At 35.6% G+C, this 59980-nt stretch overlaps 7 protein-coding genes and 1 non-coding gene across 8 annotated transcripts in view; 4 read left to right on the top strand and 4 right to left on the bottom strand.

The window, feature by feature from the left end:
* The first annotated feature begins 5892 nt into the window (after positions 1-5892).
* On the top strand, positions 5893-10352 carry LOC145567592 (uncharacterized). The gene is made up of 9 exons (XM_081626903.1): positions 5893-6062; positions 6537-6817; positions 6937-7302; positions 7404-7462; positions 7572-7652; positions 7747-7831; positions 7943-8014; positions 8147-8254; positions 9715-10352. The coding sequence occupies exons 2-9, from the start codon at positions 6566-6568 to the stop codon at positions 10159-10161; spliced, it is 1470 nt and encodes a 489-aa protein (XP_081483029.1). The 5' UTR covers positions 5893-6062; positions 6537-6565; the 3' UTR covers positions 10162-10352.
* A 13428-nt stretch (positions 10353-23780) lies between these two features.
* Positions 23781-24326, top strand: LOC145566663 (uncharacterized). Its single transcript, XM_081626011.1, has one exon. The coding sequence runs from the start codon at positions 23781-23783 to the stop codon at positions 24324-24326; it is 546 nt and encodes a 181-aa protein (XP_081482137.1).
* A 2843-nt stretch (positions 24327-27169) lies between these two features.
* Positions 27170-29472, top strand: LOC145566662 (uncharacterized). Its single transcript, XM_081626010.1, has 3 exons — positions 27170-27311; positions 27408-27757; positions 29383-29472. The coding sequence occupies exons 1-3, from the start codon at positions 27170-27172 to the stop codon at positions 29470-29472; spliced, it is 582 nt and encodes a 193-aa protein (XP_081482136.1).
* Positions 29473-32708: 3236 nt separating this feature from the next.
* Positions 32709-39654, bottom strand: LOC145566661 (uncharacterized). The gene is made up of 7 exons (XM_081626009.1): positions 39571-39654; positions 38998-39114; positions 38441-38584; positions 34743-34789; positions 33496-33558; positions 33296-33401; positions 32709-33185 (listed from the first exon to the last, which is right to left on the bottom strand). Exons 1-7 carry the CDS (start codon positions 39652-39654, stop codon positions 32709-32711), a joined length of 1038 nt encoding a protein of 345 aa, XP_081482135.1.
* A 3169-nt stretch (positions 39655-42823) lies between these two features.
* LOC145568922 (histone H4) lies at positions 42824-43442 on the bottom strand. The gene has a single exon (XM_081628305.1). The coding sequence runs from the start codon at positions 43385-43387 to the stop codon at positions 43076-43078; it is 312 nt and encodes a 103-aa protein (XP_081484431.1). The 5' UTR covers positions 43388-43442; the 3' UTR covers positions 42824-43075.
* Positions 43443-47235: 3793 nt separating this feature from the next.
* On the bottom strand, positions 47236-48089 carry LOC145566660 (uncharacterized). Its single transcript, XM_081626008.1, has 2 exons — positions 47882-48089; positions 47236-47732 (listed from the first exon to the last, which is right to left on the bottom strand). Exons 1-2 carry the CDS (start codon positions 48087-48089, stop codon positions 47236-47238), a joined length of 705 nt encoding a protein of 234 aa, XP_081482134.1.
* Positions 48090-56354: 8265 nt separating this feature from the next.
* On the bottom strand, positions 56355-56458 carry LOC145569624 (small nucleolar RNA R71). Its single transcript, XR_014096202.1, has one exon. It is a non-coding gene; the product is annotated as a small nucleolar RNA R71 (small nucleolar RNA).
* A 3451-nt stretch (positions 56459-59909) lies between these two features.
* The window catches only part of LOC145566658 (uncharacterized), a 2891-nt gene continuing 2820 nt past the window's right edge, over positions 59910-59980 (top strand). Inside the window, exon 1 of the mRNA XM_081626007.1 lies at positions 59910-59980. This exon is cut by the window's right edge and continues 892 nt beyond it. Coding sequence (XP_081482133.1) covers positions 59910-59980 — 71 coding nt within the window.

Raw genomic sequence — 59980 nt, 5'->3', positions numbered from 1 at the left:
TTGTTCAAATCGTACATTTTCCATACCCTCTTTCATATCACTGTGATTTACAGCCTTCTTCGACGAGGGGGTCTATCGATCTGTTATAGCCGTGAAGAGAATTTTTGTCTGATTCATCTGATTGTACTCAAAGGATTAACCTCTTTTTCAATCTCGCACAAATATTTTACCCATGAAACAAATTCTACCATACTAAATTTATAAAATAAATAAATTAATTAATTAAAACAAAGCCCATCATAAAGCGTTACTTACTATACTCAAACCCACTATAGGGATACTTACAAGAGTTACAACCTTAAAAAGAGTGTAATTTTATTGAATTCAATAACGAAAACTTCTCTTTTTCTAAATTCCCATGATTTTTCAAGTTCTATGATTATTTTGTGCAACCAAACAAGGCCTAAAAGAAGTATCAATAAGAATTACTCCACAATAATTTTTAAAAAAATCTTTTTTTTGAAGAATACAATTAAAACTATTTAATATCACGTTTTACTGTTTAATTAAGTTCTAAAAATTCCCATTCAAAAAAATAAAATAAAATAAAATCTAAACATTCATATTACATCAAACGTGTTCAGGCTTGTAAAATTAGGTGTAGGGGAATTAAACTATAAAATTATAACTCACATTTTAGAAGTTAATTACACTTTCATGTTATAAAAATTATTATCTTTATCATCGATTTTAGAAGTAAATTACACTTGTTTTTGGTAATAGTCACTACTTTAATAATCATTATTAAACTATCATTATAATTAGCTTTTATTTTATTAAAAAAAATCTAAAAATATTGTTGACAAATTTTGATCAAACTAAAGTAATTACAAAAGATATGTTAGATAGTACTTAGATATAAAATGAAGAAGAAAATGATCAGAGTTATGTTAAGAATTTTTTTTAATAGCTATATAAATTTTTGACTTAAAAGATATGTCAAGTCTTTTTTATTTTAAGTAATACGGAGTAATATCATATAAGATTAGGATATTATTTTTGTATAAGATTTGTTTCTTTAATAAAATTTGTTTAGCAAAAAAAAAAAAAAAAAAAAAAAAAAAAAAAAAAAAACTTAATGACACACCGGGAGATGATGACACGTATTATTGTTGGTGTGTCTTTTAGTATATAGTTATATGACTCATCTTATCCAGCAATAATGTACCTTTTCACCCATTATCTCTATATATTTTTTTCCTTACACCAATCCATTTCTCAGCACACTTTTTCTTTCATTGCATTATCTGAATTTGTGCACGATTATTAATTCTTAATGAACTTTTGAAAGCAAAATAAACTTATTATGTCATATAAGATTTTAAGTTAATTTTTTTTTTTAGTTAGTTTGTGCTCCAATGGTTAGCTATTAGCTTGAAATTTAGTTGAGCCTTAATATGTTGATTAGTTTTTTAAGTTTAATTTTATTAATGTACCGGCCTATCTTTTTGGCAAGTTTTTTTTCTCAATTAGCTCCAATAGTCAAGCTAATAGTTAGGGTATTCTCTAAATTACAAGCAAGTTCCTAACTACAACAATTAGAGTTGCTCTTAGAGAAATGAATGAAGGGATGTAATAGAGATTTTATTCAACGATTTCAGATTTTTTTTAGAATATGTAATGAGTATATTGTAAAAATAACATACGGAGTATTAACTTTGTTTCATAGTTTTTGACATGCGTTATTTACAATTAAATATGAATGCAAAGGGAGTAAAAAAGTGTGTGAAAACTGAAAAGATAGCTATCCCAAGTGGTGTAAGAAGAAAAATACTTCCCTTATTATATTTTACATGCAACATATCTTCTTGGCACACACTTTGAGAATATACTAAGTAATGTTAATGGAAAAATAATCAAAATTAATTTATACACATAATAACCCATTCTCTGATTTTGTAGTTAAATTTATTTTGATTAAGTACGTAATTTATTTACCTACTTTAATCTACACCTAAAAAAGGTGTATTGTATTTAAAAGAAATCGAAAGAGTATATCAAAATAATAGGAATTATAACCTATTTTCTATTTAATGAATAAAAAATATCTATAATTTCATAAATTGTTGTTAAGGAAATCCAAGCCATTAGTTCAGATAAGACAAGTTCAAAGAAAATAAGAATTTGCAAAGGATTGATATGAGCTACCCAATTTCATTTTACAACTAAAAAGAACAGAGATAGTTTTATGTTAACATATATGTAAAACATTCGTTATAAATTAGGGGTTGTTCTCTTCATCTTAATTTCAGTTCAATTCAATTCATTTCAGAGTTCAATTCCGCTCCAATCAGTTCAGTTCAACTCTTAATTTCCTTCTTTCATAAACAATTCATTTCAACTCTATTCAGTTCAGATCAGCTCAGTTCAGTAAATCAGAACAGGCCCTTAGTTGACTATATATGAACGATACGGAGTAATTATGCAAGTTTATAATAACAATTCAAAATATGATGAATTCAACAAATGTCTTAATATGCATGTGTGAAATCTTGTAGAACTACTTCGATTATGGATTATGTTTATAAGTATAAATATAAATCATATTCTTAAGTAAATTATATACACGGCAAAATGGTAGTTATTGAAATAGATAAAATCTTAGCTTAGCCATCATTTATATTTGACGAAGATAATTCAACACCTTTTATATACACCCAGGTGCACATAGAGATATGTGTACAAAATGGTACTTTATTCAAGGCCAATAAGGACTACTTGATTTAAATTCTCTACTACAGAGTACAAAAAGTACTAATGTGATGATATAATTTTAGTTAAATCTATATATATATTAAAACTCAATGGGAAGCCATGAGCCCGCCACGTGTCATCGTGACTAGGCAGATGATGTGGCACCATGTCATAGTTGAACTCCAACGATTTGGTCTTTGGATTCCCTCAAGTCTTATAACCCTCAATTTAAGAGGATGTTTAAGGTGATTAATCACTACCATTATTCTCTTGATAAGTAACTCTCATAACCCTCCATTTAAGAGGATGTTTAAGGTGATTATTCACCTCTCCTTTGTTCTTTCACGTTTCTCTATAAATAGAAGAAGCTTTTATTCTGATTTTTATACTTGAGAAATACATCAAGCACAATAGTCTAAACACATTCTCTATTGGGCATAGGTTACTTGACTCAAATCATCCACCCAAAAGTGTCTTTGTGGGGAAGTGATGTGTTAACCTTAAGGAATGTGCCGATGAATACAATTAAGCACATTGGTTGCGCCGAAAATTCATTTTCAAGTTAGTGATTTTCATCAGGACACACCGATATTATTCCATTGTTTGTGAGATTATTATCTATTTGATCTCACTTAAATATTTTTATATTATTTGTACTAGACTACTCCTTTATTTCAACAAATGTAACTAATTTAATTTTTTTTATTTTATCACATAATTTTTATTATAAAATCTCATTTATAATATACATATAATGACCCGGAGCATAGCCCGGGTCAAAAACTAGTTAAATTTTATATTTTCAATATGTTTTAATAAAAGAAAGCCTTGCAACGGTACACCAAAAAAAAAAAAAAAAAAAAAAAAAAAAAAAAAAAAAAAAAAAAGAGAAAAAAGGTTATGACATGGCTATTGCTATAAGGCCAATAACACAAAATAAGATTATAAAATTGCGCATATTTTTGGCTGCAACCTACTGCAGCTATTTCTAGGTAAATCACGGTAAAACGACAACATATAATGTTATCAAGATATTCTCAATCCTTCCAAGCTCCCCTTTTCCTTCTGCTTCTCTTTCTTCTCTCTCTTCCTTTCTCTATAAACACAATCTAAAGCAATCTCTAATTTCAATTGCAAGATCTACAACCAACATATCAAAACGAAATTCAGAAAAAATTATTTAGATCTAAACAAATTGATTTTTTTTTTTTTTTTAAAGAACAAATTGATGATATTAATATTCGAAACTGATTTTTTTTTTCTTTTTTTCAAAAGAATTTCTTTTAATAGTTGATGATATAATTGTTCTTGATCTAATTAATAAAACAGAGCTCTCGAATTCCAAATTTGCAAAATTTGATTAAAGATTTGATACTACAAGAATTGTTGAGAATTGAAGTAGAATGATGCTCGATCTGACTTTTACTTATCAAAGAACAAATGGAGGGGGAGATGAGTTTTAAATTTTATTTTATTCTAATTTTTTCTTAAGTAGGTGAGTTTTGCTTACTTCATGTTCATTTAGCACTCCTATATAAGCTTAAATTTTTAAAGGCAAGAGAATAAGTGGAGAGGGAGGGAGGGAGTTATTGGTAGAAACGATAGTGGTTTGACATGGTGACTTGGTGAGGATGAGGAGAGAGAAAATGAAAAAGTATTTCACAAAGTGAACATAATCATGCAAAATATGAACATATGTATAGGCTCTCTTAAATGTGAACATTAGCTTTTCACAAAGTGAGCATAGACATAAAAAATATGAACATATGCATTTCAGAAAGTGAACATAACAATTTAATATATGAACGTAAGCATTGATTTCCTTAAAGTGAATACAAACATTTAAAAGGTGAACATATGCGTAAAAAACATGAACATATGCATTTAAGAAAGAAAACATATGCATAAAAAGACTTAATGAGAATATTTCATGAACAACACATATTTACATCATGAATATTTGAAATTAGCTATGAACATATAAAATATTATTATGAATATAAGGCAATTAATTATGAACATAAAAAGTGAAGAAATAAAAAATAACATGATTATGAAACATATGCATTATAAGTATTAAAAATATGTACAGATTAAAAAAAATGTGAATATATAAATTCCAAAAAAAGAGCATAATCATGCAAAATATGAACATATTCATAGGTTCCCTTAAATGTGAACATTAGCTTTTCAGAGAGTGAAAATAGGCATAAAAAATATGAACATATGCATTTTAGAAAGTGAACATAATCATTCAAAATATGAACATAAGTGTTGGTTTTCTAATATGATTATGAAACAAAAAATTTCAAACAGAGTACCGAAAAATTTGGATGAAAATTAACGACGAAAGTCAGTAATATTCATAAAAATTTACATAAATTCGGACAAAAATCAGAGAATATGGACAATCCTTTTGATTTTACATCACTTCTCGTATATCCATTGTTGATTTTTCAGTTTTTAGTGAAGTAAAATCATGTAGAGGAGAGAGAATGGAGTTTGGAGAGAGAAAATCAGAGAAATTAATTGCAGAATTTTATTTTTGAAAAATTAATAAGTAAAATGTTTTTTTTTTAAAAAAAAATAAATTGAAAACCAAAATATGGATTTGAAGTGGGTCGCGTTTGGGAAGTGAAAGTTTGGATTGTGTCGCGTTTTCGTTTTGGGGCATTTGGGCGAGTTTAGCAATTGAGCTGCTTCTTTATTAGGTTGGTGTTGCATGTATCCTAACTGCATTAGGATGCATGTAAGACCAATTGATAAAATTGGTTACCTTAAATGGGATTCAATAACCTACTCTAATTACCCAAATTAAGCCTTAGAAGCATTAGTATGTGCAATTATGTGTTAACGGAGAATTAATTTAAAGGTGCATTACTTTTACTCACCCAATATTTACCATAAATTTCATAACTTATACGGAGTATGGATTTGGGTTATAAAGACTTAACTTACCATAAATTGAGCTAAAATAAGATGAGACGATAAGCAAGTCTAATGTGTATGGGGATTGTAAACTAAGACTAGTATACCAAAAAAAGGGGGGTCAAATAGCAAAAACCAGTGTGATAGTAAGAATAACGCATAAAAGTAGTTGAAGCAGTAGCAAAATTGAGTAATTTACGTGCTAAGCAACTGTTAAAAATGAATCAATCTCTGTCCTGTTGTACTACGACTACTGTCCACTACTACTACTACTGTTAACTTACCATTGCAAATCCCGTCCTACCTCTTTCTCTCTCCTCTATTTTTTTTAGAGAGAGTCAGACTTAAAGATCACCTGATTTTCCAGTTTTTAATTCTTTAAACCCCATTTTCATCAATTCTTTCAACCGTTTTCCACCCCCATTATCCTGTTTTCTAAGGTAGTAGAATACCCTTTAATTATTGTTTCATTAATTTCAATCTATTATGGTTTTTGGGTTTGTGTTTTTAGCAGAAATCTTGCAGATCTGTATGTAAATTTTGACCAAATTCTGGAAAAAAAATTGAAAATTTTCTCTAAGACATTTTAACAAACACTTGGTGTTCATAACATGTATGATTGATATAAAACATTGTTGGAGTGAAATTTTTCTTATGTGGGGTATTTTTCATTGTGGTCCAATTGTCCCTACTTGCTTTGTTTGTTTTATTTTGTATAATTTTTGGCAATTCTCTCTTTCTTTTTTGATGGGTATAGCTAATGTGGTACCATTTCACACTTTTGACAATATTGTTTATCTCATGTTTTGTTGTTATCAATTATGATGGTGTAATTGAATTCTGGGTGTGAAACTAGCTAGTACCCAATATTGTGATTTATGGGTTGATTTTTGTTTGTGGTTGATATTGTATAGGTATTTTGAAAGCTTTTGGAGTTGTTTTAATGGAGTCTCAAAATGAGGTAATTGTTGAGGAATGTAAGAATGATGGGGTCAATGAAATTGGAATTGATGAGAAACCCATTGTTGAAGAATTGGGGTTGAATCAGAATGTTGTTAATGATGGGAAGATTTCGGAATCGAACGTGGTTTCGAAGAATGTGGTAAAGTCTGATGCTTTAAAGGGTTCTAAGATCAAATCTGGTGGTCCAAAAGGATCCAAAACTGGTGGGATTGAGATCTCAAAAGTATCTAAGGTATAGTTTAATCATACCACTTTTGATTATTTTTGGAGGGAAGAGGGTTTGAATCTTGCTTTTTTAGGATTTTCAATTGTGTGAGTTGAGTGAACTAAAGTTTGCTGATGTGGATGCAGGAATCTGCTGCTACCAAGAAGGTGACTGAGAAAGCTAATGGGAAGAGTGGAGTGTCCTCCATTCGTAAACAGAAACCGAGTTTAAGTCAGAGTCTTTCGTTCCCATCAAAAGGCGGTCTTGGCAACTCGCTGAAGAAAAGCCTTGATGTTACTCCTGTGAAATCCAACTCAAAGCAATCACTAGCAAATGTTAAAAAGGCCAATACCTCTTCTTCTGAGGCATCATTGACTTCGGGTTCTGTAATGGATCATACAAATGGGCAAACGCCGAGTGAAGTTACTTCAAAAGAAACAAATGCTAAAAAGAGTGGGATATCTGTTAAGCAAACATCAAGTGCATCTACCCCAAGCATTAAGCGCTCTGTGGTAAAATTCGATCTTTTAGTGTTGAGTTTTGTGATTGTATATATTGATCTTTAACACCATTCATAATGGCGCTTCTTCTTTATCTTTTGTATTTGCATCAGTCAGCAAAATCTGGTTCAAAGGCTGCAAATGCTAATGGTCACACCTCCGAATCATCCATGTATGTTTGGGTACCATGTAATTTTAAATGTCGTTTCTTGTTTCTTTGAATGCTACTTTTTTGCACACAAGCAATTTAAGATGCTAATTATGTTCTAAATGACTTTCAGAGTAGTTGATCAAAGTCCCATGCCTGTCAAAGAAGTTTTTCCTGAGGTCGAGGATAGTGATGATTCGAAGGATTCAAATCAGTAATGTTCTTAACCTGCTACTTTATGTTATTCTGATGTTCATCATACCAGTATTTTGATCTGATCTTGTTGATGGGTTATCCTATGTTAACAGAAACCTAGATGATACTTCATCAAAGAAGAGTTGTGCCTCTGGATTTGCATTCAGGTTGGATGAACGTGCTGAAAAACGAAGAGAGGTATTATTCAGGAATGTTGTGTGTTATCTGATATTTAGCTGGTAAAATAGCAACTTTGTTGAGCTTTTATTATCAACTATAATAACAATTGGTGTTTGTTAACTCCATCAGTTCAATATGAAAATTGAAGAGAAGATAAATGCCAAAGAGGAAGAGAAAATTAACTTGCAGGCCAAGTCTAAGGTACTGAATCTCAGCTTTCTGTACAAACACGTCTATTTATGGTTATGGCTCTCTTGATTTTGACCTATCCTATATGTATAGTGAATCTGATCCATATTTCATCTATAAATATATGTTCTCTGATGTGTACAGGAGAGCCAGGAGGCAGAGATCAGGCGGCTGAGAAAGAGTTTGAATTTCAAAGCTACACCAATGCCAAATTTCTATAAAGAACCTCCTCCAAAAGTTGAAATAAAAAAGGTAGCTTAGCCATGTGATTCTTGACTGATTTTTTTTTTTTTTTTTTTACGTAATTAAATGCTCCAATGTTCTAATCTGAATGTTATAAAAGAATGTATCCTTGAACTTTCTGTATTGATGCTAGTTTAGCATCAATGAAATTTCACCTTAACGTCACCCCTTTTATTTTCTGAGCTTGTATTGGTTGGCTTGCCCAATTAGGAACCTGGATTTCATTTTAAGACTCTAGAAATTTTCTGAGCTTGTATTGGTTGGCTTGCCCAATTAGGAACTTGGATTTCATTTTAAGACTTTAGAACCCTAATACTTTGAGCTGTCCATTTCAGCCTCTCTTATTTGTTAAGGCCTAGTTTAGTTAAGTCTTTCTGTGATTCACCAATATTGTGTAAAAATGTAGTTCTTGAAAACTTTACGTGAGAATTTAACTGCAACTCAACCCTCAAGTATAATGCCTGATATACTTTAGGAAATTCTTGTTTTGTATTGATGTTTAACAGATGTGTTTAGGCATCTCTTTGGTGGAGGAACAGCTGTCATTCCCTGCTCCATAGGATATTCTTTTCTGTTACCAGGCTGCCTTTTATGTATACTGTTCTTGCTTTGTATGTTACGGGCTCTAAACTTAAGGATTGCCACACCCGTGGCTATGTGGCCATTATGTGTTGGACATAATGTTGACTAAGTCTCATACCTCAGTCCACATGTTCTCTGCTAGGTCTTTAGGGATGGCTCTTATCCATCCATATAATTTAGGCTGTTAGTTTGTTGCTTAATGTTCTCCTTGAATCAGCTAAATTTCCTATATATATGTGTGTACCTTTTTATCATATGGAGTACGTAGTTCTGAAATACTGCCTAAATCTTCACATGGTATTAGAGCACTCAATCATGATCCATCCCCTCAATAATTCATTTTGTTTTCTATCACTTCTTGTTACTTTCTTATCACAGTCTAACCCCAATGAGAACTAACAAGAACCATCCAACCCCTTGTGATCTCAATTCCTAATCCTGCCAAGCGTTATGGCAAACATTATGTTGTCTTACAGCTATCCCTGAAGTCTAAACTTGTAAAAATTTCACATTCACGAATTACAATATCCTTTGTATAGAGGCAGAATGAAGGCAACACTATTGCTCAAGTTAGATTCCAAGTTGGAACCCTATTAAGCAGTATACAACACCAATATGTGATAACTTATGTGGAGTAGCATAGTAGGTTTAACAAAACTATCTCAAGGTAAAGTGAAGATTGTATAAACAACTTATTATTGTAGTTTGTATGTGTAAGCAAAGTCAATACAGCTGAAATTAGATCACTATGTGTATGGGCTGTACAGACATCCAAACCCCGGCTCATACCCCTACTCAACTGAAGTGCCTGCTCTTACATTGTTGCATATGTTTAACTTCCATTTAGCTTGTGTTTTTTCTTGTTTTGATAATGTTATAATTCACAGATACCGACAACACGTGCAAAATCTCCAAAGCTTGGCAGAAATAAGAGCCCAGTTGCAGCAAATACTGCTTCTGAACTCAGTGCTCCTTGTGTAAGTCCTCGTGTGAGCAATGTGGTGAAGAGAGTTTATGCAAATGGTGAGAGAAGTGCTGATGCTGCTAAAAAGTCTGCCAAGAAATCCCAGTCAAAGCTTCAACCTCAAGAATCTGTTAATGCCAGGAGCGAAGAGAATGTGAAATCTAAACCAAAGAAAAAGGAAGCAATAGCTGAAAAAGATAAATCAAGTGGCAACACAAAGGAAGAAACCCAAAATTCGCCTCAATCTCCTTTTGAGGTTGCTGAGGAAGCAAAACAAGTCTCTGCAGTGGAAATTTCCCAGGACGATGGGCTGATAACAAATGCTACCAAAACTGAGGCCATGTCTAGTGAAATTATGGTTGGGGGTTGAGGAAAGAGTTTCTGTTTTCGTGGATGCTGAAACTTCCTGCGGCTTGCTGAGGTTGATGCTGTTTGTAAAAAGGGCATATGTATATTGGGAGTTGTATATCATTTATAATTTGTTATGTTAAGGGGGAAAAGATGAGAAACCTATGTATTGGCACCTTAAACGTCAATATATTGTTGTCTTTTTTTTTTTTTTTTTGTTCATTAATATTATAGTTTTTGGGTAAAATATTCAATTCTTTGGTCTGGTTTCCCATCATGTACTCAGCCTCAAACACTAGAAAGAGTATGAATTCAGAAAACATTGATAATTTCTCTGTACATAAACTCTGGGATCTTTTTTTTTTGTTTTTTTTTTAATAGTAATCAGTAGAGTAATGATATTTCCCTCAGTTGGCAAACCAATGAGCATGAATCAGGATTAAACTCCTTTGTTTTGTGCCAATAATTTTTGTCCAACTAATATGGAGTACATAATTAGTTGGGCAAGCTGATGATCAATTCTATTTTTCAATAATATTGATCCTAGATATGTAACAGCAGTTTGTCTTCTAAGAACTACAATCATCAAGAATGGTGGATTTGATTGGGAATATTTGCAAATTGCAACCATTTAAAGTTAGTATTTTTCAAATTGCAGCCATTTTAAAAAAAAAAAAAAAAAAGTTGCAAATTGCAGCCTAAAAGTGCTTATAAATTGTAAATTGCAGTCCAATTTAATTTTTTCATCGGTTTACATGTCGAAAAATATTCGATTAAGGTTTTAGGGGTCATTTTAGCTTTAAGGGATCCGAATTGAGCTCGAAATTAGCAAAAAACGTAAGTGCCTCGTTTTAACAGCAAAAAATAAATAGTTGCCCACAAATCGATATATTTTTGTTACGCAAAACAAGGCACTAACGTTATTTTTTGCTAATTCCGAGCTCAATTCGGACTCTTAAGAGCTAAAATGGCCCCTAAAATACTAAATGAATATTTTTCGACACGTAAAACCGATGAAAAAGTTGAATCAGGCTGCAATTTGCAATTTTTTTTTAAATGGCTGCAATTTGCAAAATACAAACTTTATATGGCTGCAATTAGCAAATTTTCCATTTGATTGATTATAGAAGAAAAAAAAATCCAAGCAATTAAGACTATTAAGTTACCAAGTTCAATGGCTTCAAAAAAAAAAAAAAGTTACCAAGTTCAATTGTGGAACAAATTTCAATTTCTTTATCTTATTATATTTTTAATTCAACTAGTCGTTGGAGCACACGCGATGCACGTGCCCCCCCCCCCCCCCGATGGCAAGATAAATAAACTTCGTGGTTGTGTTCGGTTTTTGTGATATTCGTGGTTGTATTCGGGTTTTGCAGTAGCAATAATACATTAATTTACAAGGAGTAGTGATAAAGTTTCTACGGGGAAATATTTATAGAACAACAACTTTAAAAATAAAAAAGCTATCTAGAATTTGTTAGAATTTAAAGATTTTTAAAAAATGATATTATTATTTTAAATATTATTTTAGAACGCAATATAGTTTTTTTTATTGAGTAGCTAAATAATTTTCAAATATCTCCGTCTTAAAATGATTATGATAATAAGGAGCAGTAATAAGGAAATGCAATTTTAAAGGTTAAAGTTATGTAAAATAGATTAAATGCAATACATATGAAAGAATTGCATATTTCTTTGTTATTAGTCTACATAATTGGTGTGATCTAAACTTATTCAAAGCCTGTTTATGTATTTGTATATTTTTTCTTTGAGTTGAATATTGAATTTTAGCGCTATTTTTATCATATACGATCTAATTTAGGCAAAAGTAATTGTCTTGGCCAAAAAACGTTTCGTTTCTCAATAATGAGGTGTAAAAAGAATTTTCTTTCACTCTCTCCCAGACCCTCCTCTCTATCTCTCTCCTCCCTTTTGATCTCTTTTTTACCTGCCTTCTCTCTCTCTATTCCCTTGGTCTTGTCTCCTTGTTTTTTTAAAAAAATATTTTACTTTTTTAATGGCTTTGAAAATTATAGGCCGCAGTTGCTCGTCTCTCAATCATTCCTTCTTTTTTATTGGGTGAAACTCTTTCTCTCACTCTTTTTTTTTTCTTTCCTAATCTCTCTTGTCCTTGTTCTATCCTTAAAAAGGCTTTGAAAATTATAAGCTGCATACTTGTTCTCCCAATCCATATCCCCCGGCTATTTTATCTTTCCCGGCTTTTCCCTATATATTTCTCTCTTTCTTCCGGCCTCCTTCTCTCTTTTCTTTTCCAGCCCCTCTCTGTGTCTCTAGGCCCCTTTATCTCTTATCACTCTATCACTTCTTCTTTTAACCCTTCTCACCCTCTTCTGGTCCTCTCTCTCTTTCTTTCTCCCTCTTAGGCCCTCTTTCTTTCTCTTTTCTCTTAACTCCTCTCTCATGTCCTTTGTTTCTTTCAATCTCTCCTAGACTTCTTTTCTCTCGTCCTCCCTTTCTCTCTTTCTCGGCCCCTTTGTCTCTTTTTCGGCCCGCGTTCTCTCTTGACCCTTCTATTTCCCAACTCCTTCCCTTTCTCTCTCTCTTTTCTCCTTCCTTCCTTCCCTAACTCATCCTCTCCCCTCCCCCTAGCCCCTTTCTCTTCCACTTACTCTCTCTTCCCTTATCCTCTCTTCACATGTCCTTTCCTCTCTTAACCTGCTCTCTCTCTTTTCCAGCCCCCCTCTCTCACGGCCCCATTCTTTCTCGTTGCCCTTCTCTTTTCCAACTCCCCCCCTCTCTTTCTCTCTCTCCCTCCCTCTCTCGTATGTGATGAGTGTTATTTTGACATTTATTTTCAAGTCATGTTCCCAAATTTTAGGTTAATTCCTTTAAAATTTAATGTCTTTATTTATGTTATATATATATATATATATATATATATATATATATATATATATATATATATATATATATATATATATATATATATATATATATATATTATGGCGTATTTCTCCTTTGTGTGTTTTTATACATTAATTAAGGTCATTTTGGAAGATAAAAAGATGAACAAAATAGAGGGTTTCAATGTATATGGAAAGAAACGTGATATATGTAAACTAAAGGAAATATTACGCAAGAATCCAACACGTTCTACCTTAAGGTTGAATTCATTTTCTAAATATGTTATCAATCAGATTGACTTTCTAGACAAATTATCACATTAGTATTGATTTTTTATCACATGAAATTGACAATTAATTGACCATCTCTTTCTCTTCCTCCCTCCTTCCTTTCCTTTCTTATCTTATGATTTTCAAAATTTATAAAGTTAATATTTATTTGCATTCCCCCCCTTCTCAATCATTCTCCTCTCTGTTTCCATCTCCTGTTACATTGTACCACTTAGGTTTTCCAAATTTTTAAAGTCTTTTTTAAAAATATTGTTTTTCTTTTCAAATTCTAAATTCTTTTCAAAAGTATTGTATATCTTCGATTTATTCGGTTAAATAGAATATTGTGTTCGCACATAACATTTTTAAAAGTGTATACATAACTTGATATGTAAGTATGTAACGTTCATGCAAATGGAGGAGCATAGGAAAAAAGGATGAGCTAGTATTCTAAAGTTCTCAGATACATTAGAGTCATTACTGTCACGCTATTTCAACACATGGTTGCAGTTTACATGGTGTGTCATAACCATTAGAATCAATGATCACGTGTGGTCCCTTGAATTATCAAAAAGCTTTAAAGCGCTTGATATTTATTAGGAGCTAATAAAAAAGGTCATTATAAATATTTTACATCCTACATTTTACTTTAGACAAGGCCTCTTAATTGTTTTCTCTCACTAAGAGTTTTAAGAGACCATACTACACTATTCCAAGTACAAACATCTTCTTCAAAAAAAAAAAAAAAAGTACGGACATTTTCAAAGAATCCACGCTGATATAAATAAGTGTTTTGGGCTGATTCCAAGCCAAAAAATTATCATTAATCCTGTAAAGAGATTTCAGTTAAAGTAGAAGTTAGATAAATTCTACCAAAGCACAATCATGTTTAATAAAAATATAAAAATAAAAATAAAAGCTTAGCAAGTACCCAAAATCCCACACTTTTCTTGCTTTTTTTTGAGTTGGAAAATATATTAAGAAGTTGAGAACATGTAACCGAGAACAAGATTTAGCCCATTAAGGTATGACAGGGTTTAGTCCATCTTCCACTACACTTAGTTTCACTCTATCTCTAGTCTCCACCACTCTCTTCTCTATTAGAGTCAAGCATTGTTGAACATTGACTCTATATTTTATCATTAAATATAAATGAGGAGTACTTCCATGTTCAAACAATCAGACAGATATTACTTCATCTTTATACACGCTAATTATTATTCCTCCAAGAATCGTATGTGAAATATATTAAACAAACATTGAATTAAGGAAAATTTGGATTTTGGTACCTCAAATATGTGGCTAATTGAAATTTCGTACCCATTTAAAATTTATTTTTAAATTGGTATCTCCAAAAACTCATAACTGTAGCTTTTAGTACCTCCGTCAACATTCTGTCAAATTTTCCGTTAGTGGGTCCCACATTAACGGCTAGTTTGTTAATTCCCCCCTTTTAAATAATGACTCTGTTCCTCTTTTTTTCCCATTTGATTGTGTTTAAAATTTGGAATCAAAACAGTGAGTTTCTTGGAAAGGATTTGAATTAAAGTTAGGGTTCTAGTTCATTGTTGAATTGCGAAGGTTGTGCGAAGATTGTAGACGCGTTTCTGAAGCACTGTTGGAGGCGAAAAAAAGAGGTCAGCTTTCACTAATTTTGTATACAAATGCTAAATTTGAAGTTGAATTGAGTTGAATTGTGTTATAGTTGTGGTTCATATGTTATTAAATTGTGATTTGTATTGCCAATTGTGGGTTTAATTGAATTATGTTGTTATAATTTTATGATTTGGAAAATTAGGGTTCTTGAATTGAATAATTTAGGGAAATGTTGTTTTTTGAAATTAATGTTGCGTGTTAGTAATTTATCTGAAATTGGGCTTTTTTGTTGCATGTTTGTTTCAATTTTATTTACAGAATGGCTGAGAATAGGGTGGTTTTCAGATTTAAGTACTTGAGGGTAGTTATTGACATTGAAGTAGAAATAGGTAAAGACAACTTAATGGATAAATGCCTAGAGTTTGAAGACCGTCTGCATGAAATGGATGATCCAGTAGAAGGATCTGTAGATATCTTGTTTCCCAAATTTCAGTATATTTATAAAGGGAAATATAGGGATTTAGAAGATGATGGTGATGTGTTCAAAATGATTAGGAGGCTACCTAATAAGGACATCTACACCATTCATGTTGGCACCACTGATGATCCTGGGTTCTTAGCAGATTGTATGTGGGAGTATAGGCAGAAACAAAATGGGAATTGGCCACCCCCTGGCTATCCTCATTTTGGTGCTCAACCACCAGTTTGACAAGGTTTGTGTGAGATTGGTGTGTGTAACAGGTGTTTCTGTTGTAGTTGTTGTGCCTAATGCCCCCTTTTTTTTGTTTGCTATCTGCAAGAATTAAAATGTCCTGGAATACTGAATCTCCCTCTAAACTAAAGAAGTGTAACTGTGGATTGCCACTTGCAAGGCTGACATCTTGGACAAGGGACAAACCAGGGTGCAAGTTCAAGGCTTGCAAATTTTGGGATCCAAACACTGAGACAAGGGGATGCAAATGTTTTGAATGGGTTGACTCAGAACAAACTGATTGGCAAAGGAATGTTATCAACCAGCTGCTGGTTGACAAGAAGTTGATGAAAGCTGAGATGAATTCTTTGCAAAGGGAGGTTGATGATCTGCTTGGGCAAAGGAGGTGTTTGCTTAATGAAGTTGACACATTGAAGACTAAATGCAAGGCCTTGTCTGGTGACAGGAAGAAGATGACAGGCAGCAATGGCACTTCTGACAGAGTTCACTTGGTTGTATTAGTTGCATTTAGTGTATTTGTTATGATTTTAGGAATTAGTGTAGTAATTAAACTGGTTTAGGGGAGTTTGACGGAATCCAGGACATTCTGTTCAAGTATGGTGATGTAATGTTTTTAATTTTAGTTGATGTTGCTTTCAAGTGAACTTGCTCACAATCAATGAAATTATGAATTTCAAACATTCTTGCATTTGAAATATATGGTTGATTTGTCTACTGAATTACATTGATATGTTATATATACACATACATATATGTTCAACAAAAGGTGACTGAGCACAAAAAGTAACTACTGAATATATATGTTCAACATACTGAATACATATTGTTTGCTATTAAATGAACACACCCATCAAAGTTCAAAGTAAACACTAATTTTTTTCTTGCTTGTCCTGGTTCCTGTGGTGTTCTTTGCTGTAGTAGTTGTTGATGTCTGGCTGCACAGGTATGGTTCTGCTCCTGCAGACTTCCTTGACCTTGTATTTGGTCCTTGTGATGATGCTGCTGCTCCCTGGGATGGCCTTGCTGCTCCTTGAGATGGTCCTGCTGGCCCATGAGATGCAGCTGCTGCTCCTTGTGATATCGCTACTTTTGATGCTGCTGCTTTTGATGCTGCTTTTGCTGCTGCTGCTTTTGATGCTGCTTTTGCTGCAGCAGCTGCAGCTTTCTTCTTAGCCTCCTCTTGTGGAAATTTTTTATTTGCAATGCTATTAAGACCTGCTGATGCCCCAGGAGTATTCTGCACACATAAAAAAAATACACAACAATTAAAAACAGAACCAAATCATCTGTTTGCTGCATATGAACATGGAATATGTTCAGAATTGACCTTGTTTAAATCCCTTGCTGCTTTTATTCTCCTTTGTTCTACTACCCATGGTTTGTTTACAACATCCTTGCCCTTTGTGTTAGGATGGGAAGAAGACTGTGTCATTTCTGCAAGCACATTAGAGCATGTTTTGGCATAGTGACCAAACTGAACACACTTTTGGCACCTCTTTTGCCTTTTTTGTGTACTACCCTTTACTGCCTCAGGTACACCTTCACCCCTGTCCTTCTTCCTCTTTTTGGAATTTGGTTTGCCAGGCATCACTCTCACCGGTGGAGATAGTGGCTCCTTTACCTGAACCTTATCCCAGTGATTGGGACCTAGCATAGGTTGTACAGGCAAATCATATGCCTCAATATATCTATCCTTTGTGTAATAGTGGTCCACATACTATTCTGGGTCACTTCTCTTATCTAGTATGCAAGCAAACCCATGCACACAAGGGAGGCCAGTTAATTGCCAGTGGTAGCATGTGCAAGTTCTGTTTTGAAGGTCAACTGCCACTTGGTCTACATTTAGGTTAACCTCATAGGTATCATCCCTTGATACCTGCACTATGTAGTGCTTAGCCACCCTCTCCATCCTCTCAAACAGCTTACTCACATAAGGCATCACCCTTCCTTGTACCTTTTTCACACCCTCCCACTTGTCACTATGCATTTTCATTGCATATCTCCTTAACCACTCCATTTGGGTTAGGATTGGTTTATCCCTAGCTTCTCTAATACAGGCATTGAAGGTTTCACACATATTGTTAAGAAGCATATTGGATTTGCAGTTAGTGGAAAAGGCATGCCTAGACCAATGTTGGGCAGGGGTGTTGTCTAGATACTCATATGCATCCTCACTAAGGAATCTAATGGATTCCATTGCAATTTCAAAATCAGCCTACAATATTCCAACACAATAACATGCTTAAGCAAAATGGACAACAAGCACACTTAGGAACAGTATACAAACCAAAACGCTTAACAAACCAAAACACAAGGACATAACTAATCAAACCAAATCACCACCAATGCAATTTTCAACAAAATCAACAACAAATTTAAGACTTTATAATAAGGGTAAGAGCCTTTCATACCCAAGTAGTGGCTCTAGCATCATTCCAAAACAGTTCTTTGAATGTGGACCTTGTGAACTGTAGTTTGAAATTGGCCCATATATGCCTCACACAAAACCTCTTCTCAGCAAAGGGCACCACCTCCTCAAATGCTTCAAGCAGTCCCTAAACACACAAGATCAAAACATATTGGTCAGTCAGACATACATCTCAACAAACTTGCAAAAATGGAAAATGAGATGTTTCTTAACTAACCTTCTGCCTATCTGACATATAAGTGAATCCACCTCACATTGCTAAATCATCAAGGCTCTGCTTCAAGCATTCCAAGAGCCAGCATCAGGTTTCTTTATTCTCAACCTCCACAGTAGCCCAGGCAAAGGGATAGATACTGTTGTTCCCATCCTTTCCCACAGCCACCAAAATCTGACCAGGGTAAGAGCCTTTTAAATGGAATCCATCCACACCTATTAGTGGCCTACATCCTTTCAAGAAACCCCTTACCAATGCAGATAGGCACACATACATCCTTAAGAACAAAGGTGGCTCTGGCCTATCTAACTGATCAACCACCACATTCACTACAGTCCCTGGGTTATACTTCTATACTGCCTTCCCATAATCCCATACTCTAGCATATTGTTCAATGGCAGACCCATAGATCATGAATTTTGCCCGTGCTCTAGCTAGCCATGCCTTGTAATGCCCAATTTTAATGCCCAAATCACTTAAAACTCTATCCTTGAAGCTGTTTATCTTCCAACTGGGATTACTTCTCTACTCTTCAACATATTTCTCAGCTAATTACTCTACAGTCACATTTGCATTCATGTTGCTCCTCATACAATTATGTTCTAACCTAAGGTCCTGAATTTGCCAAGCACAACTCTTGAACAGAGGCCTAGCAATCACCTTGAATCTGCACCTCCTAACTTCCTCACTACAATTACACATAGGCAGCTTGCTCCTCTTTGAATCCCATACACAACCACATCTCCTCCTACAGAAAGTGGTTAATTTCACCTTGTTGTTGTGCAAGAAATAAAACTCATATCTATTTTCAATGGCATGAGTTCTTAGGGCTTTCCTAAGCACCAAAATGTTGCTGAACTTCTTATTCTTCACCAACACAATTGGTTTCTTGAAATCTGTCTCCTCTCTGAACCATGGACTGTTATCTTGCTCTTCATCAGACCCATGTTCACTTCTCAGCTCCTCATCATCACTGTCTTCTTCCTTAAGTCCAACCTCAGGCTGCCTAATATCTTTAACAAGTTGATCCAACTTCTGCTTACTGCCCTGACCTGAAACACCACCAGGCTGCACAATTGCCAAACTCCTTTCCACTTCTCCTAGAATCTTAGAAGTACCCTGATCCAACCCCTCATCTTCAAAATCACCCTCTTCCTCCTCTCCTGGATTCCAATTTATATCTATATCACTAAAATCCTCACTTGAAGATCCAGAATCAGTCTCCTCATCATCAGTGAACAACTTCTTTTGACACTTACCCTTTCTTTTCCCCTCTAATTTGGCTCTCTTTTTCCCAACCCAACCTCTTCAATGAGCTTCCCTTTCCCTTTATCAATTCCAGGTTTGAGCTTCTCCTTTGACACTCCCACCCTCTTATCACTCCCTTCAGAAAACCTAAGACTCCTCCTAACTATTGGCTCACTCACAATAGTACCAGTTTCTGTTGGGTTGGATAGTTGCCACCTGGGGCTCCTCCTCACTACTAAATAAGTACAAGGCTTTTTTGGAGTGTGTTTAGCAGGGCTTTTTGCTTTAATTGGGGGTTTGGATACTTTTTTAGTAACTGTAGATTGGGGTGGGCTGACCTTAGAAAGACTGTCACTGGTGTTGGGTGGGCTCAGCTTTGGGTTTTGACTTGGGCTTTCAGTCTGAATTGGATCTGTTTGGTCAGGATTTTCTTCAGAAACAGTACAGAACAACTCCAGGTGCCCATCTTTGTGTTTAGCCTCAAGAAACCCCTTTACAGCCTCATCATCCTCTAATCTCCTTTCCCAGTCAACCATGATTGCTGGCAACAAGTAAGGAGTCCAGGTGGGGCATTGGGACAGCTTTGCTAACATGAAGGAAATCCATTCCCAATACCATCTTGAAATCATCCATTGGTGCCACAGTGAAGTCGAGAGTACCACTCTAGTCTCCAATCTTGGCTTTCACGTTCTTTGTGGTACCGTGGATCGGGCGAGCTTCTGCGTTGACAGACTTTATGCGGCCCCCGCCTCATACCACTTCCAACCCCAACTAGCTGGCAATCTCCCAAATGACAAAGTTGTGGGTGGCTCCAGTGTCAACCATAGCTTTGACCTTCTTCCCATAATCAATACTTCCACGTACATCAGTTCCGACGCATCTGCTCCCATGGAGTACATGAAACGTATTGAACTTAGTCTCGAGGGCTTCTCTTCGTCGTTCTCCGCTTCCTCCCTGCTTTCTACTTTCTCCTGTTTGAATGACATCAAGGAGAGTTTCTTCTGAAGGTTGTCAATTTCCCCTTTGTGGCAACACTCGAACCATTTGTGAGGCTCACGACAAAGAATACAAGTGAGGGGCTTATTCCACGAGGCGGAGCTGGAGGCCGCACATTTGTTGGTCGACGTGAATGCTCCATTTCTTCGGAGGTCGTCTCCCCCACTCTTGTACCTAATCCCCATGTTGTTCGAACTGACTTGGGAGTTCCCAGTGCTGCGCTTTGGGGTACTAGATGATGACCCACTAGTTCCTTTCTTCTAGTTAAATCCCTTATCCGACGAGTAATCCATCAACCTTTCAGCTGCGGCTATGGCCCCCGACAAGGTGTCTATCTTCCGGCGCCAAATCTCTATTTGGGCCTAATCCTTCAAGCCCCGTACAAAATTAAACAGGCGGTCCTTCTTGAACATGTCATGGATCTCTAGAATGAACGCGGAATATTCTTTTACATACTCCCGAATAGAGGTCTTATGTTGTAAGGTTGCCAACTTTGTACGAGCCACAAACTTCGTGTTCTCTGGGTAAAATTGAGCTATTAGTTCCTTCTTTAAATCCTCCCAAGTATCTACCGACGTCCTCTTTGCTTGTATGTCGGCGTACTTGGTTCGCCACCAGAGTTTCGCATCGTCCACCAAATACATTGTGGCCGTGTCGACCTTAAGATCATCTTCCAATTGGCATATGCGAAAGTATTGTTCCATATCGAAGATGAAGTTATCGACTTCCTTTGAGTCTCTCGTGCCATTAAAGGTCCGAGGTTTAGGAGCTTTTATCTTACTCCCACTTCCCCTAAGTCCTCTTCGGGCACGCATCAAGGTAGCACATTTGTCTTGTGCTTCGTCTGCTATTCCTTGAACGAAATTGAGCTACTCTGTCAACCCGTCCACCGTTGACGCAAGCCTTTCCCCAGCTTGCTTTATCACTATGTCTTCGATCTTAGGTACTCTATCTTTGAGTACATCCCAATATTCCGACTTGCCTTCGAGCCAAGCAATTCTTTCTTCCCACGTATCAGCATGTTCAAGCATCACCATGCTTGGAGTGCTTAGAATGAGCCTCAGCTCTGATACCAACTATCACGGTCCGAAGTTCTGACGCCGGATCGAGCGGCGCGCTCTTGTTTATTGGCGACAAGGACGCAAGCCTAGAGCGGAAGAGGTTCGTGAGAATACAACAACACGGACCAAGGTTATCTCAAAGAAGCACTCGCCAACAACGGGTGTGGAGTCGGGGCTTGTGACGACCGATACTTCAAAGCCGGTACAAGCAGAACCGACGAGATAAAAGCGTCTTTTGAGGTTTCTTGGTTTGGCGGGGGATGCTATAAAACAAGGTAAGCACAATATCTATAAAGGATTAAACAACACACAAGTCTTAAAGAAATAGCAATGGGGTAAGGAGCTTTGATTCAATAACCATTTACTACTTAAAGAGCTTTATATTGATTGCATAGAGAAATACAAGTGAACACTGAAACTACAGTAACACAATAATACTCCCTAGAGTCTAGAAGGTAAAAAGAAAAGGCTTAGAAGGTAAAACATAAGGAAAATACAAAGAAAAGGAAAGGGGATACATAGAGAAAGAGGCGGATTCTAACACAAAGGAAGGGCTCTGTACTCTCCATTACAGATGACAAGCAAATGCAATTGGCTAAGCAAGGGCAATTTCGACAATTCATTAAAATGAAGGGTATCTATGTAATAGCACCCAAAAGAATTGTTCACAAGCTACAGTTAATTCGTTTTGCATTTTTTATAATGGTTATAGATTAAGTTAGTTACTGTTAATTGGATATTACTTGAGTCCTTCGAGTAGGGTGAAAAGTGAGAGTACGAGTGTCCCTGCTAGGGTTCCATAATCTTAGTATTCTTAAGCAAATCCGATCGTTTTTCTACTGTGATTTCTTCTGTGAGTTTACTTTTTGTTTTTATTTTGTCATGGAGGATCAATTGGTGAAGGAGTGGGATATTTTGAAACTGACGAATGAGGAAAATTTGGTGCTTGAGGGTTCGAACGACGCTGTGGAAGATAATGGGTCGAATCCGAAGGTTGCATTGTCGTTGGTGGGAAAGCTTTTGACGAAGAAACCTTTCAACTTGGAATCCATGAAAAGGGTACTGAAAAATTTATGGTGAATTGATGACAATGTGGCTGTGCGGATGATTGATACCAATTTATTTGTGTTTCAATTCTTTAGCATTGATGACAAGAACAAGGTGATGGAAGGAAGACCTTGGGCTTTTGATAACCAAATTCTGTTGTTGAAGGAGCCTAGGGCTGATGAACAACTGTCGGAGGTCGAATTCAATTCGTGCCCTTTCTGGATACGGCTTATTGATGTACCTTTTGGCAAGCGTCATATGCAATTTGCGCGTGAAGTAGGTGACTGTGTTGAACAATGCTTGGAGGTGGATGACTTTGATCCTTTGGGGTGGGAGGAATTTCTTAGGGTCAGTATTAATTGACATTACCAAACCTCTCCGAAGGGGGTTAAAAGTTGATGTTGATGCCCATACTACTAAGTGGGTTGGCTTTAAATACGAGAGGTTGGGTGATTTATGCTATTATTGTGGTAGGATTGGTCATAATGATAAGGATTGTGATGTTAAAGAAAGCAGAGAAGGAGGTTCACCTGTTGTGTTTCAATACGGCCCTTTTTTGGCCGCCTCTCCTCTTCAAAGGTCCTGTGTTCCTGTCATGGAGAGGGAGAAAGAGAAGACATGGCTAACTAATATGGTTGTGAGGGGGAGAATCTAGAAAACCGATTATAATGACCCTAGAGCAATAAGATTGGTCCACCAGGGGCAGCAAGAGAGCTCCTATTTTCTTCTCTAAAAGCGCAGGCTTCGACTTCTCCGAAGAAAAGGGCGATAAAACTGGAGGCAATGGCTGTTGAGGGGAGTACTGAATTAGTGTTGTGACCTGTGTCAGTGCATGAGGATAAGGGTGCTGCATATGATGTTGTGCATAGCCATGTGGCTGTTGCTCTTGCTACTGATGGCGACATTACAAAGGGTTCGGATGGTGGTGTGACGGGGAAGACTACTTGTGTGGAGAAAGGAAGGCAGGGAACATCATATGACCGTAAGAAATAAGTGTCCAATGAAGTTGTTGATATGGATACCTCAGAAAGCTTTGGTGGTGGGGTCCAATCACGTAAGAGAATGGCAGATACTCTTGGTGATATGAAGCAGACTACTAGCACTACTATAGAGAAAAAAATGAAGGTTGGTGATTTTGTTAGTAGCTCAAAATTATCTGTACTTAAAGTAGAGGGTCTTAGGGATGTCCAAACCCTCGAAAAGCAATGAAAATATTAAGCTGGAACTGCCACAGGGTTGACAACTCGTGGACGGGTAGGGCTCTCCAAGACATGTGTTGGAGAGATAAGCCAAATATTGTCTTTATTATGGAGTCTATGATTGATGACAAAAGATTTAATAAAATAAAAAATAAATGTGGCTATGTGAATGGTGTTTGTATTAGTAGTGTGGGTAATTCTGGGGGATTGGGGATGTGGTGGAAGGATGTGAATGTGAATGTTGTCTCTTACTCTATGCATCACTTTGTTGTTGATATTCTTGACGAAAATAACATTGCAAAATGGAGGGCGATTGGTGTTTATGGATGGCCGGAACAAGCTAATAAACAATTGACTTGGTCCTTGATGTCTGATCTTAAAGCGGAATGCAATTTACCATGTATTATGTTCGGTGACTTCAATGAAATTGTTAGCTTGACGGAAAAAGAAGGAGGCGCTCTTAGGAGTGAGAGACTTATGGATGCTTTTCGAAGTGCGATTGATACATGTTCTCTTCGAGAACTTGGTTATAAGGGAAGTATTTTCACTTAGGAAAGGGGTAATTCTATGGAGACGTTTGTTAGGGAGAGGTTGGATAGGTTCTTGGCTGATGAGGAGTGGTGCCTTTTGTTCCTGGATTATGAGGTGCATAATATGCCGATTTTCAAGTCTGACTCAGACCATGCTCCTATTTTGTTGTCTACTGTGAAAAAAGGTGCGAACTCTTATGAGGGAAGTGCAAAAAAGTTCAAATCATTTTGGCTCTCAAATAAAAATTGTGGATCGATGGTGGAGTGATGGGGAGGGCTTGAATATTATGAGTAGGCTGGCAGTTTGTAGTGAGGCTCTTGGGTCATGGGAGGCTCTTACCTTCGGTTCTGTGAAAAAAAGAATAAAAAATGTGAAGAAAAAAATCCGAGAATTGAAGAAGGGCTCTATGGATGGCGGCAAACTAGAGAGATATAATGAGTTGTCGGTGGAACTCAAGTCGTTGCAAAAGTTAGAGGAATCATATTGGTACGCCAGAGCTCGGGCTAATGAGCTTAAAGACGGGGATAAACTAACCAAATATTTTCATCATAAGGCAAGCCAAAGGAAAGCTCATAATAGAATTATTGGGTTGAAGAATGATGATGGTGAGTGGTTTGACCAACGGGTTAATCTTGAACGATTGATTTCAACCTACTTTGAGAATCTGTTTTCTAGGATGCTCTGGAAGGGATAGAAAATGTGATCACAGAAGAGATGAATGAGGTGCTTGACTGTAAGCCAACAGGAGAAGAGATTAAAGCTGCTCTTTTCCAAATGCATCCAAATAAGGCTCCGGGCCCTGACGATATGCATGCTTTATTTTTTCAAAAATTTTGGCACATTGTTAGCCCTGATATTATTGCTTTTGTGAAGAGTTGGTGGAAAGGGGATGTGAATTTAAGGGATGTGAATAAAACCTGTATTGTTCTTATTCCGAAATGTACGTCTCCAACGCAGATTTTAGAATTCAGGCCTATTAGCTGTTATAATGTGATATACAAGATTGTTTCGAAAACAATGGCTAATAAATTGAAGGGGTTTCTAGATAAGGTGATCTTTCCTAATCAGAGTGCGTTCATTCCTGGGCGCCTCATTTCTGATAATGCGCTTGTGGCTTTTGAAATTTTTCACTCTATGAAGCGTGGTGGGGAAGGTAAGGAGGGTAGCATTGCCATGAAGTTTGATATGGGTAAGGTCTACGATCGGGTGGAATGGGTGTTTTTAGAGAAGGTGATGGATAGGATAGGGTTTTCGAGTACCTGGATTGGTAGAATTATGAGTTGTCTGCAGAGTGTGAATTTTGCGTTCAAAATTAATGGGCAAATATCGGGTTCGGTGGATCCTACTAAGGGGCTCCGACAAGGTGATCCTATCTCTCCATATCTTTTTCTTCTTTGTGCTGATGCCTTCTCAACTCTACTAGGGAAGGCGGCTAGGGAAAATCGTATCCATGGTGCTAAGATATGCAAGGGTGCACCTCGAGTGTCACATTTGTTTTTTGCTAATGATAGTATACTTTTTGGTAGGGCAAACATTCAAGAATGCTTGGTGATAGCTAATATAATTAGCTAATATGAAAGAGATTCGGGCCAAAAAGTCAATCTTGATAAAACTGAAGTTGCTTTTAGTAAAAAAGTGTGCACTAATCGGCGGAGTGAAATTATTGATACTCTTGGGGTTCGTGAGGTTGCTAGACATGAGAAGTACCTTGGGCTACCGACAATTATTGGGAGATCAAAGAGGGTTATTTTTGCTGGAACCAAGGAGAGAATTTGGAACAAACTGCACGGATGGAAGGAAAAATTGTTATCACAACCGAGAAAGGAAGTTTTGATTAAGGTTGTGGCTCAAGCGATTCCGACTTACATGATGAGCATTTTCAAGATTCCAGATGGAATTATTGACGACATTCATAGACTTCTTGCTCGTTTTTGGTGAGGGTCTACGGAGGAGGATAGGAAGTTACATTAGCAAAAATGGGAGGATTTGTGCAAGCCGAAGAGTCATGGTGGGATGGGGTTTCGAGATTTACGTGTTTTCAACCAAGCATTGTTGGCGAAACAATGTTGGAGACTCCATCACAACCACGGCACTCTTCTACATTCTATATTAAAAGCTAAATATTTCAAGAATTGTGATGTGCTACAAGCGAACCGTGGGTATGACCCGAGCTACACTTGGAGGAGTATGTGGGGTGCCAATCACTTCTTTTTGAGGGGTTGAAATGGAGGGTGGGGAATGGGTGTGATATTTCGGTGTGGGATAGTGCTTGGTTGCCGGGTAACTCTGCCGTTTGTATGCCTACCCCGTTGCCTCATTGTGATATGGGGTTGAAAGTGTCAAACTTAATTGATCATGTTAGTCGGTCGTGGCGAATTGATGTCATACAAGGGAATTTTTGTGCAGCTAATCAGGTATCTATTAATCAAATTCCTTTATCTTTTCGCTCCCTAAGAGATGTTATGTTCTAGTGGCCCTCTAAAAATGGAGAATTTAATGTTCGATCGGCATATTGGTTGGGGAAGCAAGGCCTATCTTTGGTGCAACCAACTAATGGTATATGGAAGATCATATGGAACATCAAAGGACCTCCAAAACTCACCCATTTCCTTTGGAGAGCGAGTAAGGGGTTCCTTGCGGTTCGGGAAAGACTACGCTATCGTCATATGATTGAAGATAAAACTTGTTCGATATATGGGAATGGGGAGGAGTCTATAATCCATGCTATCTTTGAATGTAAGGCAACTTAGGAGATATGGGCAGCAAGTAGTTATACTTCTCTGTTAGAGCAAGCTCCATCTTTGTGTTTTGGGAGTCGATTAGTGTGGCTAGCATCGAAAGTCTCGGGTGAGGAGCTGAGATCAATGGCTACCTTAATGTGGGCAGCATGGTGGTGTCGAAACAAGGCCATTTTTGACAATGATAGTGTATGTGTTGTTAGTGTGGCTTCCAATCTGTCTCATAATGTTCGTGAGTATGGTGAATATACTACTCGTGTTTTTATGGGTCAGAATATGCATAATATCGCTGTAAGCTCGTGGTAATATCTGAGTATGGGTGTGGTCAAAATTAATTGTGATGCATATATTGGAGGTGTGACAGGGCTTGGGGTGGTGGTGCGTGACGATAGAGGGAAGATTTTGGCTGCTGCTGTATGTCAGGAGCAGGCTAAATGGCTGCCAGAAATTGCTGAAGGGGCAACATGTAGATTCGGCCTTCAGGTGGCGCTCAGACTCGGTTTTTCAAAGGTACAGCTGGAGAGTGATGCCTTGAGCATTGTCCAAAGGATCCAGAGGAAAGCAGGGGGTTTTACTTTGTTGTGTATGATCATAGATGATATTTGCTCTCTTTCTCATGCTTTTGTTGGTTTTTCTGTTTCTCATGTTAAGCGAGCGGGTAATAATCTAGCTCACCATGTTGCTCGGTGGGACTCTAGAGGTTGTAATGAATTTGTTTGTTTTGGTCCTTTTCCGCAAAGTCTTTTAACTTTGGCGGAAATTGACATCTTTTAATGAAATCCCGCAGATGTTTCCTCAAAAAAAAGTTAGTTACTGTTGGATGTGGCCCAAATTTAATAAGCCCATTGATTTGGTGGATTATTCATGGAGTTAAGTATAAAATTAGGGTCCATTTTTTTTCATTTTTTCATCTTTTGAGACCTCGTAGTTTTTATTTTTTCACCTTTTGGGATCTGTAGTTAGGAACCCGGTAACTTAACCTAACTTTGATCCATCAGAAAAAAAAAACTGAGTCCCTTATTTAATAATTTGACAAAAAAAAAGACAGTCCCTTCATTAACTTTTGAAAAAAAACTGAGTCCCTAATTAATTGCCATGCATATCAAAAAAATCACAGCAACTTTAATCATGTGATCTCCATCTCCAACCTCTGCAAGAAAATCAAAATGACCATTGTAACTAATTTTTTCAGATGTAATAGAAGGGTTGCTAAAAGAGTATCAAGAACAAGCAAGAATCCTTTTAAGAGATCCATTACATGCCAAAATTACAAGAAACATAATGGTTGTGATTTTGGGAATGGGTAGATGAAGATTATGAATGGGAGGTGAAATATGAAATGATCTAAATTGTTGTAGTAGGTGAACTAGTGTTGGATTGTGGGTTAAGTATTGGCGCATAGTGCCTATACATTTTAGAAACATATAGGATGGTAAAATGTGCCACTACAGCCTAATAGGTGACAGGTAGTAGGTATTTTATGAGAAAATAATCAACGACTTAGGATGACAAAAAGTACCACTTCATGCATAATAGTACACAAAAAGTACTATTAATACAACTTATGCTTTAATGGTACATTATAGTACATATAAATGTACCACTGTAGAAAAACATCAAATCAAAAAATTAAATAAAAACCCCATAATGCCCTCCTATATGTATAATTAACAAATAGGTACTATACGCCTATATGCACTGGATTGTGACTGAGATGCTTGTGATGTATAACTTGCTGCAAAAATTATCAATAAAGCTTATTTTTTAAAAAAATTGACAATGTTTGAATATATACAAGTTCTAATTAGATAGGAATGCTTACCATAGCTGGTCTCATAAGCCATTTGGGTAAGTATACACTCCTACACCCTTCTAACGCATAGGCAGATTCACCTGACTTTGTTGGGTGCTAGGCCCTGCATTAGATGATTGTCTTGTCTGTGATGGTTGCCTAACTGACTTTGGTGGGGCAAGCTCTTTCAAAGGCATAGGGCATTTCTTTTTGTTATGTCCTGGTTATCCACAGTTGTTGCACTTGTGAGGTTGTCTCTTTTTGGACAACTTAATCCCCTCAATCTCACCAATTGAGGGCTTCCTTCTGGTAGTTGGCCTGTTCTGAATTTTTTTTCACTGCTGGTGCTTAAATTGGTTCATATGGTGACTCTGGCCACTGCTGAGGACCATTTAAAGGCTCAAATGGATACTCATATGCCTTTAGATAAGTTGCTTTGCTGAACCAGTCATAAATAATGGAGCCGATTTTCACCAAAAGGCTAACTCAAACTGATGTTCGTGCTAGACTGTTGTGGCTACCCTGAACATTTGCATCTCTTACACAGTTCATTATTGATCTCAACCGATCCCCCAGTAGGGATGATGAGAGCAAATTGATTTTTAAGGTGTATGACATGGAAGGGCACAATGCTTAGTCACTTACTTGCACCACTAGGAAGTCAGGCAAACATCCTAATAAGTCTGTCATATCTGGTGGATGGACTAGGTATGTACTCTTCCATTCTCGTCCCCTTATATACCGTAGTTTTATAGTCAATTAAAGATTGAATTGCAAACGCATATTTTATATCAATGAAACAGGTTTGTTAGTGATAATGGATTACACAAAAATGATAAAATCACCTTTTACAAGAATCTTGATCCTAATTCGTATATTAACAAGCCTTTTTTCGTTCATGTGAGCAAAGGGGAGGATCTTCGTTGGGGTTCATAGGGGTCCGGCCCTTATAATTTTTGTAAGGTTTATTAGATGTGCTTGAGAAAAATATTATCCAACAACTTTTTCAAGTGGGTTCAAATAAATGAAAATTAAAGTTTAATCTTACATAAATAATTTTACTACTTAATTAAAAAAAATAATTTGAATTTATTTTTATTGAAACCTTTAATTTTTACACTTGAATCATAACATTACAAATAAATTTCATAACTCAAAATTTATTAACTACAAATCCAAAATGGTACGTATTTTTAATTTATATTATTTTTGTACATATATTGTACATGTGTCGTAATATGTTGTTTGTATCTATCGTCTCATATAAATTTGTGTAAATTATATTTTAGATTAAACTCACATATTGTTTCTTTATAGTTTATAGTGATTAATTATTTAATTATTATATTTTAATTGTATGTAACAAAACTTTTATAAGAGTTAAGTGGGGCCGATTGACTTCATTGCTTTAAATTTGATTTTGGTCAGATTATTTTTTTTTGTTAATAGTTAGGTATCTCTAATTTTAATTAGAAGTTATTAAAGTTGACAAGTTGGCCCCATGCCTTTTAGTCTAAGATCCGCCACTGCACACTATCACACGAATTTAAATCTAGTTTAACCTGAAACAAATTTGACTAGACATTTTAACGGGTTCACTTCTGAAAGTGCATACACAATTATTCTTTATTCGGTTTGTTGAATTTTGCCTAACAATTATAGCTTGAATATAATTATAGTTAAATAAGTAATTAAAATAAACATGTATACATATTAGTGCAACGATTTGCATGAATATGAATCCTTTGAGATATGCACGTACCCTAATTCCCATGCACTTTCGAACGACGTTAGGTGAAGATTGTACCAAAACCCGGACTTTTATAGCACCAACGATATTTCTAGATTAAATTTCGTATATAATCGGATCTTTGCTTGATTATCGTTCTTTTAATGTAATAAGGTTGTTGGCACCAAAATTTTTATAATTGTAAATTTATAATAGAGTATTAATAATTGTTAGTAATTAGTTTGGGCAATCATAAATACAACCTTGCAATTACACAATTGATACATTCTTGAACTAAGGGTATGTTCTCTTCATCTTATTTTCACTTTAGTTCAATTCAATTCTTAATTTTCTTCTCTCATAAAATATTCAGTTCAGTTCAGTTCAGCTCCAATAAGTTCAGTTCAGTTAATCAGAACAGGCCCTAATGTTAATTTTGGAATACATAATAATATTATGCAACGTATGAATCACTATAATTAATTTTTTGGTTAATGATATACAATCAAGAGTTTTTTTCAAGCCACTGGGACCGAGCCATTGTAGATCACCTTTAGCAGGTTCCTTTAAAGAACAACCCAACCTACATGTCTTGTAATGAAAAATGATAATGATATACTCTAAAAGGCAAAGAAATTTCTCATATTTTTCATTGCATAGATAGAATTACAGCCATAAAAACACAGATTATGGAAATTATTTCTCAATAATTTTTTGGTTACATCATTATATACATACAATCATACATACATATATACATTGGCAAACAATTGATCATGTGAACTCTTACGTTTCATATGGTGAAAAGTTCATTCCATCAGAGTGCCACAGGAGTTTACGACCGCCTGAAAACCAAAAAAAAGTAGGTTAATCTAGTTATCTCATCTAAGGCAATAAAACTGCAAGTCTGCAACTTTACTGGCTACTTAATCAAGTTATTCATAATGTTTCAAAGCTCAATAATGTTCAAAGACACTCTATAAGTAAGGCTGAAAAATAGCCACAGCGAATAATGTACTGATGAATGATGATCTACATAAACTTCTCTCAATATGTTCACTTACAGTTGGCAATGATGCAAACCATAATGAAGCACTTAAACATTCAGATATATAACTCGACGTTAGCTGCCTACAGTGATCATCATAAAATCACTGAGAGGAATTGGAGTGACATATATACGAGTACAGGCTATATTCTTAATAATAGTAAATGCAATTAATAGTATTTAAATCAACTGGCAATTTACTGTTCAAGACAGAGGGGGAAGTTGAGGTAGAATGATAGCAAATTCAACTTAATAACTAGATATAAGGTGAAGGCTCACCATTTGGAATTAAAAATCCCAAGCAAGTATGGAAAAATGCTGAGCTTGTAGTATGACATTTTGCCATCACTCATATGAGCTATCATTTCTGGTGCCCCTGCCTGCATGACTGGATTGGGAGGCATGATCGGATCCTTTATTCACTCTGTTATCAAGTCTTTCCATTAAGCGAGAAAGACCAGCAATCCCAGAATTCACCTCCCTCCGAACCTCAGAGCCTAGTTCAGCCACGGAATTTCTCCGAGCAATTAGCCTCTCCTTCAAGCCTCTAGTATTCCTTGAAATAGATTCCTTGGATCTTTATAATAACAAAGAGTTAGCTTAAAGATGCTGAAACAAAATTTCAGTAGCCCTATTCAGTTGTGAAGGAACTGCAAAACATGTGGCTTAGTGTGAGATTATACCTCATTGACCAGGAATTAAAGCGAGTTCTTAAAGATTCTGACAATGACTGCAGATCTGATGGTTCTGTGTACTGACTTCCCAAAGAAGGTTGAGTAGCAAAGCTTCTAGACAAGAACCAAAGATGAAAGAAATCACACACAGTAGCTCAGCCAATACAAGTAAAATATGTCTGTCTATATAATCAGATAGTCCTTATAAGAAAATCTACTTTAGAAAGAAAAAAAAGAACAAGAATGTTATGTAAGATTCTGACAAAACAAACTCATGTTGATTCTGAAGAAGAAAAAAAACCCTAAAGTATAAGAAAGGCACACATTTCCAACCTCATGTTCACATCTTTCATTGCATTTATATATGATTCTCACCAATGATTTATACAAGTTAGTTTGGAAATTTCTTGCATCTAGCTAGTCTAATGTTCTAGTTTATTTTCCATTGTTGTTTCAAGAATGACATCCAAGGAACAAAGATCAATTAAAGGGTCATGGTACTTGGATACATACTGGGTTTCTGATAATACTCTTTGTCGATTTGCTGGTGCAACATTAGAGTGAAGCCTATAAGAAACATCCTCATCAGTCAGTGATGTAGAAAGTGGGACTGGCACTGAAGCATCTGGATTACTTCGCCTCAGTATGGACGCACTTCCAAGAGACACTGAAGTTACATGACCTCCACCACCAACAGGATTCATAGCAGTCAGAACAGAAGCATCATGAGGACCATTGGGCGTTGAGAAAACAAAGAATGGTTGGTGCCGCTGTGATGATGACCTGTTCCCCTGGCCTTCTCTCCGGAAAACAAATTGTCCGCTTCTCATGGAAGCTGCAGCAGCCAAGTGCTGAAATATATGCTCTTCAAGATCAACTTCACCAGCGTCAGTAGGTAACTGCAGTGTTCAGGAATATTGCCGTGATGTAAGACATATTGACATAAAGTGCATTTATGAGAAAAGATGGCATGAAGAAAGAAGCATGGGAAGGCTGATAGAAAACAAACATGCAGTTCAAGATTCTCAAGGATGGGATGATAGACTTCTGTCCGAGTTTGCGACCTATTAGCTCTGAGACTCCTCTCATGCTCTATGGATTCCAGCAACTGTTGACTGTGACAAGATGCAGAAAAGGTGTCAATTTATAAATCAAACAAATGAATGCACAAATGAAAATGGAATATGCAAAAAATCCAGAGCTGGAAACCTTGATCTATCTTTCAGGCTGATAGGTTGCCAGCACATTGGGCAATTTGAGCTTCTATGGCACCTTTAGGACACAAAAATAAGAAGGGATGTCAGCAACAAAAAGGCACATTCTTGATAAATATAAGGCGTAGTATTATAAGTTATACATTTCAGGTTTTAAACTTGTTATACTAGTATTATTTTTTTAATACTATAACTGCAATAGTACATGCATAACATAAACAAAATAAGCACCAAACTTTTTATCAAAAAAAAACAAAACAAAACAAATTAGATTGGACATCATCATAAGAATCTACAATTGAAATTATTAATGTGTTTATTCTTAAGAAGACAACATCTCAAAAGAAAATGGCTGCATAAGTTAACCTCTGATTCAATAGTTCTTCTTCTAAAGGTGCTTCCCACAAATATGTTAAACATTATGATAATCCTCAGACTTTTTATCATATATACGTAGTATATTTTTAAATAGATACAAATAAGAAATGTGTGGTGACCAATCTGACCATGATAAAGGGAAGAATGGTTATAAATTGTTGCCACATCCACTGAATTGGAAAAAGATAGGAAATCATTCGTTTAGATATGACCCACATGTGACTATGTGAGTTCCAAAATAAAGAGTAAGAGAGAGGATAGTTAACTTATAAGCCTAGTAAGTCACTCCATCTATTACCAATTGGCTTTAGAATGGAACCCTTTGTATGCGGTAAGTTCCCTTTCGGCAACAAATCCTCAAGGAAAACTAGTGTCTTTAATTGCGCCTTAAAATCAATGAAGAGTGACAAAGCCCCGACTTCAAATGCACATATCTCTCTATCTAGAAATGATTTGTGTAGTGATTAAAGTTGTAGATGAAATCTACAATAACTTTCTAACAGCTGGTCATAAGCCCATTTTAGTAAGAATGAGAGAGTTGTGGTTCTTTTATGATAAGTTGTCTACAGTTGAAAGTTCCTGCCCAACTGTTCACAAAGACGTAAGGAAGTTTGCCCAATCTTTTTCCCGTTTCCAAGTTTTGCATTTAATCCCGATTTTGTTTCACGGTTTGCTCATGACAGCTAAAAGGGTTATTCCTTGGGGAATAATTTAAAACTTCCTTGTGTTACCCACTCACCTGTTCCTTTTTTTTTTTTAATCCAAATACAACAAAGTGGCTAAGTTGGTATTCACATAGAGGAACAAGTAAACAAAAATATGAACTTGGTTAGAATATACAAGTGAAAATGTCTAGTTTAATACCATTCAAGGATGCAATGAAGGTGAAACTCATGCTTGCATCCAGTTACCTGAAAACATTGAAAAAAATGGGTGATAAGAAAGAAGAATTACATATAAGTGCAGCAGAGTGTAGTTATGACAATGGACGAAGATAATTCCTCAGACATAACCAGAAAAAAAGTCAAGTCAGGCTAGGTTCAGGTTGATTAATTTGAGGGTTCAAGTCATTTTTAACTATTCCGGTTTGTTTGGATAGCAAAGTAGAAGAGAAAGGGAAGGGAGGGAAAAAGGAAGGGGGAGGAATGGAAGGGGAGGGAGAAGGTAAGGTTATATTTTCCCTCCAAATCTTTCCAACATTGGAAGGATTTGGTTCGTTAAAGAGGGAGAGAAAATGAATCCTTCCATTTCCCTTCCCATCCCTCCTACCAAAAGGTATACAAAGAAGGGAGGATGAATCCCTTCTTTTCTTTTCTCTTCTCTTCCATCCCCTCCAATTCTCTCAATCCAAACAATGTATTCAAATCGTTAACGGTGCGTTTGGATAAAGAAATGGGAAAGAAAAGAATGGGAAGGAGGTGAAGGGGAGGGAAGAGAAAGGAAGGGGAGAGGAGGGAAGAAAGACGGGTTTTCCTTCCAAATCTCTCCATTGTTGGAGAGATCAATTTCTTACAAGGCTTGTCTTGATATACTTCCTACGTTCATTAAATATTGCACATTTCTTATTTCACGGTCTCCGATGCAGTGGTTTGACCTCAAATATCTCTAATTGTACAAAAGTAAAAATTGTAAACAGTTAAGATTTTGAAAATATAAATTGAGACAACGCTAACAATATATCACTTTATTATTCTATCTCTTGTATATTAATGAGAATTTACGATCAAGCTTTTTGACCTTCAAAAGAAATTTGGTGCAATTATAAGTGAAAGGAAGAAGTAATTTACAATATATATTTTCAACATAGCAAATCGAAACAATACTTGCATAATCATTTGAAGCCAAATCCTACCATACACATGACTTCTTATTTTAACAAAAACATAAATTGTTGAAAGAATGTTGTGAAGGAACAGTTCTTGAATGTTTTACCTATAAAGTATGGTTTCTTTTCAAGTCAAGTTTAACCAATCCAAATCATTTTGGTTCAGATTAAATTAGCTACAGGCAGTAAATTTTTGTTTAACGCCCACTTTTTTAAGGTCTGTGTGTTGTATGTTACAAAATTAGCAGTTTCGTCATTTAATCAATAACAGATAAGAATCTCCATTCCAGAAAGAGAAAAGCGGGAAAAAACTCTCAAATCAAACTATAAAAAGAATCACTGGGTGGTCCATGCAAGTAGATTGAGTCAAAGAGTCTATTTCTACAATGTACAATGTTAAGTTTAAAACTTTGAATCATTTTGTTGAGGGTGTTGACTGTATTGCATTCCGTCAAGAATGGTAACATCAGGGTATTAAATAGAAAATGAGGGATTTTGCACTGTCCAACTCAATGCATTATCATCCACCACCCCCTCCCTTCCCCCAAAGAACATAAAAGAAAGTGTGTATCTCTCTCCCTCTAACTATTGTCTGACACTGACTATGAGAGAAGGGTGTAATCACATACAAGGATTTTTTAACACTATGTTTGGATAGAGAGAAATAGAGGGAAAGGAAGAGAAGTGAAAAGGAAGGATGCATCATCCTTTGTTTGGATACCTAATGCAAGGAGAAAATGTGAGGGAATTGGGAAGATTCATTTTCCTTCCCCTTTAAAAAACCAAATTTCTCCACTGTTGGAGAGATTTGGAAGCAGTGGAGAGATTTGGAAGGAAAATGGAAACTCACCTTCTCCCTCACCTCACCTTCCCTTCCCTTTCCTCTTTTTCCTTCCCCTCCCTTTCCCTTCATTGTTGACCTATTGTTATCCAAACATAGTATTAAATAGGTGGGTATATTACTCTACCTATCTTTCCCGTTCATGAATAACATAAACACGACGGAATGCCAATTTTTTATTACTGGTACATTGAGCTATTGGAAAATATGTTGCCTTCAACTCCCCAAGCAGAGGGGGAGTGAGAAACATGTGTAAACTATAACTATTTGCACACATGAGGAGCTTAGAAAACAGATCAGATTTTTATTTGATTCTTGCATAAGCAACCTAATGGTCTTCCATTACATACAAACTTCAAAGCATACCTCATTTTCACATCTATTTTTAAGAATTCACCTCTAAAATCATACATTTACGACAACACGCATGGACATATAAAATTAAGTACTCGGTAATTAACACAAGCAAAAAGTGGCCATTCTTAGAGGGAAGTACCAAGGCTCCAATCATGTTCTTTAGAGACCTATCTTTGATTCTCTCAAGGCTGATGTCAGAGTTTCAGTACGACAAAAATATTCCAAATTTTCATCCCCAAATGATCGTATCAATGTAACAGAACTCTAAACTTCACAAGCTTCGAACTTTTTTTCCTCTTTCTTTTTTCAACTAGAATTTGGTGGACAGACAATCTTACAGCTAAAGGATGTGGAATGGAATTGATCTTTTTCCTCAGCATTTTGTTCACATAAAAGAGCAGATGAATTTGATTTCCCTAATTCATAGCGTAATAGCTTTAAGTGTATTGATAAATTTCGAATCCACGAGACAATCGAAATGTTAAAAAAAAAATAATAACAATTATCTTAAGTGCAATTAAAAATCTAAATCAAAATTAGAAAACGTATTTGACCAGAACTGAGTAATACAATTTGGTCACCATACATTTGGTTTCAGCTTTATGGAAAAACCTACAATTTTAGCTGTAAAGTTGTTGGAGCGCTTAAGTCCCCATTTAAATAAAACAAGCATTCAGCAAGGTCAAAATGCAACCCAACAGAAATTTGCAAAATAAATCTTTTCTGAGAAGCACTTAAAACAAGGATGAAGGGAGTAGGTGACAGCTGCAGAAGGAAAAATAAAGGACTAGCCACTAGCCCAACCAAGTGATCAAATGTATCCTCTAACCATTATTTTTTTAAAAAAAAAAATATCCTAGTAATTTAACCCCCCTACTTTTTGTGCATAATCTATATTGTATTTACGAACCTTTCACCCTTCCTAAAAAACTTAACTGTTTCATAAATCTTAAAAAACAAGTATCACCTTGTACTGGTCTCTAAAATTTTCTTAAACTAAAATTGTATGAAGGTTCCTCTTCCCCAAGGACTTCATATTGTTAAGAAATCAGCTTCACGTAGTTCAAACTTCCTAAGATACTTCTTCTTTACTTAAAATTGATCCTTCCAAAATAAACTACAAAGATTTGTTGGCTCACACAGATATTATAGGCCATGGAGTTTCACTAAAAAAAACTCCTTTCAAGGCTTACTTACTTGGTTCCATGAAAGATGATGACTGAAAAGGCCCTTGGTTTATTTGTAAAAAACACAGACAGAGCCAAAAGTTAGTCATCATTGTCGAAATTAGTGTGCTTTGGTTTGGTAAACAGACACAAGTTTATGTTAGAACGGAAACCATAGAATGGTCCAAATTGTATACGGCTATTCTAGCATAAAGCCATATCCCCTCAAAAATTTTCATCTCGATCGATGTCAAGATCTAACATTGAAACTCAAATATCCATAGAAATGAACATCAACTCAAATAAAATTTGATCTCACCCTAAGTCAATACTTTGCAAATACACATAGCAAATAAAAATAATTGCACAATACCGTTGAAGGATCACTATGACAGAAATCTTCAAGGCATATGCAGCAAGTATCATCACATGCTTCTAGCACCTCGCCATCTACAAAGGTTCCAATAGCCGTTGAATGATTGTTACTCTCCCTAGCAATGTCCATTTCTGAATGCTCCTACAATAAGTCAAACAAAAAGCACGTGTAAGAATGGGAAATAAATCTACTAAGTTTTACTGAAATGTTGTTAGTAGGTACTATAACAAAGTAAAATAGCTCCCTTAAAAGTGGTTGGCATGGAAGCCAGTGACAACAATGTGATTGACTTGGGACTTTAGAAATCCATGATGCTAAAAGAGATACATGGGCACACGATAAGCATGTAACCTATAAATGGGGGGAGTCTCAAGTGTTCCAAATCACAAACGGTGATACTTGTGAGCACCTCAAGAATTCTTCAAGCCTTCTACCAAAATGATTGATCATAATTTCTGCCTAAGTGAGCTACTTTAAGGCCAAGTTGGAGACTTCCTAGTACCCTCTGTAGTGGATTCTGTTAAACTGCAGGCACATTTTGTAATAATACAAACTTTCCTATGCTTCTTCTTTTCTAACACTATCTTATCCCTATTGTGTTTTGGGATGCTTTCCTCATTATACCTTTGACCATTAACATGGTTGGTTGTGTATGCAATATGCATGGCCACCTGAACTCAATAAATGGAAACAGCCATATTGCAGTATACATGTTCCTAAGAAAGTGTACATGTCAAGTGGAACCCCCCTCCCCCCATTGACTAGAATAATGTCATGCCTAGTACTTAGACACATTACTACATTTGACAGCAAAAGGTTCTTATAGTAAGGTTCGAGTTTGAGACCAGCAAGAGGTATACTTGATATTTAATAATCTACGCTAACCACTTGCTATGCTCTTTACTCCAAGTAAATATAAATAAGTTGGACCGTGCGAATATTTATTTTGTACTAATTTTATTCAATTTATTTTATGTTACTCCATATGTGCTAATTTTCACTAGTTTCAAAAAAAAAAAATCCTATGTAAAACATACGGAGTACAATCCGATTATTTTACAGTATGTCATTATTTCCCTACAACTAAGTCAAATCATGATATTCAAATTCAAAACACAAGGCAAAACCCAGGCGCAGCTATCCCATTCTAGTTGTGTATTTGGCAGGCAGTTTTCAAAGCTCTTAACAGACACAACAGCCTCAGCTGCCATTTAAGACAAAGTCGTGTATATGGAATAGATATACTAGCCTTGGCAGCCATTTAACTTCATGTCTTTCACAATATGTTTCGAAACTTCAGATCTTTAGACATATATTTCTGCAGACTTTATGGTGTGAAATCATATCCAAGGCAGTTTTTAGTTTTTAGTTTTTTTTTTTTTTTTTTTTTTTTTCAAAGATCATATCCAAGCAGTTTATTATACATAAATTCACACTTCTCACTTTCTACCTCTGAAATTTCACTATTCAACTCTTACATTCCAATGAATCCAAAAGAACATTACTTCAAATTATTTACTCCAATATTATTTTTTTTTTCTATACACGCATAATAGTCAATTAAATTTAATATGTATACTCTTTCTGTTTCTCATTTTACACATCGTTTTTTTTCAACCAATTACGGAGTATCTTGCTATGCTCTTTTTCCTTTTCGGACGGTTCCTTATAACGATTCATGTTAGCCAACCCCAAATCATTTCGCCGCGAAGGCTTTGTTGTTGCTGTATGCACAACAATCAATTGCAACAAAATCTAAGATGAAAGTATATGCCACAAATTCATTAAAAGAGATGCAAACCACACCCCCAATGACCCACAAAAGAGTTTCTATTTTCCTAAATTTTTAGACAAGAACATATTCTGAATTTCTGATAAATAACATAACCCAATCACCAAATTAAATGATCAAAGTTGGAAAATCGACTATATCGAAAATACCCAACTTCAGCAAACAATACATTAATCAAATTCAATTAAACAATGTGGGAAATATTTATCAGGCCAAAACCAAAATTAACCATGAATTAGCCTTATAAAGCATTGAATTTTGAGAAAAATGATGTACCTGAACTGGGGAATTCAGAAATGGCAGGGCAAAATTTGCCCATGAAAGGGAGAGGTGAAGGTAGGAGCTGCAGAATTCCCAGACAATGCAATCTTTGGAGGTACATTGGGAATTTTTCGAAAGTTGAGTTTATAAAAAGTTGGAGCCTTAATTTTAGGAAGTAACAACGGAATTTTGGGATTTGCCATTTCATGGGAGAACTTAGAGCCAAAGAGAAAGAGAGAGATAAAATTTGCAAATTTTGATTATAGGTTTTGCTAACCTGTGTTTACGGGAACACAGTTAGAAAACATAACATCAATTTTTGGTAGAAATGGGCTATTAGGCTATAGCCAGAGGTGTCAAAAGCACATCCGACCCGACTTAACCCGATTCGAAACCGATCTGAAAAATATCCGATTCAGATTTGAATTCACATGAACATAACAATTTAGTATGACTTAACTTTAAAAATTGACCCGATCCGACCAGACCGTATCAGACCCGATCCGATCATCCGAATTAACACCTCTAGCTATAGCCTATAGAGTGTTTGGTAAAGAAAAATTTGGTGTAACAAACTTGGTACGCGGTACGCTAAATAAAACGAAAATTTATAATTATCCGAATAACGATAAATTCGGATCATTTAAATTTGTAAGTTTGATCAAAATTACAAATTTTTTTTTTCTTTTTTTTGAAGAAACAAATTAGAAAATTAGTTTGTCTAATTACATTGCAAAATCTCTTTCTCAAATTGCATGTCAAAAAAGTGTGTTATATTAAAAGAAAATGGAGAATGTATATTTCATCAAATCTTTGCTACTCCGTAACATAAATGTCAACTCTTGATGATAGGATAAAGTGTAGACGAGCTTCACAAGGCATGTTGTTGCATGAACAACACCAGGTACAATTTTGACATGAAACGATGACCATGTAGAGTACAGGTTCCTGTTTGTACAGATCCTGCAGAATGATTCAGTTGGACGGTATCCTAAGATTTCTAACACAACATGCTTATACGGTTATACCCTATGTTTAGTTACTCCGTATCTGCTAAAATGCTTGTTTCAAGTCTCCGGAAAAGTTAGATAGTACTTGTACTATATAGTTTAGGTGTATTTTTGCCCACTGTTATTGAAGTGTATGATTGACATGGCTTGCTTGTATACTTCTATTTTGTTGTTGAGATTTATCAATGTTCTTTAAAGTAGTTCAATATTTGCTGAGATTTCTTAATGTTCTTTAAAGCCTTCAATATGCCACGTCTTCTCTAAGATTAGATCAAAGGTTGTAAGATCAAAAATGTCAAAACAAAAACCAAAGCAAAAGGCTGATGAGATGTGTATAAATCGTGATACTTCAAAACAAATCGTGATACTTCATAACACCACTCTACTACACGATTAACCAAACAAATTAACCAAGTTCCTTCCAATCCTATATACATTTCTTCTGCACGATTAAGGGCATGTTCTGTTTAGCTTAATTTCAATTCAGTTCAATTAAGCTCTAATCAGTTTAGTTCAGCCCAATTAGTTCAATTCAGTTGTTTTTAGTACATCAGAACAGGGACTAAGTCTGTTTAAGAGTAACATTTCAAATATTTTTTCAATGCTTTCAAAATCCAGCTACTCTTGTTCTGGAACAACACGCTAATCAATCAACAGATTCTCAATGGTCTGGAACATTTCTTCTGCACAACAGTCCTTAAGAGTTAAGACTAGCAATTAAGAACTGTCCCGAGTTGTGCCATAAGCCCATAATCGATCAACTATACAAGTACAGCAGCTACATCCTGATCACTTCATGTGCAGTTTTTATAAGTAGCAAGGAGTGAGCTAAGCAATACGCAACAATTTGCAACCACATTGTCTATCAAAATATGGTATATTGACCTCGCCAGAATTCAGAAACACCCCCTGGACAACTAGACAACATGTTCTTTGAATTGAAGCTGGTACTTGCCTACTGGTAAATGGTAATAAATCAGCCCTACTAGCTGAATTAATTTCCCTGATGTAACAGCCCACCAAATAACCTCTACTAGAGGAAATGAGCCAGATCCTAAAAGGCTAGAAAAGTAGGAATTGTGTAAAAATATTTGTTCATTCTGTTAGTCAATTGAATCCATACAATTCTATTTCTAATTTAATCATTAGATTATTTCAACCACTTTTTCAATACCACTTTATCAAACTAATATAGCACTCTATCATAATTCATAAGTTGTGTCAATATCATTAAATACAGTCAATTACAAACTACCAAGAAAATGGCAAAAATGAATCTAGAAAAACAGGAAACTCGTTAATTCAATCTTCTTCATCTTCTCTAAAATTCCAAATCTTTTATTAATAATCCAAAATTTGAATGCAAATGGAAAAATGAATTAACCAATCAATAGGAAAAATTAGCAATATAGCATATTCAATTAACTGTTGGAACTGATTGGATTAATATCAACATTGTTCAATTAAACAATTGAAACTAGCAAAATAACCAATCTATTTCTTATAAACCAAAACAACTACTGAACTACATCCAAATTCAATAAAATCAAAACCCTAAAAACAACAAATCTAACCACCGAACCCATAAAGAGTACGGCCTTGTCTCTTAAGAGCATAAACAACATCCATAGCAGTAACAGTCTTACGGCGAGCATGCTCAGTGTAAGTAACTGCATCTCTAATCACATTCTCCAAGAATATCTTCAGAACACCGCGAGTTTCCTCATAAATAAGGCCACTAATCCTCTTAACCCCTCCTCGCCGAGCCAACCGGCGAATGGCGGGTTTAGTGATACCTTGAATGTTATCCCTTAACACCTTCCTGTGCCTCTTTGCTCCTCCCTTTCCTAACCCCTTACCTCCCTTCCCTCTTCCTGACATTTTTTTCTCGAGATCCCAAATTCGGGTTTTTAAGGTTGAGTTGGATTTTTATTGATAATTGTGGGGAATTGGATTATGGGTTAGTGGGTTTATATAAGGAGGATAAAGCGGGAGGTTTCGAAATTTTGAGGATTTGGTTTTGGAGGGAATTTTGATTTTGGTTTTAAATCAATTGGAGCCGTTGGATGTGAATTAATCTGACGATGGAGAAGGACGATCCGTGTAAATTCATCAATTAGTGTTTACGACCGTTGATGGGTTGAATCTAATGGTTGTTCCTGGCTTAATTTGCTAAAGTTGTTTTGTATGGATTTATTACTGGTTTTGCTGAGCCGTACTTCCAACTTTTCCATGTTCAAAAAAAAAATTTAGCGGTTTTTGAATGTTTTTTAATAAACCTTTCTTTTTTTTTACAAAGTTTTTGAATAAACCTATAATAAAACTACCATTCAACTAACTGAAATTTAATTCCTCCTCTTTTCTCTCTCTAGAAACCTCTCTCTCCCTCTCCCAAAAACCGCTGCCCCCCCTCTTTTTTCTCCGGCTATGAGGCTCGCCGGCGGGCGTGTGGCTCACCGCCCATGCCACAGCGTCGGCGAGCCTCCGATCTACCCCTTTAGTTTGTTTCTTTCCTTTTCCGTTATGGTTTTTCGTTTTTTCAGCCTTTCGTCTTGCGCCGCACCGCTTCTTCGTCCGCCGCCGATGTTCTTCTCCGACCGTGCGGCCGGCCAGCCGTCGTTTCTTTGTACCGCCTCCCCGCCGCGCCTACGCCCCACCCCCTTGTCCGTTGCCGCGACGTTGAGTACGAGAACGGGGAGGGGGAGTTTTCTCCCTCTGTGTCCCTCGTGTAGGGCCGTTCTAAGTCCCTCGTGTAGGGTTGTCGTTGCCGCGGCTCAGGGGCGTGTGGGGTTCGGGCTTCTCAGGCGGGCCTCGGCGGTCCGTGCGTTTCTTTCCGGCGGTTCGTGGGCTAGGTCGGTGAATCCCGGAGCGTTGGTGGTGGGGCTCAGTTTGGCGGCAGGGTGGGATGTTAGGGTTTCGTTTTTTGTTTTAGGTTTTAGTTTTCTTTCTGTTTTTCCTTTTAGAAGTCGTTGTGTGCTATTTAGTTTTATTATTTTTTCTGTTTGTGTGGTGTGTTGGGGTGATATGGGGCTTGCAGATCGGTGTACCGATCTTCTGGTGCAGGATTTAAGCCGGGTTTTTTGGCTATGGGGCTTCGGTTTGATCTTCTGTTGGTTTGGGCTAAAGGGTTTTGCTTCCATGCCGATATCCGTGTTTGAATCGGAGTTTGCCTTGTCTATGGTGAAGTGTACGACACCAATTTTGATTTCAGGTCGAGGAGTACGGGATTCTGAGCCAATGAAGGTTCTCGTCAGAAATTACATCATATTGCCAGACCCCCTTGCAAGAGGCTGCATAGGACAGCGTTATATGAGCCAAGGGTACTTAAGAAAGTCATTTTGCGCGAGCAATTGTAGTTTCTTTTATTTCGAACTTGTAATTGGTTCGGTTGTCTTTGTATTGTTCGATTACGATCTCTTATGTAAGTGTCGTATGGCTTTTTATTAATGAATTTAATCTCCCCCCTTCAAAAAAAAAACTACCATTCAACTAGCACTAAAACGCAAGAATTGTGACATTGCTATCTCGTTAACAAAAAATAATGCATGATCTGTGCTCCAGGATGCACCATGTGCATAGTGCACCCGGTTAAATAAAAAAAAAGGCGGAAAGAACATTTAGTTGTTTGAAAAAAAAAACATTAATGTTTTTTAAAAAGAACATGTTTATGTTTGACAAAGAACATGCATTACAAAAGAACAAGAAGACATTACAAAAAGAACATGATAAAAACTTTATTAAAATTTCATGAAAAATTACACATTAACTGAAAATTCTTTACCAAAGATAATATTTCTCCAAAAATATTTTTTTTTTCTCCAAAAATTCAACTTTCCGTAATAATTTTAGTTTTCTTCTCTAAAATTATTTTCAACTAAAAATAATTCAAGATTTTATTTTCAAATTAAATTTCAAAATTCAAAATTTATAATAACATATGTTACAAGAACATAAGTTATAATGTAAAGAACATATCAAACATATATATATATATGTTTTTTGTCAAACATAAGTATGCGCTTGTCAAACAACAATATATTCTTTTTGCCTTTTGGGTGCACCATGTGCATGGTGCACCCTTATCCTATTTTCAAACAATAATACTTGTATATCCCCAACTCGTATACCTCATCACCAATGCTGAAAACTCGTATAACTAAGATTTTATTAAACATGGTACTCTGCAAGGTTAAATTCTGATCACAAAGGAAAAATAGTTAAGACATACTGTGAGAAAAAAGAAAAGGTTGCACAAAGTATAGGAAATTTGACTCCCAATAATACTCTTCTTTAATAAGTAGGAAAATTTGATTCTAATAATCCCACCTTTGCCCGGTTCGTAGATAATAATCCCACCTATCGATTATTATTTAATAATCCTACCTTGGGGGGTATTTTCTCCTATTGGTCCCTTATAACCGGTAACTTGAAGAATGGGTAATTTTATTTTATTTTATTTTTCTTTCTTTCCTCTATTCTCCCTCATCCTCCATCACATCACAAGTCATCCATTCTCTCTCCTTCCTTTACCTTCCATGACTTTCCCACCTCCTTTTCTCTTTCTTCATGCCACAATATAATAGATTAACAGTAGCAACAATAGGGTAAATGGGAAATGTGTAAGGCTGGGTGTTTCACGGGAGGGGAAAGGACGAGTCTTATCAGGTGATGGTTTCGTGGGCAGGGGTTTTGTGCTTTGGGTTGTCAACCATGGTAGGGCGTGGGTAAGGGTGGCTGACCTTGGGTGGGGTTTTTCGTGGTTGGGGCGGCTCGTTTGTGGGTGGGAGTGGCCAACCATGGGTGGGGTTTTTCGTGGATAGGGGATGGTTGGTTCGTGGGTGGGGGTGGCTGGTTGTGGGTGAGGGTGCATATTTGGGTTGTTTCAGAGAGGAGGTGGCTGCGTGTAGGAGGTAGCTGGTCTGGGTGGCCGAAATCAATGGAGGGAAGGGGAAAAGGAAAGAGGAAAAGGGAAAGAAATTATTTTATTTTTTTTTTGAAATTTTTTTTTTAAAAAAATAAAAATAAATATTAGGACAAATCATAAATGGACACGTGGCATGTTCACCTACTATATCAATTACTAACAGGTCAAGGACCCTTAAAAAATAGATGACCCCCAAAGATGGGATTATTAAATAATAATCGATACATGGGATTATTATTCGCGAACCAGGCAAAGGTGGGATTATTAAAATCAATTTTTCCTAAGTAGAGTGTTGTTCATTCAATATTTTGCATCTTTTTCTTCAGTGTCCTAAGCCATTCAAAATTATGTAAGGAAATTTTAAACAGTTGAAAGTATTCACATAAGATATATAGCACAACAAAAAGAGGGGACTATATATAAAGAATTTATTCCTTTCCAATTTAATAAAAATTTTGACAGTCACATGCTATATCAAAGTAAAAGTAAAATGTTATCCACGTGAAAAACAAGCACCAAATTAAAGAAAATTTTATCTATTGAATTCTATAATCCAAATCATAAATTGCTAATTGTTGGACATTCATTCATTTACAAGTTAATCCATCACTTTGTCAAAAAAAAACTAATAATAATAATAATAAAAAAATACAACACATACTTTTCAATTTCTACTTGCCTTGTTGCTTTCCTTTTTTTTTTTTAACAAAGCAAAGGCAACAAACAAACAACTAATAATTACAAATCATAAAACGATATCTTCTTGCTATGTCGTTAGCCCTTTGAACCTATTCTCTTGGGACTTTCAAAATTGCACATCTGTGGAAAGTCGCACCCACTTCCTTAATTCCGCGATCAAACTAGTTGTCACAGTAGTCCCATTAAAGCATCTTGTATTCCTAGCCTTCCATAATCCCCATAATGTTGCTATAAACAAAGCAATACGTGTTCCATGTTTACCATCCTCGCTATAAAACAGCAGGATATTGTGTTGGATCCATTTCCTCAGTGAGTTGGACCCAGTAGAGTCAGGGCAAATAGTCAAGGAGCTAGTTTCCCAAACCTCCTTTGCTCGATTACATAATCGAAAGAGGTGTTGGCTATCTACCATTTCCACCCCACAGACATCACATGTCTCGTCAACTTGTATTCCTCTCCTAGCTAAGTTGATTTTCACTACAATACTGTCATGAAACAATTTCCACAAGAACACCTTCCATTTTGGATGAATATTCAACCTCCAAATAAGCTTCACAAACTCTTGATCCCTTGTAGAAAAGGATGCCCGCTCTAACCCAGCTCCTTTGAAAGGTAGTAATAGCCCGTTTTCATCGTGTATCAACCTGACGGATGAAACTTCCAGTAGACAAAGTCTTCCTCCCTTGTGTTAGGGGGTTCCATAGACAAAATTGCCTTTACACTATCCCAATCAAAACATTCTCTTACCTTACCTGCATTCCAGTTACCAGTTTCCTTGTCGATAAAGTCTTCCACTTTCCACCTGAAAGCTGCTCCCAATGTTTGATTTGAGTTCACAGTTGGAATTTCTCTCTTCACCCAAGGCATACTGATAGCCTTTAGATCTCTCCCGTTACCAACTTTCCAGTCAAAGCCATCCTTGAAAGATTGAGTTACCTTTAGGAGACTTGTCCTTCCCATTGAGGGGTTCCCCACTCTACTGTACGGATGTTCCATATTGCAAATTCCACATGGTTGGCAGCCCTTGTGCACTCTCGAGAGTAGAAGCTGCGGATTAAGCTGTGGATTACGATCAATTGTTATGGTTAATGTAGAAAACAGGAACGTTGGAGGCACTTTTCAAACTTTCACCTTAAAAATAATCTTTAGTATTTTTAAGAAGATGAATAAGGTTATAACAAGTAATTCCTACATCAGTTATATCTAAATTAAAAGTAAATTAAATTTAATCTAAAGCAAATAAAAATGACTTTAAAGTAAACCTATTTGCTCAAGTGGTAGAGCACTATGCGGATGTATAGAGGTGTAGGTTCGATTCCTACATAGGTTATCTCTAAAAGTAAATATTAGACACTCTTAGCTTATTCAAAATATCTCAAAAGTAAATAAAAAATAACTTAAAATAAATCAAATTATCACAAAGATATATACAAAAATTTAATTGGATATTCTGATTAATGAGTATGGAGACTTTATTATAGCATAAAAACTCTAAGTTATTGCATTCAAATCCTTACAAGATGAAAAGTTATAAGAAATAAGTAGTATGGAGCTCATTGTAAAGGTTTTCAAATTAAAAGTAAACAATGTAATACCAAAAGTAAATTAAGAAAAAAATCAAAAAAATTCAATTGTATTTGTATAATTAAGTCATTGAAAGTGATAAATGAGCATAGAAGCCAAGTCATTTCCTTTTATATCTGTAGGGAATATTTCAAGCATTACCCCAAACTTGAACCCCACTGTGATCATACACTTAAGTATGGTGGCGTCCAAAGGGAAGGAAGCTAGAGCAAAAGAGTCGCCAACAAGTTTTAGGAACTTGTAAACCGTTCACAAGGTGAAGATTACACCCCTTAACGATCCATGAGATCGTCAACTCCAAAAGGTCTTGAACCAAATAGGGTTCGGGGATGAAGGTACAAATCCAACCTAAAAGAGATTGAACCTGCCCTATAAAATAGGCCTCTACTTCATTCTTCTCGTATTCATGTGCGCTTTCTGACTAACATGCAATCAACAGATTAACCCTAAACCTATTTATCTATGTTGGTTGAATTTAATGCACAAATGAAACTATTATTGGCGATCACTTGAATTATAATCATATTAGCCTAAACAAGATTATTAATTATCTTATCAAGCGTGATTATAAGTACAAATTCCCTTTAAACATGCATAAAAGGCGTGATCAAGCAATAACAATAAATAAGCATCAAGCAACATGATAATTATCACCATAATTATAATCATAATCATATTAAAGCATAATATTATTAGCAAGATCCTAGGCATGATACTAACAAGATTAATAACAAACCCTAGCATGTCACTAAACATAAAAATCAAAGCTTTAAACCTAACATGATACTAACATGCTATTGATATGATATTAGAAAGCATAGGAAGCACCCTAAACATGATACTAGAAAGCAGTAATAACATCCTAACATGATACTAGGAATTAAACAAATTTAAACATGCTTTCGACAAGAAAGAGCAATAAGACTACATACTTTGATGCCTCGTATCTCTTTCTAATAACAAAATACACGCGTTAGTAACTTTAAGGAAAATATAAAACAAACAATTAAATTAAGTAATTGAAATAGAGATTAGGGACCAAACCCTCAGAAATTATCACCTTTCACGTCTAGGGAGAAGGCAACTTCGAACTCGGCTAGGTGTTTCTAGATCTCCTGAATGCGGAATTTTGTTTATGAAAAGCTAGAGAGAGCTTAGAGGGAGAAGAGATGATTGATGATGATGATTGTGAATTATAGATGAATAAAAACGGAGGTTTAGGACCCTATTTATAAGAAAACAGTCCGGAAATAGTTAGAATTTGATAAGGAATAAAACTCCACGCTGTCGCTGCAAAACCGACCTTGTCGCCAGGCGACAGGGTCTGTCGCGTGGCGACAGCCTGGATTCCTACGCGCTTTTAAACACGGAGTCCTCATATGAATCAAAATCGATTTATAAAGTCCGTATGAAAACCGAAATCGTATTTTTCATAAAATAATAGTTTTATTCCAAATAAAACTTATCAAAATATAATTATTAATTTTAATTCTATTAGGATTAAAGAGAACCTTCTAGAGAATTCTAGAAGACTATAATCAATTCTAATAACTTTAGGAATAATAATTATCATTGGGCCCTCCCCTAAATCATTGGGCCGCATGTAAAGATCAAACCGGGCCCAGTTTAGTATTTTGGCCACAACTTCCTCATTATTCATCGGAATTGGGCTTATAATATATCGTTGGAAAGCTCTTTGCAAGCCCCATCAAACTACACTATTATTGGACCCTTGTCGTGGACCAAACTAAACTGGATTGTCTGTTTTCATAAAATAGAGTTGTTTTTCGAAAACAGAAAGAAAGAATTTTTAATAAAAAACTAACCGCAACACTTGACCTTTCACATTTTCACCTTGTTCGATTATGATTCGACGCAAAAGGTATTCATCACTGGGTTTGGTTTTTGGGAGACACATTTGGGTGTATACAATATCGCTCTAAAAATGAGTAGTAATCAACCAAAAGAAAAGTATATGAGTTGAGGTTAAAGTAAAGTTTTCAAATTAAAATCAAGTAAATAAGTGCAAAAAGTAAATTAATTAACTTTTCAGGTATAAAACTAACAAATACAGATATAATTTCAACTAATAAATTAACCTACGTAGGACTCGAACCCACATCCTTTGCGCATTTGCACAATGCTCTACCAATTGAGCTAGTAGGCTAGTGTAGACACCTGATTGTGTCTCCCCAAAAACCAAACCCAGTGATGAGTATCTTTCATGTCATTAAATATCGAACGAGGTGAAATGTTGAAGAGTCTCGTGAATTCTTTTGTTTTTTAAATTGTTTTAATAAAAATAATTCATTTTTGTTTTTGAAAATCATTCATTCTGTATCCTATTTATGAAAAACGTCCAATCCAGTTTTTTTTGGTCCATGATATAGGTCCAATAATTGTGTAGTTGGATGGGGTTTGAAAAGACCTTTCCAACGATATATTATAAGCTTAATTCTGAGTTATGACGAGGAAGTTATGGCCAAAATACTAAACTGGGTCCTAAATGAGTTTCATGGGCGACCCAATGATCATGTGGAGGTTCCATTAATTTTAATTGTATTCCTAAAGTTATTAGATTATTCTAATATTCTAGAATCTTCTAGAAGGTTATTTTAAGTTCTAATGGGATTAAGATTATTAATTATAATTATATTTGATTTTGAAAAGATAAAGGATTCTATTTGGAATAAAACAAGTGTTTTAAAAGATTAAAGTAACCTAATTTGATTAGGAGAAGGACTCCGTACGGGAATCTTATCATGCAGCAACCATCACGCCGTGATAGGTTCATCGCGCCGCAATGGGCCTATCGCCATGCGATGGAGCTATCGCATCGCGATAGTCCTGTCGCGTCACGATGGAGCCAGTTTTATTCCGTGTCTGATTCTGACTCCTTTCCTATCGTTTACGGTCGATTTTTCCCTATAAATAGGGGTGATTTCCTCCGTTAACAATCATCAACAAACATCTATTCTTTCTTTCTCTCTCTCTAAGCTAAAGCTTATTCTTTCTCTCTTGATTTCTAAGCCTTGCCTCTATAAAATACACCATTCCTCATTCACGAGACCCGAATACACCTAGCCAATTAAGCTCGAAGTTGCCTTAGACCTCGAGGTGAAAGAAAGAGGTACGAGGCATCAAAGTGAGTAATTCGATTGCTCTATTTCTTTAGAAATCATGTTTAGATTGTTTTATTAATTCCTAGTATCATGTTAGAATGCTTTTATTGCTTTCTAGTATCATGATAGGGATAAAGCTTTGATTTTTATAGCTTAGTGACATGCTAGGATTTATTATTAATCTTTTTAGTATCATGCCTAGGATCTTGCTAATATTATGCTTTGATGAGATTGAGAATATTATGATGATGATTTGTTGTATCAATATTATTATGTTGCTTGATATATTATTGTTATTGCTTGATCACGCCCTCTCTTGCAGGTTTAAAGGAAATTTGTACTTGAAATCATGCTTAATAAAATAATTAATAGTTTAAAATAGGCTAATATGATTTAATTCAAGTGATCACCAATAATAGATTTATTTGTGTATTAATAATCAACCAACATAGATAAAACAGGTCTAGGGTTAATATATTGCTTGTATGTTAACCGAAAAGCACACATAAATATGAGAAGAACAAAGTAGAGGCCTATTTAGGGTAGGTTCAATCTCTTTTAGGTTGGATTTGTACCTTCATCCCTGAATATCCAGTCATAGTTCAGGACCACTATGGAGTTAGCGATCTCTGTGATCGTGAATGGTTTACTAGTTCCTAAAACTTGTTGGCGACTCTTTTGCTCTAGCTTCCTTCCCTTTGGACGCCACCATGCTTAAGTGTATGATCACAGTGGGGCTCAAGTGTGGGATGCTTGAAATATTCTTTACAGGTAGTATATATTAATATAACATTCGAAGTAAATAAAAAAGTAAATAAAAGAATTGCAAAAGTAGATTAAAAAATCGCAAAAGTAAAAAAAAAAAAAAAATCTAGAGAAAAATACGCTAAGGCCCTGACATGGAACAATTTACACATAACTCACTTCTACTATCTCTGACCAAAAGAAGAACATCTGTACTAATAAGCTTATATGAACCTACGTGGGATTCGAACCCACATCTTTTGTGAAATTACACAATGCTCTACCTATTGAGCTAGTAGGCTTGTATATTTAACATTGAAAGTAATAAATAATTACTCTAAAGTAAATAAAAGAAAACCAAAAAAAAAAAAAATCTACGCCTTGATTGAATGTATATGTAAAGCACTTAACTTGATACCCATGTGTTCAAGATAAAGCAGCTGAACAAGGATTGTATATGCATCTAACTCAATAACAAACTAGGCTATTGTCTATGCATTAGCTGATGCTTTTGATGAGTGGCATTTATGCCACTAATTCATCAATTTTCACCAAGGATTTTCCCTAATTTGTCATTTGTTTGAGCCTTCTCAAGCCATTTTTACCTTTATTTTTGTTACTTTTGTTCTTTCTCGTGTTTTCCCTCCTTTTTTTATCCTTTCTTGTGTTTTCTATCTTTTCTTTGTTGTTTTTGTAGGATTTTGACATTTATGGATGGCTTCGTAAGAGATGAAGATGTTCAAAGGAGAGGGCGCGCAACTCTACAAGGAGCCGTGGGCGCGGGTGCTGAAACATTGGGCGCGGACAGGGAGTTTTGGAGCTAGTTGGTTGAAACTATAGATGGCTGGTCGCAGGCTCTCCACTTCAAGCCGCGGGCGCGGTCCTTTGAGGGTCATTTTCCCCTATTCTCCCAACCGCGGCCTCTCTACAACTAGAGAGGCCTCTCTACTTATCACCGGCGAGCGCGACACATAGGGTCGCGAGTGTGGCTTGGTGGGTTTGGGGATTCCGTACCCATTTTGGAGAGGGTGCGGTGTGGCTTGAGAGGGCTCTCCGCCCTTGGGTCGTTATTTCCGTATTTTTTAAGCAATATTAATAGTTTTCTTCTTGAATTTGATGGTTATCTTATTTTCCAATATTAATTAGAACATTTTAGAGAGAGAAACTCTAGTATTTTAGAGAGAGAAAGTGGCTTAATCTTCAAGTTTCATCATTGTAATCAAGATTTCTTCAAGTTTTCTTCAATCCAATGCTAGTATTGCAAGTTTTTCCTTCATCAATCATGCTTCTTAGTAGTATTCTCTTTACTTTTTCCTTTTGGTTTGATTTAATTGCTTTAATAGTGTTTGATTTCCATCTATTTCATTGATTTTACTTGATTGATTGCTTTTCCTTTGAACTTGAATCATGTTTAGTTTTGTTAAGATTAAACCATGCTTAGTGTAGTTGTGATGGTTAATTTCTCTTCTCTAACTTAGTTTTCTAGCTAGGGAAGGGGGTGAAGATCATGATTAATTAGGATTATGTTGATGATTGATTGGATTTAGCCTTGAGTTGATGATTTTGTGCTTGAATTGCTGGGAGTTATTGGTGTGCACCTTTAATTCCAATATTTGAATTCTAAATTAGATGCATGGGAATGATCTAGTTTAGGTTTGATTTATTTCATCAATTTGCTTGAGTAGTTGCATGGGAATGAATTACTTGAGTAGGATTTGTATTCCTTGGCATGAATCCATGTTGATTATCATTGTAGTCTAGGTTGATCATGATTGGAACCCCCTCTCCCTAGTGCTTTGATCAATTTCTCTAAATCCTAGTTTGTGTTCCTTATTTTAGCATTTCTAGCTTAATTATTCTTAATTTTCTTGTTTTCTATCTTTAGTAGTTATAATTTTGATCATTGAAAAACTTAAAAACTTTCAAAATCATCCAATTGTTAATTGCAATAGGTTCATAATTGCACTTTGATTCAGCAAAACTCCCTTTCCTTGCGGATCGACGCTTTACTTCCCACTAACTAGCATAGAGTAAGTTTAGGTTATAAATTTCTAATTTGATTTAGGGTAATAGCCCCAACAACCTATTTTCATGTGATCGAATTTGATCTTTTTTTATCGTTACAGTCTATTTTCTCTATAAATAGGGTCGATATTCCCCGTTTCAATCATCAACAATCATCTAATTCTATTCTTTCTCACTTCAAGCTAGAGCTTATTCTTTCTCCCTCTTTCTAATCCTTCCCTTTTCAAATACAATATTCCGCATTCACGAGTCTTAGACGCACCTAACCAAGTTCGAAGTTGCCTTCGCCCTAGATGTGTAAGGTTAATAATTTTTGATGGTTTGGTCCCAAATTCTATTTCAATTATTTAATTAATTATTTGATTTAATACTTTATTGAATTTACCAACGTGTGTATTGTTTTGATAGAAAGAGATACGAGGCAACAAAGTAAGTTGTTTTATTTTGTAGGAAGCATATTTATATTATTTTAATTCCTAGTATCATGTTAGGATGTTATTTATTGCTTTCTAGTATCATGTTTAGATTGTTTCCTATTTCTTCTATCATGTTAATATCATGTTAGGGTTAAAGCTTTGATCTTTATTGTTTAGTGACATGCTAGGATTTGTTATTAATCTTGTTAGTATCATGCCTAAGATCTTGCTAATATTATTATGCTTTATTGAGAATATTATTATGATGATGATGATTGTTGTGCCAATATTATTATTGTTGCTTGATATTATTGTTATTGCTTGATCACGCCCTCTCTTGCAGGTTTAAAGGGAATTTGTACTTGAAATCACGCTTAATAAGATAATTGATAATCTTGTTTAGGCTAATGTGATTTTAATTCAAGTGATCGCCAATAATAGATTTGTTTGTGCATTAATAAATCAACCAACATAGATTAAACAGGTTTAGGATTAATATATTGATTGTATGTTAGTCAGAAAGCGCACATGAATATGAGAAGAATAAAGTAGAGGCCTATTTAGGGCAGGTTCAATCTCTTTTAGATTAGATTTGTACCTTCATCCCCGAATATGCAGTCATGGTTCAGGACCACTATGGAGTTAGTGATCTCATAGATTGTGAAGGGGTGTAACCTTCACCCTGTGAACGGTTGTTGGCGACTCTTTTGCTCTAGCTTCCTTCCCTTTAGACGCCACCATGCTTAAGTATATGATCATAATGGGGCTCAAGTGTGGGATGCTTGAAATATTCCCTACAGGAGGTCTGAAGGACCACCCACTCATTTCATTGACCACGAGATCGGTCGTACTTTAAGACAAGTTCTTAGGCTTTATCAAGAAGAAGGGCAAGGTCTTGGTGTTATTGTTGAGAGTGAGAGTGATTCTTTGTCTTCAAGTTCTCAAAGTGAAGCAATGGAGGGTCAAGAGGATGATGTTTTGTTTCGTGAGTTTGGAAATTCGGAGGATTATGAACTCATGGGAGGGATTTTCTACCCGTCACGTAAACCAACTTTACCATTCATCCCCAATACACAAGAATGATACAAGCGGAACAATTTTCGGGTTCTCCACGTGAAGATCCCATTGAGCACCTTGATAGATTCCTTGAGCTATGTGCCATGATTCAAACAAATCAAGTTTCTCAAGAGTACATCCGAATGCACTTATTTAGATAATCTCTTTTGGGTAGAGCAAAGAAGTGGCTCAAGCAAGTCAAACCAAATTCTCTCACAACATGGAGAGAGATAGTCAAGGCATTCTCGAAGAGGTTCATTTCTGAAGAGAATATTGCCGAAATAAGAAGGAAGATTACATGTTGAACAAGAAGCGGATGAGAGTTTTAGTGAAGCTTGGGAAAGGTTCAAAGAGTTGGTACAAGCATGTCCTCACCATGAACACAATCAAAGCTTGCTCATGAGGTTCATCTATGATGGATTGGAACCTATGTCTAGAGCTAACTTGGATGCAAGGGCGGGTGGACAATTGATTAAGATCCCCGAAAATAAAGTCGAAGCAACAATTGAAGAGGTAGCAAAGAACTACTCTTGGGGTAGTAGAAGGAGGAATGCACCAAAAAAAGGTGGGATGTACGAAGTGGAGAACGTTGATCAATTGCAAAATCAAATTGAGCTTTTGACAAAGGGGATTGCAAAGTTGAACACGAGTGTTAATAGTGGGACAAGCTCTTCTAAGTCAATTCTTTCTCATGTCAAAATTGCGGTGGTACAAACCACGATACATCTTATTGTGGAGATTTGAGCCCCGAGCATGTGGCGGCATACAACACAAGGCAAGATGGATATAGGGGAAGTGGTGGTGGAGTAGCTTGGAGACAACCACCACCCGGATTTGCACCTCAACCTCAACAATGGGGGCAACAAGCTCAACCATCATACAATTCCAACCCTCAATACCAAAACCCACCTTCACCTCAAACTCAAAACCCAAGAGGAAACTACCCAAGGAACAACCAATATAACAACCAAAACCAACACAACAATCAAAATCAAGTGTCTCAAAGGAGCAAAGATCAAGAATCTCAACCCGAATCTACACAAACCCAAATTCTTCAACAACTCCAAGCTATGTATCAACAAATGCAAGAGGTCAAATGTAACACCCCCAAATCTCCCTCTACGGAATTACCAATATAATACGTATAATTATATCGTAGAGATAGACCTGAGCGTGTTACGGCCGCGTGATTACGCAAGGCTACTCAAAATACTTAACTCAATAACAAAACTTGCAGCGGAAACTCAACTTTCTTTTATTAATACTTATAAAAATAGTAACATTGTTACGAGTACTCAAAATAAAGACGTGACCAACATTCCTAAACTAGGTGAAGCAAATCCCAGGACTCACATATGCTCATTCATGACTCCACCTGAAAATAGTCAACACTGCTTACCATTACGGTAAACAGGGTGAACCAAAACAAATAGGAAATACGGATTAGCAAATTATGCTAAGTACAATAAGTGCAAGATAATGTAAACTCAATTTATTTGCAAACATGCTTTAAAAATCAATTCCAATAATTAATCCAATAAATTCCAAACTCATTATTCTAAAACCGATTTCAATGATTCAATATTCAAAATAATAGTTAATAAAACCAATTCCTTTATTAAGAACCAATTTCTTTTAATCCAATTCCTCACCCAAGTGTGCACACCCCCCAAGCTAGTCTCCTTATATTACAAGGCTATTATTGAGGAAAGACCCGGTCATACAAAGTCTAAGGCCTTATCAATATACCAAATCCGCATAGTGGGATTACCAACATGCTTATAAAGCATTAATAATAATAATAATTCAATGGTTCAATAAATCCTTTTAATATCCAATAGTTCCAATATAATTCAAAATCCTTTTTATTAATTCCACATGCTTTCAAAATCAAACCTTGTAAATAAATACTTGAGAATAAAATCTCATGTTAATAACTTTTCCAAAATCAATAACTCTTCCTTGAAAGACCTTTTATTTAATTCAACAAATCTTTTAAAATCAAATCCTTTATTTAAACATGATAAGTAATCTAAACCATTCAAAACATGATTTAAAAATCAATCATTCAAAATACTTTTATTAAAATCAATACCTTCAAACATAATTTATTTCAAAATCATATTTCAAAAACATGTTATTCAAACTAATCACTTTCAAAGGTATCTAGCTACCTAAACGTACCTTGATCCTTGCTAGAAAAACCACACAAAAAGAACCTCAAGAACCTTGATTTGAATATCAATCAACACTTCGCACTTTTAAAGTTTAATCACGAATACACCTTGCAAATAACATAACCATAAAATCAAATCTAATGTGCATGGGCTATAAAACTCTTTTAAAATAATACTTTAATATAAAATTATAGCTTTGAAATAGGTATTTGTATTTTAGAAAACTAACCATGAAGAAGATAAAAGAATAGGATTAAAGAGAATTGAATTTTCGTTGGAAAGAATAGGCAGAACTTGCAGAGGTCATAACTCCTTCAATTTAACTCCGAATTGGGTGATTCTTGAGCCTAATCTCAAGGATTTTTCGAGAGGAACAATCTTTTGTGAAACATTAATACCCAAAAAACCGACCAGAAGTGCCCGAAAACTGGCTTCAAAGGTATACGGGATAATATTTGTATGAAAAGAGGAGAAGAAAAGTATGAAAAGGTTTAGGGAAAAGAAGAATAAGAGAGAAGAAGAGAAGAAGAGAAGAAGAGAATTGGGTTTTTGGTGTGAAGAATATGAGAGGTATGAAGGGGTATTTATATGCTAGCTCATGCAAGAATTATGGCAAGAGAATATGGGAAGAATTATGGTAAAAAGAATTAAGGAAATTATTTGGAGAAGTGAATAAAGAAATATGGAAACTTTTGATATTAAGGTGATTAAGAATAATAGAATTTAGGAAAGTGTGTTTGTCATGAAAATAAAATGGCAAAAGAGATTACTTGGGGAATAATCAAAGATGAAATAAGGTAGGAAAATAAGATGATCAAATCTTTGTGAAATGGAAAAATAAAATTAAGGAAAATAAGAGATTTTAAGGAGATAACTAAAAATGTAATTTACCAAAATAAGTCACCCAAAAATCCATCATGGTGGCTTTAGATATTTAAGGAATTAATTTGCTAGTTTTAAGAAATTAAAAATAATTGTGTAAATAATATTTATTGTATAAAATAATTAATTAGTAAAATTCCAATTATTCACTAAATAAAATAACTAAGAAAATCAGATTTTCTACACATAGAAAATCCGAAAATCATAGTTAATAATTTAGGAATTTTCGGCCCTTTTAAATAAATAATAAAATATAATTTTGTTTAATTAAAATATCCGAAATATATATAAATAATCTGGTTTTTAAATAAAATAAATGGATAATAAATCTTATCCAAAATCCAAAAATAATAATTGAGTTTTAAAATACTTTTGGCTCCAAAATTCAATTATCATTTTGGCTCCAAAATCCAAATAGTAAAATAAATTACTAAAATACCCTTTTTAAGAGAATACTAATTAATTAATTAATTAGAAATACGTTTCAAAAATACGGGGTATTACATCAAAGCTCATAACAAGATGGTTGGTTCATAATTAGCCTAATTGGCCAAGAGAGTACCTTTAAACTCACCTTCTACTATACCCGAACAACCACAAGCTAAACCATCTCACAACATAAAACCGGACTCTTACAAGGCAATCACATTGAGATCGGGCACATCCTATGAAGGTCCAAAAAAGGGGGCTAGTGAGGAAAAGAAGGGAGGAGAAGAAAGTGTGAGTGTGGAGAAGAGAGTGGAATAAGATAAGGTTGTTGAGAAAGAAGAGAATATGGAGAATAAGAAGCCTAAAGATGAGAAGACAACTTCAACTCCTAGTGCGTCTAGGAATCTAGATGAGCC

This window comes from Chenopodium album, chromosome 11 (genome assembly GCF_948465745.1).
Source record: "Chenopodium album chromosome 11, dcCheAlbu1.1, whole genome shotgun sequence".
Taxonomy (NCBI): domain Eukaryota; kingdom Viridiplantae; phylum Streptophyta; class Magnoliopsida; order Caryophyllales; family Amaranthaceae; genus Chenopodium; species Chenopodium album.
Note: the sequence above shows the minus strand (reverse complement) of the source record. Positions and strands in the feature narration are given on the sequence as shown.

Excerpts from the sequence above, each read along its gene's own strand:
- LOC145567592 (XM_081626903.1), top strand. The coding sequence starts at position 6,566 with ATGGAGTCTCAAAATGAGGTAATTGTTGAGGAATGTAAGAATGATGGG. Across the intron at positions 6,818-6,936 it reads AGATCTCAAAAGTATCTAAG|GAATCTGCTGCTACCAAGAA; the intron begins GTATAGTTTAAT and ends ATGTGGATGCAG. Across the intron at positions 7,653-7,746 it reads GATTCGAAGGATTCAAATCA|AAACCTAGATGATACTTCAT; the intron begins GTAATGTTCTTA and ends CTATGTTAACAG.
- LOC145566661 (XM_081626009.1), bottom strand. The coding sequence starts at position 39,654 with ATGGCAGCTGAGGCTGTTGTGTCTGTTAAGAGCTTTGAAAACTGCCTG. Across the intron at positions 38,585-38,997 it reads AAAAGAAGAAGCATAGGAAA|GAGCATTCAGAAATGGACAT; the intron begins GTTTGTATTATT and ends GACTTATTGTAG. Across the intron at positions 33,402-33,495 it reads AGCCTGAAAGATAGATCAAG|TCAACAGTTGCTGGAATCCA; the intron begins GTTTCCAGCTCT and ends ATCTTGTCACAG.
- LOC145566662 (XM_081626010.1), top strand. The coding sequence starts at position 27,170 with ATGGCTACCTTAATGTGGGCAGCATGGTGGTGTCGAAACAAGGCCATT. Across the intron at positions 27,312-27,407 it reads TACTACTCGTGTTTTTATGG|GGCTTGGGGTGGTGGTGCGT; the intron begins GTCAGAATATGC and ends GAGGTGTGACAG. Across the intron at positions 27,758-29,382 it reads CTAGAGGTTGTAATGAATTT|TTCATTATTGATCTCAACCG; the intron begins GTTTGTTTTGGT and ends TCTCTTACACAG.
- LOC145566663 (XM_081626011.1), top strand. The coding sequence starts at position 23,781 with ATGAAAATATTAAGCTGGAACTGCCACAGGGTTGACAACTCGTGGACG.
- LOC145568922 (XM_081628305.1), bottom strand. The coding sequence starts at position 43,387 with ATGTCAGGAAGAGGGAAGGGAGGTAAGGGGTTAGGAAAGGGAGGAGCA.
- LOC145566660 (XM_081626008.1), bottom strand. The coding sequence starts at position 48,089 with ATGGGAAGGACAAGTCTCCTAAAGGTAACTCAATCTTTCAAGGATGGC. Across the intron at positions 47,733-47,881 it reads AACTGGTAACTGGAATGCAG|GAGCTGGGTTAGAGCGGGCA; the intron begins GTAAGGTAAGAG and ends TACCTTTCAAAG.